Here is a 72,089-nt window from a genome sequence, read left to right as displayed (position 1 = left end):
GTCAATTTGCACTGCAGCCACTGCAATGCCAGTGCATCTTTGCTGCCCGGAACTGAATATAATGTCACGAGAAGCAATCTAACCAAAGCCGTAAATGGTTTATTCACAGTTAATGTTAATAAATCGTTTTTAGCTTTAGCTACAAGTGATCTTGGAATATAAATCAGGCCATCCGACATTACAGGACTCCGCACTCAAATCTTTCGCTCCCGAAAATGGGATGTCCGTGTTGTGATTGGCCTGCCACCCCCTCCCTCGTGGACATCTCCGGTCTTTTTAGCGGGAGGTGTCCACGGGGCACTCCAGTTCCTTGTTTGTATGTTCCTACGTTGCTCTTGCAAAGGCTCTGGCACGTAACAAAGGGATGGACGGCAGCCTTCTGTGCTGTAACCATTCTATGATTTGAAGGGGTTCCTGCCCTTAGTGATTGCATGGGAGAACTGCACTCAACAATCCAGCGGCTGTCTAACCAATGACTTACAAAGGTTCAGCATAAATCCTTTCGTTTTCTGCTGTATGCCTCTCTTTATAAAACCAATCATCCGGAATGTATTTTTGTTGTCTTTCCACCTTTAAGTACTTGTTTACGTTCAGCTTAGCTTTCGCTGTTGCTGCACCAAATGAACATTATACCAATTGGTTGCTATTACCTCTCCTCAGTATCTTGACCAAAATGCATTACTTAAAATCTTCTTCGAGGCAATGTCCACGATTGTGGGGGTGAGGATGGGGCCATGGCCTGAGAGTGGCAGTCATCGGGCTGTCAGACCAGCCAGAACTTCATATGGAGAAGAGGGCCGATGCCCTACATTTGCTTCCCGAATTGCCCGCCGGAGAATGCTGCTCGGCTGCCGGTCGACAGCACGACTCACAGCTGCAGACTGGCTGGCAGACCTATTGGAATTTCTCCAAATGGAGAAGATCAAACACACATTCAGAGGGTCGGGCGATGGCTTCCACAAAGCGTGGGGGCCATTCATTAAACTGTTCCGAGGCGTGTTTGAAGCAAAACTCCGGATAGAATGGGGGGAGGGGACGGGGGATTCATGGGGAACACCAGTGCCTCAGACAGCAGACAAGAATAAGGGGGTGGGGCCCCAAGGGGGATAGACCCAAGGAAACACCGTGGGAACCCAAGGAGAGGCCACACAAGGACCAAAGGGTCCCTCACAAAGCTAGAAGAGCAAAACAAACAAAGCAAATCATTTACGGTGAAGGGAAGGGCCTAGGTTAGGACATGGAGATAGTTGAAAAGGGGCGAGGGGAGCAACAAGAACAAGGTGTAAATTGTAAATAATAACCGTTTAATCCATTCCTTGTACAGTGTAAAAATGTAAACTTTAATAAAAATACTTATGAAAAAAAACGTTTCTCTTTGAACTAACTCTTTTATTGAGAACGAATATATGTGTTGCGAACATTTTGAGATGGATCTCCATCAGCTCTCAAAAGCAAACGGCTGTAATAATCGGACACTGGCCTCACGTTCGGTGTTGTTAATGACAATGAACAAAGTGATAAGGAGTTGGAGTCGCAATTTAAACAACTTGCCGGCTGATATGTGCTAGATTCATATAGGAGAAATATTGCCAAGTTGTGTTTCTCCAGAATGACGGTTGCTCATGGCTTTATCTCAGTAAAATAATTAGCAAATTCAAATATTTGCACGGTGATATCGCCTTGATGCCAAGAGAAGAACTATGCTCTATTCTGTGCTCACTGTATGTGAGCAGCTTAGCTTCTCTTTGAGGGATTCAAGTTAATCAGGAACGATTTGAAAATCGAATACAGGATTTTAAAAAAAAACATATAATGTTTAATTTGTTCCTTACATAAAGCGACTCAGATCAAAATATCAAACGGTCGCTCAGATAACTGTGAGTAAATTGTGGATCTGCGATAACATTATTCAATAGTTATTAGGGCTTTCAGCAATTTAACGGGAAAACCTACCTGAAAGAACTCCGTTTACTCTGTTATATCCAGTTATGTTATCTTGTGTTTTAAGAATCACAATGGCATGGTATTAACTGGGCTCAACGTATCATTGTCCAAGTTAATTTCAACATTGTAAGTAGCACTGCACCAATTAAGGTCGAATATTAGACCTTGTACACCACTATATCGGAGCGGGTGCGGTTGGTTTCAATCTCGGAAGTGCATTGCAATATTAACATTTGCATTGACACCTAAATAGATGGAGCATTGAGTATTTGTCTTGGATGCCAGTCGTGAAAGTCCATCGGAGATCATTGACGAGAAAGCAGATGAACGCGTATACAGACGTTGGCAACTTAATGTCCGTTTACACAATATTTTCCAACATAAATCATGCCAGATAGATGTGTGACACGGCTTAGGCCACGCGTAGTGTGTGCTTTATAACTGACTTGCGGACACAGATAATATTTAAAATTATTATATTTAGTTAAGAACCATGCACCACGTTTTAATGACCGACGAAACAACGCATTCTCAGCGATCAAAGAACATTTTCACCCTGCTCTTGATCCGGTTATTCATCCGATAAAGTGCACTTGGGCCCGCTAGCGGATGTGAGGATTGGATCACGTGTCAATGACGATGTGCATTACTGTTACATTGATCAGGGACGCAACTCGCCACATCTCAATTCCTAATGAGCTTCATGTGGGTGGTAGACTGGACTAAATGACATGCGTTCATCTCTTTTCCTTCCAGTATAAGAGCACGCAGTGCGGCTTTTGAACACCTTTTGATTAGCCTAATATGATTTACAGTTGATTTGGCAGACCGAGTTGCTGTGACAACATGCACTTTCATACGGATGTTGTTGTCTCCAGATATGGTTGAGGCTCCAGCATTATTTCTGTCAGATGGCTGACCAGGAATCTCCCTCCCTCTTATCGTTTGCATTGGTGTAAGTTGGAAGGATTTTTCAGGTTGGTGAACACATTTTCTGTGGCAATCAAGTCCTGGGCTTGAAATGAAACCAGAGGGTCCAGCTCAGAATCTGGGACGCTACCCACTGCGGCAGAAGACCGAGCTTTCCTCAGGCACACATCTAAACTGAAAGAGAATTCTCAGGTTTAAATACCTTGATTTGCCAAAACGAATTTCCTTGACGGGAGTCAATCCATCAGCTCTTCCCAAGTTTTAATTATTTTGATTAGCACATACATACACTGAAATTTTAGCGACACGGCTAATTTTATCTCTGAAAATCGCTTCACATCAGTATTGAACAAGTTATATGGAAGTGTTAACAGCGCTTTCTTCACGAATAGAACATTAGTAAAGAATTAACCGTCTCGACATTGTTTGTGCAGAATGTATTCACCTGAAGACTGACTACCATAACAGTAAAATAATTTAGCTTGTTGTGGAAGTTAGGTGAACTAAATTGTGTGACACGGTGTCTCAGTGGATAGCACTGCTGCGTTCGATTCCCGGCTTGGGCCACTGCGTGTGTGGAGTTTGTACATTCTCTCTGGGTATGCGTGGGGTTCCTCCGGCTGCTCCGGTTTCCTCCCACAGTCCAAAGATGTGCAGATTAAGTGGCATGACCGTGCTAAATTGCTCCTTAGTGGTCAATAGATTAGGCGGGGTTAAGGGGTTAGAGTGGTGGCGTGGGCCCAGGTACGATGCTCCATCAGAGGGTCGGTGCAGACTTGATGGAACGAATAAGCTCGTTCTGCACTGTCAGGATTTAAGTATGAATTCAGACAATCGCTGCCGCAATCTATTCATTTTTTGGTTTTGCGATGCCCAAGACGCTGGAAAGACCCAATCTCATGGTGACGAGTCACTTGCATGAGCGTAATTGGTGGGAGGATGACAAGAAGAGTGAGTCATGTAGTTTTGCTGGAGTAGTTTGCAATATTATTGGAGAGTGTAGCCATCTGGGAAGGCCACTTCCAGAATACAAAATGGATGCCCGCAATGAATGTAGGGAACTATGGACAATGTTAGGAAAGCAAGCAGGCCCAGAGCATGTATGCATATTGGGAAGGCAGCTCCCAGGCGAGACTGAAACTGTAGGTCAATTAACATATTGACGGCCCATCTCCGGGAACAAAGGAAAGACACTCGAGCAACTGATACAGCTCCAGACATCCCGGCACCAGTTTCCCAAACCAAAAGTGCAAACAAAGCAAGGGCAACGGCCACCAAAGACACGCCCAGCCATCAGGGCACCCACCCCTTTATTGGACAAGATCAATACCAGTGATCAGAAGCAGCCCAATTAATTGGGGCCAGGTTTAAGGCCCGCCCAAAAGTGAGCGAAGCCCCTCCGGGTATAAGAGGAAACCCCCGAGAGAGAATCGCTCTTTTGGATTTGGCTCTCAAAGCGGAGAGACCCGTCTACCAGCTGCACCAGAAGCGAGTAGTCCAAGGGCAATGCTCGCTACCAGACGGACGACCTTAGCTGTTCTCCTGTACCTCTGCGAACCCAACAACCTCAGACCTGAACAACGGCCATTGTTCCTCTGACTGAATGGGCACCCGAAGCTAAGTATAGGTGTTAGCATTAGAGATAGTTTAGTTTGTAGTACTTTGTGAATGTGTCGTTCTTACTGTGTGTAAATAAATAGTATTGACTTTGAACTAGTGTATTGGCTCTTTGATCAGTATTCGGGTTTCAACCTTGTGGCGGTATCAAAAGATACCTGGCGGCTCTAAAGCAAACATAATTAGGATTAAGGAAGGCGACCATATTGACCGCCATATTTAGAACCGGAGAAACAGAGCAACATTACTGGCGGCATCTGATGGGACTCGACCTAGAAGTGGCCTTGTCACTCCGAGAGAACCCAAAATTTGAATTACAATCCGATTGGAAACAGGAGAAAAAAAACCACAAGCGTAAGACCAATACTGATCAAACCACCAAGATTCGGAAGTGTGTTATTTGCATGCACACTAACAGGGATATAAGATAAACCTGAGAGATTTTGTTGCATAAAACTGTCGGGAGTTTTGTAGGCCGGAAATTAGCGTAAACTGTACCCGTGTTTGCATCACCACTTTATCACCCCCTGTTCCAAATTTGGTAGAGACCCCAGCGATAGCGATAGAAATGGCAATGAAGGCAATGGAACACCTTATGAACCCACAAGAATTCGAGGTCGCAGCGACCAGTAGAATAGGACGGTGTCCCGTATGGGAAGAGGAAATCAGAAACACCCCAAAGGCCCCTTTGGAGCGAATTCTGCGCGAATGATGAAACAGGTCCTGCAAGTATAGGGCATACTTGGTCGGAGAACCTTACAGAAATCCATAGGAATAGCTTAGGGAAAGCTCGCAAGCCGATGGCAATCATGTCCTGCTGGCACAATTGCAAGGCACAGAGGAGTCGTGAGGACGCTCCGTAGAGAGATTGAAGAGAGAGACAAGAATAGTGAAGGAGACGTGAGTGAGTACGAGAAAGAGAACAGGGAACTAAGAGAGCAGTTAGCGGCGAGGGACAAGGAGATGGCTGATGCCAAGCAGGCACACCAATCTTGTCTCGCCCATTTAAGCAGCTTTCAGTCGCAATACGACAAAGCCTACCAAGGCATACAATGTGCGGTGTTGGTAAGGGAGGAAATGTAACAACAAGTTGAGCAGCTACAGAAACAGTGTAACAATCTAAAAGCAGCCCTACGAGCACTCCACACTTCCACGACGGAACAAAGGCAGAGCTCAGTAGACCACGCAAAGTGCCAGAAGCAAATTGCAGCATTGCAATCTCTGTTTCCTGTCCAAAATGGGTCCCAGAGCACGTTTGGACTCTAATTATACCAAGAAAATGGCCTCGATTGACAGGAGTTAAACAAGACTGCCCATAGATATGTACATGGCACAGGTACAAAGGACAAGGCACAAAAGAGAAAATCACCCCAACCCCCGACTGCACAGGCAGAACACAATCCGATGAACCCTGTCACCACACAGCGCAGGGCCACAACATAAGAAGACCCAGATTTCCTGTACACCACCCCATTAAACATCACTCAATTGCGGGACGCATGTGACAAGGTTACACCGTTCCTACCCACATCGGACCCCCACCATTACTTTGCAAGAGTAAAACAACAAGCGACCATGTACTGCCTGGATGAAAAAGAGCAAGTGAAGCTCACAATTTTAAGCCTCGACCCTTCAGTCGTGGCAGCCCTTTCCGACCCACAGAACGTAGGAGGAGGCACACTCCAAGAAATGCAGACAGCGATCCTAGATGCGATCGGCCATAACAAAGGAGACCCCGTAGAAGGCCTAAACTAGTGTAGACAGAAGATGACAGTGCACCCCACAGCGTTTGCTGGATGCTTGTGGATACATTTTACAGCGGTGTTTGGAGAGATAATATGGCCAAATGGACCCGCATCCTAATCTCTCATGCAACAAAAGCAGGACAGAGATCTTGCGCAAATTACGACCCCCCAGATGAAGCCCACAATGCAAAATCGGTTTTGAAAAGATTGTCCCACCCTTGGGAAAAGTCCATCCAAGGTAAATCAGAAGCAGAGGAAGAGCAGGCAGATGCGAACATGCATCCAGTTCGGACACACCAGAACCCCGCATGGGTAAATGAGGGAAGAAACAGCCCACAGCAAACCAAATCCCAGGAGTGTTATAATTGCGGCCAATTAGGACACTGTGCACGAGAGTGCAATGTGCCCCAGAAACAGCAGAGAAACCAACAGACAGGCACCCTAAATAAGAATAGGGCAAAGCCAATCCACAGTGTTCGCGCCCATTCTGATAACGCAGATATGAACGGCACCGACTGATGGTGCTCGGGCTCCCCAACTACGACACCCTTTGGGACGAGTCCCGTAGACCGGTAGTGGTAGGCACAGTCCGGGGACACCCGTAGAATTTCTTTGGGACACAGGAGGGTCCCGCACCACGCTCAACTCCTCCACAATGTTTCAGCGAGACACGTGGCCCACTACAGACCCCATTACACTCAGCAGTTTTACAGGGCATTTGCAGCAGGGACACATCACAGCCCCTGTAGCAATCCAGAGAGGGAACATTGAAACAAAACACCCCATAGTTCTGGTCGATCTACCCGAGACAGCCGAACACATTTTAGGCATTGATTTTATGAGCTCCAACGGAACAACAAGTTGAGCAGTTAAAGAACAGTGTAACGATCTAAAAGCAGCCCTACAAGCACTCCACACTTCCACGACGGAACAAAGGCAGAGCTCGGTAGACCACGCAAAGTGCCGGAAGCAAATTACAGAATTGCAATCTCTGCTTTCTATCATTCGATCCAGTAAATAAATGTGTGTGGAGAATGGCAAAGGCAGCACAAGCCCCCGCCACGCTCACAGTTGGAGACTATGAAAATAGAATTAGCGCAGTAGGAGACTTCTGGTTCGACCCTCGAGCCATTAGTCAGAACAAAGAAGTTAGGGAAGTCCTGCAGCGACACATAGCAGCATTTGCACAGCACAAGGATGACTGTGGCAAGATCGCTGGCTTGGTGAACATTACAGGTCCCGACCCCAGACCCCAAAAGCAGTACGGTTTCCCCCAAGAAGCAGAGGGAGAAATCTCACAAGTTATACTGAGTCTGCTTGACCAAGGCGTACTTCGATCAGTAGCCTCCACGAATAATGCCCCAATTTGGCCCGTCAGGAAACCTGATGGATCATGGCGACTGACCATTGATTATCGGGAACTGAACAAAGTAACCCCAGTAGCAGCCCCCACCGTAGCCATGCTCAAACAAGGACTACAGTCAATTTTTTTTCTCGGTTTTGGACATTAGCAACGGCTTTTGGTCCATTCCATTGGATAAAGCGTGCCAATATAAATTTGCCTTCACATTCCAGGGACAGCAATATACGTGGACATGCCTTCCACAAGGCTTCCACAATTCCCCCTCCATTTTCCACAGACAGCTGGCAAATGGTTTAGCAAAATTTTCTCGACCCGATTGCCTGGTCCAATATGTAGATGATTTGCTTTGACAGACGGACACAAAGGGAGAGCACATTTCGCTTCTCGCCAAACTATTAGGACTCCTAAAACAAATTGGCTGTAAAGTGAACCCCAAGAAGGCCCAGATTTTACAGGAAAAAGTGGTTTACTTAGGAACGGTAATCACACATGGCAAACGCGAGATCGTGCAGAAACGAATGGACTCGATCATCAAATTACCCCTGCCCCATAATGTCACAGCCCTCTGGTCATTTCGAGGACTGGTTGGCTACTGTAGAAACCACATCAACGTTTTTGCCACAAAGGCAGCGCTCCTATCCGAACATCTCAAGAAGCAGGCACCTTGTGAATGGCTTCCACAGCACATGGATGCCGTGGATGCATTAACAAGAGCCCTCAGCACAGTCCCAGATCCACTCTCCCCATACACAATTGAAGTTGCAACCACCGACTGAACCCTTTCGGCCGTGCTCCTCCAAGAACACCATGATCGATGAGACCCCGTGGCACACGCCTCACGAGTATTAGATCCAGTCGAGCAAGGATTTTCTGCCTGCAAAAGGCACCTGCTCGCAGTTTTCTGGGCAGTACAATACTTTGCCTACATTACAGGATTCAACCCCATCACCATTTTAACTGGCACACCCAACACACCTCTTACTTGATGGTAGACTTAAGGATGGCACAGTCAGCCAGATCCGCACAGCCTGATGGACCCTTCTCCTACAGGGACAGGACATAGCAGTTAAGAGGGCAAAAACCCAACTTTCCTCACTGACAATTTGCACTATGCAGGAATCCCACATGAGTGTGAAATGATGTCCACCAAGCACAATACCGGACCCTTTGTACCAAAGTCAGCTCCCCCGAAACCAGGTACTACACCCCAGACACCCCAGCCAACAGACATAGGCGCACCCCTTAGGATCTGTGTGGATGGCTCCTCCACAGTTCTAAAAGGATTACCGGTTGCAGTATTTATGTAGCAGATGTGCAGGGATGCACCTTAGAAGAAATATCGTTAAAATTGCCAGGACATTTAGGCTCACAGGCAGCAGAGCTAGCAGCCATAGCTTACATTGTAGAATACCCCGACTCGTGCCCGACCCCAGCCGACATATATTCTGACAGTTTATATGTCTGCAACAGTTTGACCGAATTCCTACACCTGTGGGAATCCAGAAGATTTGTTTCCGCAGACGGAAAACCCCTACCCTCAGCCCCATTACTTCGGCATGTCCTACAGACAGCCAAAGACAGGAAATATGGCATTATTAAAGTCCGTAGCCACCATCGTTCTTCCCCTCCTGGTAACGTTAAGGCAGACACCCTAGCAAAGGCATGTTCCAGACACAATCACTTTTGGAACCCTCCCCCCCCCCCCCCCCCCCCCCCCGCCAACCCCCCGAGAGCGCCCCAGTACACACGGTTCAGGTCTCACAGACCAACATTCAGGATTTAGCAACGGCCCAAAAAGAAGACACACAGCTCAGGGAAGTTTTAAATGGCAACTTCCCAGCACCCTATGATAAGTACAAAAACGCTTTGACAACACATGAAGGTGTTATTTTAAAAGACGGCATTTATGTAGTCCCCAGCCAGGACAGGAATCAGATTATTTGCCAATTCCATGACAAACATGGACATCAAGTCACAGAAGCTACCCTAGCCCACCTCAGACCTCTCTGCTGGTGGCCCGATTTAAAAGCCAATGTGACTAACTACATTGAGAACTACTTAATCTGTGCCCTGAACAATCCGGACAGATACGCAAGGAAAGGTAATGTTCGCCACACCCGCCCAGTTAATGGCCCCTGAACGAACTTGCAAATTGATTATATAGAACCCCTAACCCCCTGCAGGAATGGTTTCACGTATGTGTTGGTGCTCATCGACACCTCCACAAAATGTGTGGAACCCTTTCCATCCAGAGCAAACACAGCCAAAATCCTCACTCAGCACATCTTTACAAGATGGGGACTTGATGGGGGCATAGAGTCTGATCAAGGCTCCCATTTTACAGGACGAGTGATGAAAAACGTCCTTACAATTTTCGGAATGAAACAAAAGTTCCATTTTGCATGCCACCCCCAATCAAGCAGCATTGTAGAAAGAATGAACAGAACTTTAAAAGCGATCCTCAGAAAAATGGTGTAATAACACAACAGCACCTGGGACGCAGTTCTCCCCTTTGCACTAATGTTCATAAGAAACACGGTATCCACGTCGACAGGATACACCCCCCATACCCTCATGACCGGACACCCCATGAAAGGGACACAATATTTGTTAGGACTGGATTTGGCCAGCCCCACAGTCACCAGTTCAACAGATTTTAGAAAATATAAAAGCAGCCCAGCTTGCAGCAACTGTTAGACTTGGGACACGCAAGAAGCAAAGCAAAGTTTGCTTTGATAAGACCGTACACGCCACAGCGTTTGTAGTAGGGCAGCAAGTCATGCTCTCCCTATACAACCCCATTTCATTCTTTACCCGCAAATTTGCCGGACCATACTCCATCTCTGATTTCATAGAAATTACAGTGCAGAAGGAGGCCATTCGGCCCATCGAGTCTACACCGGCTCTTGGAAAGAGTACCCTACCCTAGCCCACACTTTCACCCTATCCCAATAACCCAGTAACCCTACCCAACACTAAGGGAAATTTTGGACACTAAGGTCAATTTAGCATGGTTAATGCACCTAACCTGCACATCTTTGGACTGTGGGAGGAAGTCCATGCACACATGGGGAGAACGTGCAGACTCTGCACAGACAGTGACCCAAGCCGGGAATCGAACCTGGGGCCCTGGAGCTGTGAAGGAATTGTGCTAACCATTATGCCACCATGCTGACTGATAAAGTCAGCCCCTCTGTATATAAAATCACATATCCTAATGGCAGGTCTGCGTGGTTCCACATAAACCAGCTTATGGCTTATGGCTCGTTAGAACAACCATGCACACCACATCTCGCTTGTAGCAGCAGATGAGCACACCCAACCCACGAATGACGGATTCCTACCCTCACCCAACCTGTCCAGTCCATCCTCAGACACGACTACGACTCCACCCCAGAGGCACGACTCCGCCTCTCCCTTCCTCCAACCGACAGCGACAGCAACAGCGATAGTGACAGCCCCCGCACACCACACTACGATTACACCCCTGCACCAGGCCCCACTCCCAGTGACTCCGAACACGATTCCAGCGACCCCTTTGAAATAACGTACATTAAAGCCCCTGATCCAGACCCACCGCCCGACGATTATGGATTACCCCCTAGCAGCTCCAACCTCTATACAAAACACTGGCACAGACACAATTCGTTCAGGTTCATCCGGAATGATGAGATGGACCCCAATTCGCCCCAAGCAGCTTTGGCACAACTACTCCAGTCACGAGTATGGCAACTGGGAGAAGATGATGAATTAGAGTCTGACTCCCACCACACGAATCCCTTTGCGACTCTGTTCGCTTTAGAACAATGAGGTGTCCAGATGATGGTAAAAAGGAACCGATGGAGATTTACGGTGTCCTTTTTGATGGAACCTGCACGATTTTTGTTATGTTTGTGTGTTATTGTGAATGTTAAAGGTTGTTTGTTACCTCAAGGTTTTCATGACCCCACTCCACCACTCTTTTAACGCCCACTGGCAGTTAATGGAACAAGTTTGTCCGCAGCCAACCAATCATAACTACTATTCTGCTTTGAAGGTAGAAGATAGCCAAAAAAGGCAACCCCTCATGACGATCACAAATTCTTACCATTCTTGCCCCGTAACTCAGGCAGTGGAGAAACGGCACTGGTCCCCACCCTACCTGACGACACCCATCTGGTCAGCTACGCTCGGGTAGAGCACATACGGCACTGGTTACCATCCTACCCGGTGATTCCAACCATTCTTACCCGCCGCAGCCCACACGCACCCCATTTGGAACATTTGGTTCAAAACTCTTTTGCTTGCTTTACAGCGACTCTTAGGTTGGTTTCCATATGCTATTTACTCCTTAAACACTGGGATGGAACATTCACGCATCGCCCACACAGGCTGCGAGACTGCTCGCGCTGTGTCAGTATTTATTTCTCGGATGTCTGGCCCCAAATATTTGGTTTAAAAAAAAATGAGGGAGTCACAGATGGTAACCAATTATAATGGGTAATTGGCAATAAAAGTACAGACAGACATATATACGAGATCTTAAACAAGATAATAACAGAAATTATGCTTGTGTCCACAGAACTCCGGAACCACAGAAGCCTCAGGAAGATTACAAAAGAAAGAAGAACATGAAGACAACCATCATAGTCTACATTTGGATCTTCGCGGGATCACTACAGTTGCACGTGGACGTGACCCACAGACCCCTACCACACAGGCCGTAAATGTTTCCCACCCCTGCCATACACTGTACCCAGAGATAGCAACCGATACACCAACCTGGTGTGACAAGTTCATTACTTGGCATTCCCTGTCCTACGTTGTAGAACCACTATTAGTACTTGCAATACTCTGCAGTATCGTTCAGACACAAAGGCTTAGGAAATGGCAGAGGAAAGCCTCCCGCACTCCGGTATGCACATTCACATCCCCTATTTTCGGACGTAAACAAACACTCACCCTCTTTAAGTGAATTAAAGTGCATCCGTTTTTTTGTGTTTGTGTGTTCTAATAAAAGAGATGTAAAACTCTGTGCTTGACTGCCAAGCCAGAGAGACCTGTGTTGCTGCTACTGTATAGTTTAAAATGTTGTACATTTTTTCATTGATTAAGGATAGTTTAGTTAAGGATAGTTAGAAGTTCCAGTTTTTTAATTTTGTAATGCATGCCTGAATGTCATAGCGCCCTGTAGAATTTTATAATGATGCGTGTACATAAAGTAATTTAGGTAAAAGTTCCAATCCATAGGACAGAGTAGTGTATAGCCTGTCCTTGCTTATGGGTGCCCGACTCAGGAGGCGAATAAAGTAGATGCAGTAATGCTTTGCGTTGAGGATCACAAGGGGGGAGTGTAGCCATCTGGGATGGCCATTTCCAGAATACAAAATGGATGCCCGCAATGGATGTAGGGAACTATGGACAATGTTAGGAAAGCAAGCAGGCACAGAGCCTGTATGCATATTGGGACGGCAGCTCCCAGACGAGACTGAAACTGTAGGTCAATTAACATATTGATGGCCCATCTCCGGGAACAAAGGAAAGAAACTCAAACAACCGATACAGCTCCAGACATCCCGGCGGCACTTCCCCAAATCGAAAGCGCAAACAAAGCAAGGCTAACGGCCACCAAAAGACACGCCCAGCCACCAGTGCACCCACCCCTTTATTGGACAAGATCAATACCAGTGATCAGAAGCGGCCCAATTAATTGGGGCCAAGTTTAAGGCCCGCCCAAAAGCGCGCGAAGCCACTCCGGGTATAAGAAGAAACCCCTGAGAGAGAATCGCTCTCTTGTATTTGGCTCTCAAAGCGGAGAGACCCGTCTACCAGCTGCACCAGAAGCAAGTAAGTCCAAGGTCAACGCTCGCTACCAGACAGATGACCTTAGCTGTTCTAATGTACCTCTTCGAACCCAACAACCTCAGATCCGAACAACGGCCATTGTTCCTCTGAGTGAGTGGGCACCTGAAGCTAAGTATAGGCGTGAGCTTTAGAGATAGTTTAGTTTGTAGCAGTTTCTGCATGTGTATATCTTACTGTGTGTGTAAATAAATAGTATTGACTTTGAACTAACTAACTGGTGTATTGGCTCTTTGATCAGTATTCGGGTTTGAACCTTGTGGCAGTATCGAAAGATACCTGGCGACTCTAAAGCAAACATAGTTAGGATTCAGGAAGGCGACCATATTGACTGCCATATTTAGAACCAGAGAAACAGAGCAACACTGGGAAGACCCAAGCTCATGGTGACGAGTCGCTTGCACAAGTGTAATTGGTGGGAGGATGACAAGAAGAGTGAGTCGTGTAGTTTTGCTGGAGTAGTTTGCAATATTATTAGAGACTGGGCAGCAAATTGGACCATTCCTGCTTCATTTTACAGGTACAAGCTCGCAAAGAAGCAGATTTATTGAAATTAATTCCATAATTTGCTCTTCTGTCTTATAACCTAAATATTTATGTGTGGTTAAGCTGTGACCATTATGACTTTACCAGGGTAAAGTCAGCGTGACTTCATACAGTGCAAATAGACCCTTGGCCCAGATATTAGAAAGCAATCAATCCCTGTTAAATTATGTCAGTTGATAGCGGCAAACAGGAATGAAGATTAAATTTCAAATGCTGAAGGAATAATGAATATTTCTTAGTGAGGCGATGATGGGGAGGCTGGTTTAATCACAGTGCCGGGTTCAGCGAGAAATTGATTTCTAACGGCACTTGAGAGACATTCCTCAGGATTTGTGACAGTTTTGGTCATTTTGTAAAGACTGATATCGTTGTTCTCCAACCTGTCAATAACCTGGCAGTTAAAATGCTGAGGCAGAGGAAAGAATGAGATCCATTCCTCTTCCGTAATTCTGAAGAGAGGTAGGTTGTAGGTTGGTGAGATAGCTTATTTTTTTCCATGAGAGCCAGGAAGACTACTGAGCTGTATGTAATATTCGAACCTAGGATGAAGTCGTAGTCGGCAGGAAAGTCAGTGTGGTTTTCACGCCATGTCAAGGGACGGACTTGCAAACGGTGCCTGCACCGGGGACGTTAACGGCGGCATTTTTCTCGATTTGCTTCAAGACTTTTGGTTGGACTTTTTCAACTGATTCCACATTCTGATTACATAATCAAAAAGTAACGGCCCTGGAGGAGAACTGTCACAAGTATGGCCCCACACGGTGCCGGGTCGTATTGGGCCATGTTATGTCACAGGCGCCAACGGATGATGATGGCTGCAACACTTTCAGAACACGAGTCCGGCCTCTTCGATTGTCGCCCCACGGGTGACAACAGAGATTTGCCGGCGCACTGATGCCGTGCGGACATCAAGTAAACATTCAGCTCCGCCAATCATTTAAATAAATAGATTTTAGAAAGCAGTCTGCACATTTCGTCCAGTTGGCAACAATACATTGCTGACACAATTCACTTCGTTTCCCAGAATTACATAGAATAAAATCGGGCAAACGTGTGTTGTGTCCTTGGCCATGGGGGTTGATGCAGCCGAGGTATCGCCAGTCATTCCTATCAGTGACACAACAGGGAATGTGTCCAGAAACAACTCGTCGCCCTCAGATCATGCCTGTCGGAGTCCAATATTCTTGCCAACAGCGTTAAACGTAATGCCGTGTTTATGTTCAGAAACGTGAGGTACTGACAAACCGCTGCTCCAAATTTCATATTATCATGAATTCAAACAATCCTAAAATAGCTCATTTTACAATTTCATTCTCCTGTTCTGATTCCTCCAGAGCCCGGCCTTTTATTACACCTGTGGCCTTCTCCGTTCCTATAACTGTCCAGGAATTCACATTCCTTCTGCTCTGGTCTGTTGGTAATTCATTTTCACCACTATAGCACTGGCGGTCGTGTCTTTAGCCGATTATATCGCAGCTTTGGATTTTCCTTCAAACCTCTCCATCCCTCTCTATCTCTCGCCGCCTTTAACGTTTCGTTGGCTAAGATATTCCTCGCACGCCCTCTTTGGGTCAGCGTTAGCATTTTGTCTGCTCCCCGTGGAGCTCTCTGGGACATTGTACAAGTTTAATGTTCGATCTAAATGCAAGTTGTCGAAGATTACATTCTTATGTCCAATTGTCATAAAGTGAGCGTTGAGGTCACAGAATCCAAGACACGATGAAACCCCTTATGTCTGAATCCTACGTAATCTCATGTAGGAATGTACTCAGCGCTTATTGCAACTTGTATTCCGCCTACTGACAGGGAGCCAATTAGCTTTTTGTTTATTCATTCATATCATGTGGAGAGTATGCATTTCCCATCCCCAATTGCCTTTGAAAGACTGGTAGTGAATCTGTTTTCTTGAACTGTTGCAGTCTTTAAGATGTACGAAGAATCGCGGTGTTGTTGGGGAGGGAGTTCCAGGATTTGAACCAGCGACAGGGCAGGAGTCTACGTCCTGCCACATTTTTTGATCACAGTAAAAAGTCTTACACCATCATATTTCCATGTGGCAATATCCGTCTTTAACTACCAATCTTACCACACCCATGCGCATACATGCACATTAACCCCTGTATTTAGTCTTCATCACCTTTTCCCTTACTCGGAATCAACCTGACAAATTGTTGTTTCCAGCTCTACTAGTATCTACCTTTCCCAGTATTCAGTGAACCTAAGTATTCCTCCCTGATATCATTTCCAGGTTCCCACACATCTGCCAAGTTAGTTTGACGTCATCCCACAGCACACACAGATCGCGAGGAACATGACTCCTGCTCTAGTTAGATGCCCTGCAGACAACATCTACCCAGAGCCAGTACCCCTGGAATCTAAATCCCACCCTCCCCACCATCTTTGCAGCCATGAGATCCTGCTCGATAATGTCTTTCCTCGTTCCCTGAATTCCCTCTTTCTGCCCTTGTCGTTGGTATACAGGAACTCAGGCTACCCCATTCATTCTGCCGCAGTTCCATGTATCTCCCTGTAACTGAAAAACTAAATAATTTACACTTACTTCTGCTTGGAACAGGGACAGTTAGATCCCCCGCCCACCCGCCTCAGCTCCCCTCCCCCACGTGAGGACAGTCAGATCTCATATTGCCTCCTTTGGCAGGGGCGATGAAACACCAGATAGTGACTGGTTTGATGAATAATATGAAGTCAATTTCGGTAAATTTTCAAATGAATCGTCGCGGAAAATCAGGCTAATATAACATCTCACAGATTGCGCCTCCCCTCTGCCTTAGCTTTCCTGTTTAGCCGCTTATTGCCGATCATTTCATTCCAATTGTTACCGGTGACAAAAGATGTGATCGGAGAAGAACATTTCGGAATAATGTAACGGGCATCGCGGACACATTTGTTGACTGGCATATGCGGTTGTAAACAACAAACTAACCACAGGTTTTGCCTTACGTTATGGGGGGAGGGGTGCAGTGGGACTGAGCGTGGGCGGTGTTCAGAGTTGGAAAGTCAATAGCTACAACTTCACTGTCCAAGAACAAATTGAACCCATTCATTTTGGAAACTTTAGAAGCTGGAACAATAAGTGCTGAAAGAACAGGACATATACCGAAGAGAACAGCCCTCAGTGACCTCAATGTGAATCTTTGCTCAATGTCTCTGCGTCATTCACAAAATGACAATGACACAAATAAGTCATGAATGTGTCAATATGCAATTGGCGTCTCCGTCTCTTTTACAGAGGCTTTTCACAGTAACTTCATTGCAGTGTTAATGTAAGCCTACTTGATTATTATTAAAAAGATAAGTCCTTTATTTGTTGATAAAACTGACAACATTAAATAACTCAAGTAGGATTATCATTTAGACTCTGTGTGAGATTGCGCATGATAGGGAAGTTGTTATTTATTTCGCTCTCTGCATCATTATCTCGCTCAAAGCACCAATTCTCGGAAATCTACTTGTTGCCATCATATCTGTCGTCCGGTTTATGAGTAACATGAGTGTGAAAATTGATAAAGCCGAAAGTGCATATTTCCCGCTAGCAGTACAAAATTCAGCCAGAGCTCTGATTTCGAGCCCTGTGAGTACAATCTAAAAACAAAATCAGTGAAGAGTATTTTACCCCAGATTTCCCTGATATGGGCCCTCACCCTTTCGAAAGTACTGTGACAGGTGGATTCCAGAGCAATGACTAGTCTCGCAGACTCGGCGGTTTTTTCTTTTGCATAAGCACATAAGAAATATAAGCACGAATAGACTTTCTGCCCCTGGAACCTTCTCACCATTAAACACGATCAGGACTGATCTTCAGGCTCAATCCGGTGTTTTGTTCACTTCCATATTTCTAGATTCTCTGAGAGATCAAACATCTATCCACCCCCAGTCTTGAATATACCGAACGATGGAGCATCCACAACACTCCGGGGAGAATAACACCAAAGATTCACCACAGACAGAATAAAGAAATTTGCCCGCATCTTCGTCCTCAGTAATCCAGCCCTTTATTCTGAGGCTGTGCGTCTCACATTCAGTTCACTTGGAATGGTTACAGCAGAGAAGTGGATCATTCAGTCCGCCGAATCCGCGCCAGCAGTCTTAAACCATCTGGTTATTATTCATGAAATTATTTCGTATCGCCTTACTCGTTCGTGAAGCGGTTGCCTCTTTTATAACTGCATGGAATCTCCCCGTTTCGCGGCTAATCACATTGAAAGTATGATCCATGTAATAATCTTGAATGATAACTCATGCGTCGAATACAGCCAACCCCACTTCACACACACATACTGACACCAACACGCACACACCCTCCCGTATACACATTCACACTCACACCCATACACATCCACACACGCTCACAGACACTGGCACTTCCCCGGAATGGTTTGAGAAGAACTGCGCTCTCTGTTGTACTTCCAAGTGTGGTTGCCTAATACATCCATTTAAAAGTACTGAGTCTAGAACAGGTAAACATGTAAATGAACCAAATGTTGATGCTGTGTTTCTATAGTCTATAAACGAAGTGAATCACAAGTCTGCCCCAGTAATCCATGAGCGGATCATATACATCTTGTGACGTACATACGAACATTCGAATTAGGAGTTCGAGTAGGAGGAGGCTTTATTCGCAATTCTATAGGATCATTGCTGACTTGATCAAAGTCACATTCCTATCTACCCCCGTAACCTTTCACCCTTTTATTAATCAATAATCTGTACACATCTGCCTTAAAAATATTCAAATACTCTGCTTCAAATGCCTTTTGAGGAAGAGTTCTAAAAATTGACCCTCTAAGAGAAACAATTTTTTGAGTTAAATAAGCGACCCTTATTTTTAACAGGTGACCACCTAGTTCTAGATTCTCACACAAGAGGAAACATCTTGTGGGTTACGAGGTTATAGGGATAGGGTGCGGGCGTGGGTTTAAATAGGGTGCCCTTTCCAAGGGCCGGAGCAGACTCGATGGGCTGAATGGCTTCTTTCTGTACTGTACGTTATATGATTCTTTGATCCTCTCCCCTCAGTAGGTTTCAATCAAATCCCCGCTTACTGTTCTAAACTCCAGTGGATACAAGCCTAGCCTGTCTAACCTTTCCTCATATGACCACCCATCCGTTCCAGGTATGACACAGAGATCTCAGGAAGTGTGATGCTTTTATTATTTTGTATTATCAAACACGGACCATGTGAACGCATTAAACGAATTGATGTCGGGTGTACTGTTTCACTAATAAATTAAGGAACGTTGAGAATCCCCACGGGTCATTTTACCAAGTGTTTTCTTGTCCATCTTTGAGGAAATTGACGAAGCACATATATCAGGTTGAGAAATGTCCAGCTTAGAGCACGATTGTAGCACATCTCAGTAATCCTATTTTACACTAATATATTGAGCAATTAAGCCTTACGACTGTTCTTAAAAGGCTTACATCTTACATACTTATTATCTACATGGAAGAACGATTAACAATATTTTATTAGTGAACCTCTTACTGCCCACTGGAACAGTAAAATAGCACAATCCAGATGTGCAATAATAGCATTCCCTATTGATCTTAATTTCTCACCCCTCCCCCTCCTTAATTAAATAGCTCATTTATTCCTGCCCTTCTTCAATATCTTGTAAACTGAATCGAGATCGCTTGGTAAGGAGAGGTGTCCGAATTCTCAAGCTGTTTTATTCACAATATAGGGCCAAACGCACAGCAATTATGACCAGATTTCTAGAACAAGGATAAGCAAATATTATGGCAGACTTATAGCATATAGTATGGTGAGTGCGATCATCCATAGTTACTCATTTCAATATCGCAACTGTACTTCAGTTGGAACTGTCTCAAAGCAGCTCGCTTGCACAGAGGAATATGGTGATTCACTTCTAACCCACGAAACTTTCATCAATAAACACTCCTCCACGCTAGACTTCAAAAGAAACCCCAAAAAATGAAATGATAACTATTTGATTTTGCAACTTATTAATTATTTAATCGAGGGTTTATGGAAATGGGAGCTATCATAACATATAAAAAATGTTACAGCAAGGAACGAGGCCATTCCGCCCTTCGTGTCTATGCGGATATTTTGTTGGGCTCACGAATTAACCCCATCCTCTACTTTTGTCCCCATAGCACTGTACTTTTCCCCATTTAAATATGTACCAAATAATTCTTTAACAATTACTATTGAAGCAGCTTCCACCAACGTTTCAGCAAGTGCATTCCAAATCGTAACAACTCGCGGTGTTAGTCAGAAAATGTCCTCGTGTCTACTCTGGTTCTTTGGCGATCAGTTTCAATCTTTTTTCTCTGGTTACCGACCCATCTGCCAGTTGCACTATATTTGCGCTATCGAAACAATAATGATTGTGAACACCTCTATCAAATTTATTCTTAAAATTCTGTGCTTTCAAGTGGGGGAAAGAGATAGACATATTCATGAATTGAAAGTTAACCAAGGCATTTTTGTGAGTCGCCAAGGTGAGAATAGTCCGGGGCAACAGCTGCAATGAAAGTATTTTAACGCTATGAGAGCCAAAGGGAGCTTTTCTAAAAATTGGGCAAATCAGAACGCGGTTAACTCTAGGGGGCGGTTCAACTTCATCATTGGGAGTGTCCTGAACTGACCAGCTTCTTGCTCAGTAGATGTGTCGAAGTTTCAAGATTTACTTGCGGAATATAAATACCGCCCCGCCCCAGTTGTCATCTTGCGATAAAAAACCTGGCGTTTTTAACTTTGTGGAGAGTTTGCCCTGCTGAGACATAAGCACCAGTGCACGGTTCGATGTTGCAGCGCATTTATTAATCAGTTTGTCAGGGGCAAGGGCTGAAACAAACGAGTCAAAGATCACTACGGGCAAGTGAGGCAGCTTTAGGTGAGTTTTACCTCCTGCTCATTCTTACTTAATTTCAAAACTATGGCCTCTGGCAGGCCTACTTCCTACGCTGTTCTATCTCAGGAACTCTTCAGCAGAGCCGTTTGCCTAGTCGTTCTGTTAAATTGGAGACACGATGCATCTGGAGGCAGTTTTCGTGAAATAATCATCATTAATACTGCACGGTAGCATAGTGGTTAGCACTGTTGCTTCAAGCTCCACGGTCCCAGGTTCGATTCCCGGCTAGATCACTGTCTGTGCGGAGTCTGCACGTTCCCCCCATGTTTCCTCCGGGTGCTTCGGTTTCCTCCCACAAGTCCCGAAAGACGTACTGTTAGGTAATTTGGGAGTTCTGAATTCTCACTCTGTGTACTAGAACAGGTGCCGGAATATGGCGGCTAGGGCCTTTTCACAGTAACTTAATTGCAGTGTTAATGTAAGCCTACTAGTGACAATAAAGATTATTATTATTAACAGCATCACTTTCGAATTTTCTTAATCTTAAGAAAGCACTACTTTTACTAAATTTAGGATTGAGTATAACTCATTCGTAGTATTATCAGTTTACACCAATAGCGTCAATAGAGTTGGGATCGGTTTTATACTTAATAGTTCAATTATCAGCATTATTTGGGCCATACGGTTTATTAGTGCTATTAGATTAATGATAACATTAATAGTTTTAGTCGTATTGTTAGCTGATTCATGGTATTAGATCTGATAATAAAATGAATTATTTTCTAATTGCCTGTACTTTTATTGTTTGAATTAGTAGTATCACTATTATTACTGACATAATTAGAAATATCAATTTCCTTTATTTGTGTAATTATTATTGCTGCGGGTCAGCAGTTTAGATTCTTTTCACGGGAACTCGTTTGCCTCAGGAGAAACCACTTCTTAACACTGGGAAAAGTCGAAAAATATCCGAGAAACATATTTCAATATCCTATTTGTTTTATTTGAAGCAACACCTTGTGGAAATTGTGCTTTTGTCATAATAATCAAGGTTGATGCATTAATATTTTAGAGATTACTTATAGTTTGGGGAAGATTTGTATAAGAGTAAGATGATCAAAATGCGGGACTGAAGAAAATGTAAGAGCACCTCAAATAGTGGCATTTCAAAGGGTCCCATGTGTACTTATAAAGTCAGAATTAGGAGGATGAAAGCCATCAATCAGCAGGTAGCCTTGGCTAAGCTGAGGACCCGCGGACAATAAGTCTCGGAAGAATTGTTCTGACTGTATGTAGAAGTGTCGAGGACTTCACTTACCTACAAAACCTTAACAGCAATGACAACAGTGCTCAGAAGGGCAAGAAGGCTAGCCTGAATAAAGCTAGAGTTACACGTCGCAGACTTAGCTCCGCCACCGCCCCCCCCCCCCCCCCCCAAGCCCCAGAAGTCCAAACAATAATATCTTATGGCCAAAATCAGACTTAACAACAACAGTGTAAGTCAATCCTGCTGTATAGACCTGAATTCTGGAGGGGAATGAAGAACAGACATGGGCAAGGGCTTGCATAACAGCTGCCTGACCTAAGGCCTGTAATATCCACTGGTCAAATAGGGGAGAATCAAAGTGAAGTGCTAAGTGCTGTGACACTTTCGATTGTTCCGGGAAGTAGAGGGATGTCCAAGGTTAGTAGCCAAGATTTCTGGGTGAATGTCAAAGTGGAAAGGGAGAAGTTCAGTTTTAAAACATAAATTAATACGTTTATTGTTTTTTGAGTGTAACGTGTAATCAGCAACCTGAGAGAGTGTCTAGTTGGTAGCGTTTGCTTTTTTGACACTTGTACGGAGAAAAATGATTTACTCAAACCGTGGAATCGTGTGGTTTGTTAATTCAGTGGATAATGTGCATTTAAATTTTTTCTTTAAACATTAGTGGTCTCTACAGGGATCTTAACATGATGTATAAACACGAAACTATACAATTCGCAACTTCTATTTCAGTGGTGAAAGTAAAATTTAAAAATGTAAAAAAATTTCAAAGTTTAGCTTCTTCGGTGTCAGGATGTGAGTTACGAAAGAAGGGTAAAGTTTTTAAATTGAGACAAATTACAGGATTATTACTGGGACTCTTGCTTGTACACAAGGCTGGAGCTCAACTCAGCCAAATACAATTGGTGGTTCTCGTCTGCACTTTGTAGCTGACCATAGATGACTTAATCTGAGACAAAAAAGTGCTACAAAGTTCATTGTAAAATGGTCTTCACTAACTGTAGCAATTATGGCACACGAAGGAAGGGAATTGATACTCAAAGCTATCACAATAATAAAAATAGTTGCAATGCATTTGTGTCACTACAGCCAAAATCGCAGCTTTTCCCGTCAATTCATCAGGTTTGATTTATTTCCTTATATCTATTTACCTTTCACTTTACCCAGATGAGAACTCTAGTCGTGAATTCGGCACAATTTCGGCGAGAGCAGAGTCTGTGCGGCAAAATGGCTATAGGATATAAATTGTACAGCCTGGAAATTGTCTGTTATGCACGTGCAATACAATAGATGATTAATAGATGCTTTATATATTTATATAGGCAAAACAAATCCCCAACTCCTTCTGAGGACATGGAGTTTACTACAAAAGAAACAATAAACACCCAGAAGCAATTAATAAGCATTAAGGGAGCTGTCATATTGGTTCCTATGACTCCTTCAAAAGATGGTAAACACATAAACCTTGATTTGCTATGTGCATTGGCCCTTCCTTACATGCTAATGATCCTTTTGTGGCACACAATCATGCTTTTGGATTCGCATTCCTATCACTGGAGGGAACCCCATGCGCACGAAGAGCATTATGGTCCATTGCACGCTTATTCACTTCCAACTAAATTGGCCTTGCGTATAGTGAACGTGACTTTTCAGCCGGCGAAACCTTTGTATGCAAACACATACATTTCCCGCAATTCTTTCTGAGAATATTTTGAATTTACTGACAAAAATGAACAAACATGGAAATCATTATTAAAGTTCCATTAAAGAAAGCAAGTTATCTTGAGAATTCATATTGTTTCGTCAGGTTCCAAAGCCTCATTTAATTCAAACAATTTGAGACACGAAGTCGCAAAATCTCCCAATTCCATCTTTCGGAATAGGAGCAGCCTCACATCGCAGAGCCCAATCACTTAATAGGGGCATCAAGTTTGCCTTATGCACCAACTTCTGTGCGTCGTGAGCTGATTGACCGCTTCTGAAATTCGTTTTGTTGACCTTCGGTTTCTCAAACATGCGTAGTTCCGACGTTTCCCTGTGTCTCACTGTGGGCTACTAAACGACAATGCCGCTTTATTTCGGTAGAATGCCAACTACATTACCTTGATCTACATTTTCTGTTACTTCTTCAAATAACCCAAATGTGACAATTAACGTTTATACCAAGCACTTATATAATGCGGACAATTAGAACATAATGGATAATAAGCTGAAATTTTGCCTCCAGGCATCCTTTATTAGGATGGATTTGGTCTTTGTCACGTGTACCGAGGTACAGTGAAAAGTATTTTTCTGCAAGCAGCTTAACAGATCATTAAGTACATGAAAATAAAAATAAATAAAAAGGAAATACATAATAGGGCAACACAAGATATACAATGTAAATACATAGACACGGGCATCGGTTGAAGCACGCAAGGTTGTTGTATTAATCAGGTCAGTCCATAAGAGGGTCGTTTAGGGATCTGGTAACAGCTGTAGGGAAGCTGTTTTTGACTCTGTTAGTGTGTGTTCTCAGGCTTTTGTATCTCCTGCCCGATGGAAGAAGTTCTAAGCTGGGTGGGAGGGGCCTTTCATCATGCTGCCCCCATTCCCAATACAGCGGGAGGTGTAGATGGAATCAATGGATGGCAGGCAGGTTTGTGTGTTGGACTGGGCTGTGTTCACAACCCTCTGAAGTTTTTTGCGGGCCGAGCAGTTGCCATACCGGGCTGGGATGCAGCCAGATAGGATGCTTTATATGGTGCATCTGTAAAAGTTGATGAGTTAATGTGGACATGCCAAATTTCCTTAGTATTGGAGCTGTTGTGCTTTCTTGGTGGTAGCGTCGACTGGGTGGACCAGGACAGATTTTGTGGTGATGTGCACCCCATGGAATTTTAAACTCCTAACCATCTCCACCTTGGCCCCCCTGATGCTGACATGGGTGTGTACAATATGTTGCTTCCTGAAGTTCATGACCAGCTCTTTAGTTTTGCACCACTCCACTAGGTTCTTAGTTTGCTATCGATTAGTTTACAATCGATAAATCCCGACGGTGCAGAAAGAGGCCGGTCGACCCCTGGAGTCTGCACCGGCCTTTCGAAAGAGAACTCTACTTTGGGCAACTCCCCCCCCCCCCCCCCCCACACCACCCCCTTTCCCCGGAACCCCACCCAACCTGCACATCTTTAGACTGTGGGAGGAAACCGGAACAACCAGTGGAAGCTTACAAAAACACGAGGGGAACGTGAAAACTCCACATAGTGACCTAAGACCGGAATGAAACCCCGGTTTCCTGGCGTTGTGAGGCAACAATGCGAACCCGAATACTCCTGTTTAATTTCCTCTGCTGACAAATTACCCCCTCGTTTCTTCAACCTCAGTTTCTTTCCCCCCTTTCAATCAACTCGTTAATTTGGGAATGGAGTTTGGTCCCCATGAGAATTTTGCAAGGCTACGTATTGACTTTCAATCACGTAAATTTGCTTTCATACCAGAGTTATGTGGAGTGTGCAGATTAAGATTTGCTCAAATTGTACCAATTCTGTAATTGTGTCACCAATTTAAAAACAAACAGTACTTATTCCAACTGCCGATGTTTGGTTGATACTTAGTTTTGTTGCTTATTATGAAAGCTATGTCAATTTTCAGTTGACAAGAGCTCGTTTATGTTTTGTTATGTGCCTTCTATTATTCTGCGATTTAAAACAATGATTTGCTGCGTTTTTACGTCAATGTTTTGTTTGACCGTCTTTCTTCATTAGAACGAAAACGTGAAGTCTGCAGGTTGACCAGAAACGAATAGAAATCCGCACCCAAGGGACTGGAGTCTGCTTGGCGTTCATAGGAATTCCGGTCGAATTCAGAGACAATGAGTAGCATCGTGGATAGCTATCCCTCTTTCGAGTTGGAGGAGAAGAATTATCAATTTTGTGGACACCGTTTAAGGATCTCCATGTTTAAAGGAGCGTACCTTGGTGTTTCTGCTTTTGTCTGGGAACCTGTAAGTCGAGCAGCCTACTGCACATTTATTATTTGTATTTAAACGTCGACTTGCTACTTATGTTGCAATGTATGTTGGGTGTATAAAGTATTTAGAGACCAATCAGACCGACACATTCATGCTCCACACCAGAATCCTCCCATTGTTCTTCATCCAACTCAACAACATACACTCTAAACTTTTCTTCATCGCCTGTTAATCTAGCATTGCCTGCAAGTGGAAATATCTCGGCCTACCGTATTGAACAATCCTAAATTCCTCCATGCCGTTACCGCTCACTTCTCTTTTCTGGAAAATAAACTATATTCAGCTTGGGTAATCTTTTCTGATGGATATGGCCTCGCAATCTGGCACCATTCCAGAAATTACTTTTGGATCGTCTCCTTTCGTAATATGGAAAACAGTACATGCACCCGATCGTCCACCTAACGCGCCTCAATTATATCCCTCTAGAAATAAGCATGTGTGCGAAAGTTTTTCTTTTTCTGGCCGTGTTCACTTGCAGCGGTATATTTAGTGATCTGTGCATCTGCATCCTGTGAATTTCCAATTCCCCTACCCTTTTGAAACGCTTTTTAAAGGGCCATAAATGGTGTATTTATTCACACTCTTATTCTTCCGATCAAAATGCATTATTACGCGCTTACCTATATGGGCGTTCATTTGGAGCTCATGCATCCATTTTGTAACTGCATTAATGTCTTCGTGAATTTCCTCGAAGTCCTCATCTGTATAAAATGCAACCCACAATTTGATGCATTCGATAAATTAAAAATATACTTCTGAATCTAGACCATTTGTGGACTTGGTGAAAGATCACGTCTACTCATTGCATTTCAGTTATCTGTATTTTATTTCAAACCTTCAAGGAACTCAATAAGGTTGGTCAAGGGTGATTTTCCATTTTGCTATCCGGGCTGAATGCACTATTATATTTTCTGTTCCTAACTATTTTCTGGTTGACGAAGAGTTGCATTGTCTTGCCTACCAATTACCCGATATTAGCTGTTTCCCGATTTGTTCTGGTTTCCTAACCCGCACATTATCTGATTCTGCAAGCAAACTGAGCACCTGGAAGAAAACCCTCGCGGAGGAAGGCGCAAACTGCATACAGTCAGTCACCTCAGGCCAGAATTGAACACGGATCCCTGGCGCTGTGAAGCAGAAGTGCTAACTATTGTGCCACCGCATTACATTAGCTGAACGCCAATCCACTGATACTATTCTTTTCATTATGGATTATCATACATGTAATTAGGCCTTCACATTTCATAGAGTCATAGAGTTTTCCAGCACACGAAGTGGGCCTTCGGCCCATCGTGTCTGCGCCGCCCATCAAGGACCATTCTACTCTAATCATATTTTGCCGCACTTCGTCCATAGCCTTGTATGCTATAGCCTTTCAAGAGCTCGTCCAAGTGCTTAAATGTTGTGAGATTTACCACCTCTATCACCCTTTCAGGCAGTAGGTTCCAGGTTACCACTACCATCTGGATGGAAAGGTATTTCCTAAAATCCCCTCTAACCTTCTTGCTCCTTACCTTAAATCTATGTTCCCTAGTTATTGACCCCTCGACAAAGGAGAAACGTTTGTTCCCCTCGACCCTATCTATTTCCCACATAGTTTTTTCCATCTCGCTGAGGTAAATCAGCCAACTCAGTCTGTACCTGTGTTAAAGTCTGTGGATTGAACATGTATGGATGTTGTTTAGTGGGCATAACATGTCCTGCATCTGAATCATGCATAATTACTTTCATACTTCACAATTTATTCCCACATAGAGCTCCATGTGACTGTAATAACACTTTTAGATCATTTTGACTTTTTCCGGAAGGTAACTCGATAGATAATTTATCCCAAATGTGCTAATAGTTGCTCATTATTTAATATAAGTTGAGGAATATCAAACTCAGAATCGTCTGGATTTATCTATTCTCCCTGAGCTAGAACGATTGACACTTTCTCCTTCATTCCTTCTCTATCAAAATAATGTTTCAGCATATTAACTTGACATACAGTATGAGTTTTCCTCTGTCTGGAGTTCTTATCAAATAATTCACCTCACCTCACTTCCTTTCAAGTTGATAAGGCCGACTAAATCTTGCTTTTAACAGTTCGCCTACCATTGATAACAATACTAATTTTCTTCCCACTAACAAAACTTGGAAATTTAGATTTCTTATCGGCCTCTTTTTTCATTACTTGTTGTGTCAATTTTAAATGTTTCCTAGCCTACTCACCAGCCCGAGTTAATCTCTCCCTAACGTTTGACACATAGTCTAACAATGTAGTCTCAGACTGCTGATTCGTCAATTTTCCTTTGACCAATTTAAGTCGTCCTCTTGCCTTGATGACCAAAAATCAATTTGCATGGACTGAATTCAGTTGTTGATTAGGTGCACTCCTAATTGCAAATTATACAAAAGGAATTCCATTATCCCAATTCTTGGATAATCTTGACTATTGGCCTTCAACATGAGGGGCAAGGTCTACGGGAAGTTAGACAGGCAAGGGCGAATTAGGAAAAGTCAGCATGGCTTTGTAAGGGGAAAGTCATGTCTCACGAATTTGATTGAGGTTTTTCAAGAGGTAACCAAGAAGGTACATGAGGGCAGTGCAGTCGACGTTGACTACATGGACTTTAGCAAGGCCTTTCACAAAGTACTGCATGGTAGGTTGTTGCAAAAGGTTGAATCTCACAGAATCCATAGCGAGGTAGCCAATTGGATACAAAATTGTCTTGGCGACAGAAGACAAAGGGTGGTTGTGGAGGGTTGTTTTTCAAACTGGAGGCCTGTGACCAGCGGTGTGCCTCAGAGATCGCTACTGGGTCCACTGTTATTTGTTGTATATATAAATGATTTGGATGAGAATATAGGAGGCATGGTTAGTCAGTTTACAGAATACACCACGATTGGTGGCATAGTGGATCGTGAAGATGGTTATATAAGATTGCAACAGGATCTTGACCTAATGGGCCAGTGGGCCGATGAATGGCAGATGGAGTTTAATTTTGATAAATGTGAGGTGATGCATTTAGGTAGATCAAATCAGGGCAGGACCTACTCAGTTAATGGCAGCGAGTTGGGGAGAGTTACAGAACAGAGATCTAGGAGTACAGGTTCATAGCTCCTTGAATGTGGAGTCGCAGGTGGACAGGGTGGTGAAGAGACGGGGTGTCGGGAGGCGATGGTGGCTGATGTGGGTGGCCAGTGCTTCGCCCCCTCCCTGTCCCCCCCCCCCCCTCGACTGTCCCCACCAGCGTCACCCCAAGGAACCGATGGGACCTTGTGATTGAGTAGTCAGCTTGCAGGCAGGGATCACCCAGGTGGATGCTGGAAAGTGCTGCCGTGGGCAGGAGTCAGATGATGCGGCGAACCAGAGCTCACTGCAGATTTGGCTGTCATCATTCTCCATCCCAGGACAATATGTGCTGTAACTGCCACCCTGGGCCCACAACCCGTAGTGCAGCAGGTATGTACCACAGAAGGAATTGCAGCTTGGAGGGGGGCCATGGGGGGTATTGAGCGATGTGGGGGTGGGATGCGGTGACCGTGCCCCTGGCCAATTATCCCCCTCTAGTTTGTGATCCTGGAGGCGTTGGCCCTGGTGCTTGCATCATGTGGCCTCCTGTGCCTGCCTGGGCCCCATGTCTTGCCCATTCTCCTCGTTGGAAGAGGCCTTGCATTCGCCTTCCTCCTCCAGCACTTCGGCCCTCTGCCGCGTGATGCTGTGGAGGACGCAAGAGGTCATCATGATGTGGGCGACCCACTCAGCATCATACTATAAGGCCCCTCCAGAGCAGTCGAGGCAGCTGAACCGCATCTTTAAGAGGCCGAAGCACTGCTCGATCATGTTCCTGGTCACTGTATGAGTGTCGTTGTCGCGGGTCTCCACATCAGCCTGTGGTCTCCGGAAATGTGTCATCAGCCAAGACCACAGTGGATAATCCCTGTCACCTAAGACCCCAACCCCAGCTGGGGGGATGTTAGTTAGGGGTGTTAGAGGCAGTTGCTGCCTCTAACATGTCAGGAATCATCGAGTGTACGAGGATGATGGCGTCATGCACACTGCCCGGGTATCGGGCGCAGACGTTTATGATGCGCAGATGATGGTCACTTATGAGCTGAGCTGTACATTCATCAAGTGGAAACCCATTTGGTGTAGAGCGGTATGTCATCAGACAATGCTCGTAGGCGGACATGCATCCCATCATTCATCCCCTGGATACGGGGCACCATGTCAATGGCTGTGACCGCCGCTCCCCGGGCACCCTCGTGGGCTCGGTACTCATTGAAATGGATGTATTGACCCGCCGGGGCATATAGAGCCTCTATGATGGTGCGGATGCATCTGTGCACTGATGCCTGTGAGATCCCAGACAGATGGTCCCCACTCGGCACCTAGAAGGACCCCGTGGCATAAAGGTTCAGGGCGACTGACACCTTGACAGTCACCGGAAGCGGGTGTCCTCCCCCATACAACTGCAGTGCCAGGTGTGCCGTCACCTGACCGATATGTTGCACTCATTCAGAGTCTTCGAGGACATATCCTTTCTGGCAGGTCCTTGAATGATAGGTGCTGCTAATAAACATGAGGCCTCATGCAGTGCCTCCTTGGCACCTCTCCCTCCTCAGCCTATTGGGCAGCTGGCCATCCACCCTGGGTGGCTGCCACCTGTTCCTCTGTGGCATGCTCCACTGCTGCTTGCTCTGCAGCTGCACGCTTCACTTCTGCCGCTACCTCCTCCTGGAGTAGCTCGAGCTCAGACAGCCTTAGGGCATCTCGCAGGCCTCCATTGACTAGCAGGGAGGCTACCATTGTTGGTTGAATTCCAATATCGCTTGTCTGCAGGGGTGAAAGCCGGCATGTTAGCATGGTGCATACGCCCGTGCCTAATCAAGTCCACCAGGCTACACGATGACCCCGGTTGGCACTGCGAACTCTGCCTTTGCATGTCTCTCTCCTCATCCCTGCACCCCTGTCCCCATCGATGCCTAGCACTGTGGGGGCCTCTGGCCCTGCCGCCCATCTCTGACTCCAGGGGTACAATCGGCTGGCACTGCCCTTGCCAGCGGTATGCTCCATGGCCCCCACCCGGTACCCCCGTGGGGGTTACTGTGTGCGTTGTCCTCAGTGGGATATCGGCGGGTGGCTGCAGGTTGAGTTGTGGGTTTACGGCGGAGGGTGCTGTGCGAGGGGGTGGGGGGATATGGTTTGGGGCACCATATGGCCGGTGTCAATCTGCAGAATCAGGGGCAGGGTGGGTGCTCAGTGGGGTGCACAACAGGATGGCTGCCTTTCAGGCTGTGGTAATGGCAGTACACGCCTGTACACCCCCACCCACCCACCCCCCCCCAGTCATGTGGGGTGTCACCCCAGCCACTACAGGACCCGACAGGGCCCTCCCCATCCCAGCCAGCCTGGCCAGTGACAAGCCCGGCAGCCCAAAATTGCTCCTCCCTGTGTCCTACTTCCTCTCTCTCCCTCATCAGCCACCACGCTGGTTTCACGATTTTTAATAACACAAGTGAACCACTCGTTGGGACTCAACCGATCAAAGGAGGAGAATCACAGTGGCCCCGGAGAATCCCGGGTAGGGCCCGCTAACCAAATGCAAATTGTGTTTACCGTACATGCGTTCCGGAATGCATTGACGCCGCTGTCGAGGTGACGGAGAATTGCGATCTGCCATCAAATCGGTGCCCACTGCAATTTTGGCGTCGGAACCTATTCTCCGCCGAATCGTGTTTCATGATTCTGGCATCGACTAACGGAGAATCCCAGCACCTGCCTCTCTCCACAGCTTCCAAAAATGTCTCTCTGCTTCATCCAGCGATGAACTCATCTCCCTCAGCTTATAAAATCAATTTCTCTCTGCAGGCTACAAAAGCACATCAACTTCCCAAGGTCCTCGCCAGTCAAACCACAGTCCATTAACCTTGGCAGGAATACATCCATTCATTAATTTCGTCTGCTGGCTGCTAAAACCGTCCAGGCTCTTCAAACATAATTCTTTTAAACAAACACATTCTAACACCAAGCTTTCGACCCTTAAATTGCCCTCTACATTTATAATCCAATCTTTCTAACATCTTCCATGCCGTCACAAATGAGAAAGGGTAACATAAGGAACCAGCACATCAGGGGTCAGTGAAGACTGTACGGGCATCGAATAAAGTAGTTGTGAAGAGATTGTAATGAACGTTGTCATCTATTGCAGGGAGATAGAGAAAATATGTGCCCTTTCGATCAAGTGGCATTCCCAAATGCGTTAAGTCCAATTTGAAATAAAATCTGTATTCTGATTCAGGGAAACAATTGGTGTACTGCCAATTTCTTACGTCAATGAGATGCTCGACCAGGTAATGTACTGCAGTTACATTAGACCAAGGTTAAATATTGGCTCGAATAAAATGTTCTCTTGGATCTTTAATGCTTACCCAAGGAGACTGACCAGGGGATTTTTCCTGCGCTTTCCCTCCAACGCTTACTCCTATTCCTTGTTTTCGACATCAAGCAACTAGTATTAGTACAAAGCCTGTGTACAAGAATCTGCCAAGGATGTTCTGAGCTGGTTTTAGAAAGGAGTCTGAGTGACCTTTTAAAAGAGGATCCATTCACACCAACCATTCTCTCCATCACTTCCCATGATGCCCAAGTTCTTTGTGAGTTTTGCAAATCGATTAACATTTAGGGGAGGCGGGGCATATAGGGATTGTCACTGGACTAGTAATCCAGAGAGCCAAAGTAATGTTCGTGTGAGCCAGGTTGGAATACCACCATGGCAAATGGTGGAATTTGAATTCTAAAAAAAAACATTTAGAGTACACATTTTTTCCCCCAATTAAGGGGCAATTTTGCGTGACCAAACCTGCATATCTTTGGATTGTGGGGGTGAGACCCAGGCAGACACGAGAATATGCAAACTCCACACAGACAGTGACCGGGGCCAGGATCAGACCCTGGTCCTCAGCTCCGTAGGCAGCAGTGCTAACCACTGCACCACAGGGTCCCCCCTGGAATTTGTATTCTTGGACAAATCTGGAATTAAAAGTCTAATGATGACCATGGAACCATTATGGTTAAAAAAAAGCCCCCATCAAGGGCAGCACGGTGGCGCAAGTGGTTAGCACGGTTGCCTCATGGCACCGAGGTCCCAGGTTCGATCCCGGGTCACTGTCTGTGTGGAGTTTGCACATTCTCCCTGTGTTTGCGTGGGTTTCGCCCCCACAACCCAAAGATGTGCAGGGTAGGTGGATTGGCCATGCTAAATTGTCCCTTAATTGGAAAAAATGAATTGGATACACTAAAAAATGTATTTAAAAATTTTTTTTAAAAAAAAGCCCCCATCTGGTTCACTAATGTTCTTTCGGGAAGGAAATCTGCTGTCGTACTCTGGTTTACATGTGACTCCAGGCCCACAGCAATGTGGTAGACTCTTCACTGTGCCATGTTACATGCTCCAAGGGCAGATCCGACGGATTCATTGTTTAAAAAATCATTAATTTGACTATGTTTTTCTTTCAGGGTCTTCTTCTCTGTCGGTACTTTGAGAATCATAACATTCATTTTGTTGGGAAGAAAGTTCTTGAACTGGGATCTGGCACAGGGATTGTTGGGATTTTAGCGGTGCTGCTTGGTAAGTTGACCCACCCTACCCTTTGAAATATGAGACAAAAATAACATTATTTTGTTTTAGTATGAGTACAAACCGTGCACAAGCTGTGTGGCGGAATTTTATTCACAATTGAACGTTTGATTACATCTCCAATTATACCTAAGTTCACAGTGTGTACCCTTTTAGTTATACAAAAGTACAAACAAATTCAAATGCGAAAATGTCCAACTGGAATAGCATCTAATTTCAGAGTCTTGAGGAGAAATGTTTCACATGTTGGATTGAAACCACGTTCTTTTCCAGAATTAGAGCACAATGAGCTACCACAGGCTTTCAAGATTGAGATAGGTCCAGGACAAACAAATTGCCTTCATATTGGGGGGGGGACACATGGGACAAAAAAATGATAGACCCCGCCCCCCCCCCCCCCCCCAGAAAAGTGAGGGGAAAAAAGTTTAAAATAAATCAGAAAATTGTTTATATTAACTAACAGGCACAGATTGCAATTGCAACTCAAACAGTATACAGGGAATAACAGAGGAATGGGGGTGGGGGCGGGGGGGGGGGGGGGGGAATGTAAGATGGACAAAGGGATTGCATAAAATAAAAGTAGCAGAAAACACAGATGGGAATACCGAAAAAGATAAACACATAAAAAATGATAGTTGAATAAATAGTGGGGCAAATTAGGAAATGTTCTTGTGGAGATACGGAGAACAGCTCAGGCTTTGAAGAAGAATGATAACGGTTGGACATGTTAACTCTGTTTCTTTCTCCACATATGCCAGACATGCTGAGTCTTTCCAACATTTTCTGTTTTACTTTCAGATTTCCACCATCCGCAATATTTTGCCTTTATTTTAGTATTGGGTGAATGCTTCTTCACACAGTGGGATGGTGGCAATGCCGCAATAGAAGAGAAGGGAGTAGAGGCATCTAGTAGGGATATGATATTTGGAACCGCGATGCAACGTGTGTTGAAATCAATCAATGTTCAGAAGCCGTGGTGCAGATAGGATGCATCCGAATCTGTTGAGGAAAGCAGACGTTGCGGTAGCAGAGGTTATGAATGCAATATTTCAGAATTTGATGGATATTACAGTGGTGTCAGAGGACTCGGGATTACACATTTTGCGGTCTATTTATGAGGGAAGAACAATAATCAGTGAAACTTCATGTGAGCTGCGAAAACTGCGAAAATCCGTTGTGGAGGACAAAGTTAATTCTCATTTGGAGAACAGTGGCTGATAATGGGCGAACAACGCGGATTTACTCCATGGAACTCATGTCTTACTAAACGTATTGGGCTCTTCGACGAAGAAGAATACCTATAAAGGTGGTTGGACAAGAGGCTATCTGGCATTGTAAATTTGACATTGAAGCCAAAAGGAAGGGAACTATTCTAAACCATTATAAATCGCCGTATAGACCTTAGCTGGGGCATTATTTTTAATTATGGGCACCACACTTCAGGAAGAAACCAATGGAGAGGGGACAGCAGTGTTTAACAGAATGAGAGCGGCAGGAGATTATGTGGCGAGATTGGAGAGACTGGGGTTGTTTTCCTTGGAGCAGAAAAGGCTCGAGAAATAATTTGTTGAAACAAAATTATATAGAGCTTTGATAGAGAACGTGTGGATAAACGGTTTCAACTTGCAATTGTGCCAATAACCAAAAGTGGGAGGTTGAAAACAAATGTCAAATAAATTAAAGGATAAATGAGGAGTTACTTTTTCCACACAGTTGTTAAGATATGTTATGCGCTATCTCGTGGGTGCAGATTGTACAGAAAAATTCAAAATATATATTGAAGATAGGTGGCAGGGTTATGAGCAAAAATCTGACTCCTGGGATAAAATTCAACAGTTCTTACATTGGCCTGCCGCAGGCCTAACTGGTGCATGATCGCCGAATGTGCTGTAAGAACCTTTGCGCTTGATATCCACACTTATTCCTCCATAGTGGATGTTCATAGTGAACACGTTTACTCCCGGAGCGACTGTTGCTGGGATGTACCTGCAGTTATGATTAAACATTCATAATTCCAATAGTTACTATTTATAGTTGACCTACAATTAATATTCGCGGCTATCACCACTGTAGCAAGTACTTTCCAAGTACCACTTAGTGATGCATATCCGTTTGGTGAATAATCAGAGTTATTACCCTGCTATTTACTACAGCTCAGCTCCAGTTCAATACGATAGATGAGGTACACTTCTATAGTTATTATTCAGTTAGCTCCCATGTGAACTGTGAACAAACATACAAATGAACATATGAATTAAGAACTTGGAAAGGCCATTCTGCCCCTTCAGTATGCTCCACCACATTCCTATTGCAAACAAAAATCTTAAACGATGCCAACTATTTGGCATGAGGGGAGAATTGGGTAAGGCTAATGAGGTAAATAGACTAAAATGTATGGAGGTAAATGAACAGTGGGAAACATTTGAAGAAATCATTCAATATGTCCAAGGTAGACAAATCGGCACACTCAGAAAGTTAAGAGAATATTAAAAGAAGAGGCTTTCAATGTTACAAAAAAAAATAACAATAGTAAGTCTGGGGATCTGGAATTTTTCTATTATTCAAGGACAGTCCCACTTGATTGGAGTTGACAAATGTTGCACCGTCTTTCAAGAAAAGAGGGAGAGAGAAAACCGTGAACTGCACATCGGTATCCTAACATCAATTGTTGGTGAAATGCTGGAATCCATTATTATGGAAGTCTTAGCAATGCATTGAGGAAAGCATAATATGATTAGAAAAAGCCAAAATTGTTTTACTAAAGGGAAATCCCATTTGAAAAATGTATTACAGTTTGTGAGGATATAATCAGTAGGGTAGATCAAGGTGAAGCATTAGATGTGGTATACCTGGATTTCCAAATTCATTTGATAACGTGCCATGCAAAAGTTTAATATGCAAGATAAGGACATATACATTTTTGAGTGATGTATTATTATTGGTAGAAGACTCGTCCAACAGATATAAAATGGAGAGTGTGCATAAATAGAGCTTTTTTCAAGTTGGCAGGCAGCACATAGTAGAGTGCTGCAAAGATCAATGCTGGGGCCTTAGCTATTTACGATACATATCAATTACTTAGTTAAGGAGGCAGAGAGTAATGTATCTAAGTTAGCTGATGGTACCAAGCCAGGAAGACAGATAAGCTTCGGGGAGGATACGCAGATGCTGAATATATGTAGATTGATTTAGTAAGAAGGCAACAAGATTTCAGTTGGAAGACAATATAGGCACGTGTTAAGTTAATCACTTTGGTCCTCAGAATGGAAAAAAAGGGAGGATATTTTTTTTAAAGCTGAGATATTTGAAGTGCTGATGTTCGAAGAAACCTGGGTGTTCTCATTCAAGGAACACAGAAAGTTAACATGCAGGAGCAGAAAGCAATTAGGGAAGCAAATAGAATGTCGGACTTTATTGCAAAGGAATGAAGTGCAATAATAAAGACATCCTGCTACATTTATGCAACATTTCGGTGAGAGTATATCTGGAGAATTGTGTGCAATTATGGTCTCCACCTTTAACAAAGGACATAGTCGCATTGTAGATAGTGCATCAAAAATCCGCTGAACTGTACTAAACGATAGAGCATCCAAAATCCTCTGGAGTAGAGAATAACATGAGCTGGATTCTCTATTTCTGAGACCACAGTGTTGACACTGGTGCAGGACCTGTGGAGTTCAATGACAGCAAAACTGGCGCCACACCTGGGCTGATTCAGCTATTGTTGAGGGGCTAGCATCAGCGGCATGTGGAACGCAATCGATTCCAATGAGAAATGGTGTTAGATTCGCTGGTTTCACAATTGACACTCAGGAGGTTGACAAGCTGCAGCCGCACATACACACTTCACTCCCCACACACACCATCCCAGTCAACAAGATGACAGCAAGATGCGCGGCACCATGCTTCACCAATGCTGAGCTGAAGGCACTCCTGGACGCAATGGAGGAGAGGTGTTTGACCCTTACGCCGGACCAGGAAGGAGGCAGCCAGCCACTGCCATTTGCCATGCCTGGCCGCAGGTTGCAGAGGTGGTCAGTGCCACCAGTAAATCTGTCCTGATAGGCCTGCAGTGCCGGAAAAAACTGTACAACCTCCTCAGGGCGGCCCGGGTGAGTAGGCAACTCATATGCCTGGCTCCTGGCACTAACCCCGGCCCACAAACCCATAACCCCCCTCATAACACGGTGGGCGGCCGAACCCCCACATTGCACAACCTGCCGGTACCCACACCAACCACCGTGGCCAGGTGCCCTGGCCAATGAGACCACCAACTGCCCATCCCCTGGGCTGCATGCATCGGACTATCTAATACTGTCATTTACTGTTTGCACCCCCCTCCCTCCCCCGCCAGGCTTAGGCTGCCCATGACTACCGTGAGTGGCAGAAAACCTGTAGCCCCTGACCGTGGCAGAGTAGAGGTCCCTGGATGTGGTCAGTGGCCCGGAGGAAAGGGAAGTTGCCGGGATGGAGTTCGACTGCCTGGGAGGAAGTGAGAGCCTGCTGAGCTGCGGTTCACCGTGATACGTGTGTCAACCACCCTCATCCCCCCACCACGCTCACCTCGACCCTCACCCCTACATCACCCTCACCCCCACCTTCACCCCCACATCACCCCCACCCTCACCCCTACCCCCACATCACCCTCACCCCAACCTCACCCTACTCCACCCTCACCCTCACCAACCCCAGTCCCCCCAGCCCGCGGTTTAATAATGCATCTTGTCTCATGTCTTGCAGGACCTGCTGGAGATGGGGCAGGTATATCTGGCGTCCCCCACCCCCAGCCAGTGCCACAGCCCGGGTTTCCCTGTGAGCCGAGCACTGACAATGAGAGAAACTCGGGCAGCAGCCCTCAACCCGAGGTACAGGACTCCATAGAGCTCGAGTCAGAGGATGACACTGATTTCACATCACAGCTGGCTCAAACACCCTCCACCATCCCAGAGACTCTCATCTTGTTTGAGCACTTTCGTGAAGAGGCTCCTGAGACACAATCTGGTGCGCACCACACAGCTGATCCAGTACAACAAGTGAAGGACGGAACTCCTGAGGGGGCGGACAGTGGGAGGAGAGATCGTCTCCAGGAACTAGCTACAGTCCAGACAGATTTCAGGCTTCTGGAACAGACAGTCTCATCGATTGTGGAGATGCAGTCACAGAGCCAAGAACCACATGAGGGGTTGTCAACGAGCATCCAGCACCTGCAGGTGCAGTTGGAGGAGTCTAACTGTGTGCAGGAACAAGGGTGGTGCCGACCATGCGTGCCACCCAGGGCAACACCGCATTGGTGGCGTCCGTGGTGGAGGCCATGGTGGCACCGGTTTTGACTATGGATCAGCATGTCCAAGGCCTGCGGCATTCTGAGCAGGTGCTGGCCGAGGCCCAGGAAAGGGCTGCCACCTCAAAGGAATCCATTTCGAGAGCCACCTGGAAATTGCAATGGTGCTCATGGGCGTGGTCCAGTCACAGCAGAACATGGCTTGGAAAATCGGTCGCATTTCCCAGGCACTGGCCGATATGGCACAGACATAGAGGGAGGTGGTATAGACCCAGAAGAAGATGGTGCTGTCACTGGCTGATGTGACAAAGGCTCAGGAGATGGAGACACAGTCAATGGGTGATGTGGCGCAGTCCCAGATGGAGATGGTCCACACCTGTGCTCCATGGCCACGAGCATGCAGACCCTATTTGAATCCAGAGCGGGCCTCCTCGACTGGCAGCACCAGGTAGCGGGGGAGCCTGAGGGGATAGCTCCACTCGCATCCCCGTCCCATAATAGGCTTACATTAACACAGCAATGAAGTTACTGTGAAAAGCCCCTAGTCTCCACATTCCGGCACCTGTTCGGGTACACAGAGGGAGAATTCAGAATGTCCAGATTACCTAACAGCACGTCTTTAGGGACTTGTGGGAGGAAACCAGAGCATCCGGAGGAAACCCACACAGACACGGGGAGAATGTGCAGACTCCACACAGACAGCCACCCAAGCCGGGAATCGAACCTGGGACTCTGGCACTGTGAAGCTACAGTGCTAGCCCCTCGTGCCTACCTGGGCCCCATGCCCTGTCCAACCACTCCCTCCCCACATCCTCCTCGTCAGAGGAGGCCTGGCATTCATCCTCCTCCTCCAGCACGTTGCTCCTCTGCTGCACGATGTTGTGGAGAACTCGGCAGGCTGCCACGATGTGGTTGAACCTCTCAGCATCATACTGGAGGGCCCATTTGCTCCAGGTGCCTGAACTGCCTCTTCCAAAGGCTGAAGCACCGCTCAATAATGCTCCTGGTCGCTGCATGGGTGTCGTTGTAGCGGGTCTCTGCATTGGTCTGTGCCTCCGGATAGGTCTCATCAGCCACAACTGCAGTGGGCAACTACTGTCGCCCAGTAATCAACCCCTCAGCCCGGGGAAGTGCGGGAGGGTCTCGAAAATGTCAGGAATCATCTAGTGTGCCAGGATGAAGGTGTTGTGCACACTGCCCTGATATTGAGCACAGACATGCATGTTGCACAGCTTTCTGTCATACATCAGCTGCATGTTGATCGAGTGGAATCCCTCTTGGTTGGTGTAGAGCGGCCTGTCATCTGCAAGTGCTCGTAGGGGTACATGCGTCCCATCGATCAGCCCCTGCAGGGGCATGTTGGCGATGGCAGTGAACCCCACTGCCCACGCACCTTGGTGGGTTCTGTCCACATTGAAATGGATGTATTGTGCCACCTGGGCAAATAGGGCTCCCCTGATGGCACAAATGCACCTGTGCACAAAGGTCTGTAAGATCCTAGACAGATCCCCACTCAGCACCTGGAAGGACCATGTGGCACAGGCGTTCAGGGTGACGGTCACCTTTTTTTTCTTCAAAAATGTTTCATTGAAGCATTTGTAATTTTCACAATTTAACATATTGATGTTTCTAAAACAACCGCGTGGGTCGACGCACAAAAGACCCCTTAAAATAACAACAAACAATAAACCACGTACCCCACTTCTCCCACCCTATCCCCAATTACTTGTATACTAAATTCCCTGTCCTTATTTAACATTACCATGCCTCCAATTTTCCTCCCCCCCCCCTTTTTCCCTTTCCCCCCTTACTGCTCACTTTCAGTTTTTGTTAAAGAAATCGATGAACGGCTGCCAATTCCCGTAACAGCCTCCCCGAACAGGCGCCGGAATGTGGCGACTAGGGGCTTTTCACAGTAACTTCATTTGAAGCCTACTTGTGACAATAAGCAATTTTTATTTCTTTTTTTTTTTCAATTCCGGGCGAATCCCCGTATTGATCCTCTTAGAGCGAACTTGATTTTCTCCAGACTGAGAAACTCTACCATATCGCTGACCCACACTCCTGATTTCGGGGGCTCCGAGTCCCTCCATCTCAGCAAGCTCCGTTTCCGGGCCACCAGGGAGAGAAGGCCAGGATATCGGCCTCCCTCACCCGCTTTGCACCCGGATCCTCCGACACCCCAAATATTGCTAATTCTAGACTCGGAGTTACCCTACCTTCCAGGACTTCTGACTTAACATCTGCAAATCCCTGCCAGAATTCCCTCGGTTTCAGACATGCCCAAAACATATGAACGTGGTTGGCCGGGCTACCCCCACACCACCCACATCTGTCCTCCACCTCCTCAAAGAACCTACTCATCTGAGCTACCGTCATGTGGGCCCTGTGGACTACCTTGAACTGAATCAAGCTACGTCTAGCACAGGACGAGGTTGCATTTACCCATTTCAAGGCTTTTTCCCACAGTTCAGCTTCCAGCTCCCCTCCTAGCTCCTCTTCCCACTTCCTCTTCACTTCTCTGATAGGGGCCCCTTCCCACTCTAACAATTGCCTGGCCACGTCTGAAACCTTCCCACCTCCAACCTCTGTTTTTGACAGCACTTTATTCTGTAGTCTCCTCAGGGGGAGGCGAGGACTGCTTGGGTCCTGTCTCCGTACAAAGTCCCGCACGTGAAGATGCGGAAACCCATCCCCACCCATCAAATCAAACACCTCCTCTAATGTCTCCAAGGTTGGAAAGCCCTCTTGGATGAATAGATCCCCAAACCTTTCAATTCCTGCCCGCTGCCATACCTTAAAGCCCCCCCCCCAGCCCCCCCCCGGTCAAACTGGTAATTGTCACAGATTGGTGACCACGCTGACGCCCCCTCCAGTCTAATATGCTGCCTCCCCTACACCCTCAGGGCTGCCACCACCACATGACCGGTGAGAACGGCAGGGAAGACGTCAGTAAAGCCTCCAGACTCGTGTCTTTGCAGGATGCTGCCTCCCAGACCGACCCCTCCCCCACTACCCACTTCCTGACCATCGATATGTTGGCAGCCCAGTAATAGTTAATAAAGCTCGGGAGAGCCAATCCCCCTTCCCCCCTGGTCCGTACCAGGAGTGTCCTCTTTGGTCTTGGGGTTTTACCCACCCATATAAACCTCGATATCGCAACATTCATAATTCAGAAAAAAGCCTTTGGGACAAAAATCGAGAAACACTGAAAAAGAAAATCAGTCTCAGTAGGACCGTCATCTTCACCGTCTGAACCCTCCCCGCCAGCGTCAGTGGGAGCATGTGCTATCTACAAAACTCCCTTCTCATTTGATCCACTGCTTTGCCCAAATTTAACTTGTGAAGCTGCCCCCAATCCTTGGCCACTTGAATCCCCAGATACCTAAAACTCTTCCCAACCACTTTAAAAGGCAGCTCCTATAGCCTCCTTTCCTGCCCCCGTGCCTGAATCACGAACATCTCGTTTTTGCCATATTTAACTTAAAGCCTGAAAATTGCCCAAATTCTCCTAATACCTCCATGCTTTCGGTCATTCCCCCCCCCCCCCCCCCCCCCCCCCCCCCCCCCCCAAACTGGGTCCGTGACATAAAGGAGCAAATTGTCCGCATAGAGAGAGATCCTGTGTTCTATCCGCGCGGCCCCCCCCCCCCCCTTCCAGGTATTCACTGCTCCCGTTGCTAAAGGGTTCTGAACCATTGCTAAGGGTTCTATGGCCATGCCAAACAGTAATGGGGAGAGCGGGCAGCCGTGCCTTATCCCCGACAAAGACTAAAGTATTCTGACCAAACTCGGTTAGTTCTTACATTTGTCACTGGGGCCTGGTACAATAGCCGGACCCACTCCAAAAATCCCTGCCCAGACCCAAACCTGCCTAAAATATCCCATAGATACTTCCACTCCACTCGGTCGAAAGCCTTCTCGGCGTCCATGGCAACTACCACCTCAGCCTCGAACCCCTCCGCTGGCATCATAATTAAATTAAGAAGCCGTCTAATGTTGGATGTCAGGTGCCTGCCCTTTACGAACCCCGTCTGATCCTCCCCAATTATCTCCGGGACACAATCCTCTATTCGGGTGGCCAGGATCTTTGCCAATAAATTGGCATCTTCATTCAAGAGGGAGACTGGCCTGTACGATCCACAGCTCTCCGGATCCTTGTCACACTTCAGGATGAGAGAAATTGATGCCTGTGATAACGTTGCGGGGAGTACTCCCAGCTCCTTGGACTATTTGAAAGCCTTAACCAGGAGCGGCCCCAGTAACCCAGAGAGCTTCTTATAAAATTCCACTGGGAATCCATCAGGTCCCGGGGCTTTACCCGATTGCATCGCCCCCAGCCCATCTATCACCTCCCCAAGCTCAATCCAGCCCCCCATGGCCTCTACCAGCTCCTCATTTACCTTTCGGAACTCTAGCCTCCCCAGGAATTGATTCATGCCCTCCTCCCCAACCGGGGGTTCCGACTCGTATAGCTGGCTATAAAATTCCCGGAACACTTCATTCACCACCCCCGGGTCCGTCACAGTCTTCCCCCTCAAATCCTTTATTTTCCCTATTTCTCTTGCCGCCTCCTGTTACTTCAGCTGATGCGTCAGCATCCTGCTAGCTTTCTCCCCATGTTCATATATTGCCCCTTTTACCCTCCTCAGCTGACGCTCCGCCTTTCCTGTGGAAAGGAGCCCAAACTCCATTTGAAGTCTTTGGCGCTCCTTCAGGAGCTCCTTATTTGGAGACTCCGAATATCTCCTGTCCACGTATGAGAATTCTCCGACCAACCTGTCCAGATCCGAATGCTCAGTTTTATCCCTGTGGGCTCTAATCAAAATACATTCCCCTCTAATGATCGCTTTCAGTGCCTCCCAGACCACCCCAGCTGCAGTCTCTCCCATGTCATTGATCTTTATGTACCCCCGAATGGCCTCTCTCACTCACTCACAGATCTCCTCATCCACTAACAGCCCTGTATCTAGTCTCCACTGTGGACGCTGGGACATTCCATGTCTGCCCATAGGTCTAACCAGTGTGGTGCATGATCTGAGACCACAATGCTGAGTACTCAGTGTCCTGAACCCCTGCGAACAGTGTTTTATCTAGCACGAAGAAATCTATCCTGGAGTACGCCTTATGTACATGGGAGTAGAACAAATAGTCCCTGCTCCTTGGTCTCTCAAATCTCCACGCATCCACCCCTCCCATATGCTCCATGAACCCCCGCAGTTCCTTTTCCATTGCTGGTAGCTTTCCCGACCTAGCACTCGATCGATCCAAACTCGGGTCCAGGACCATATTAAAGTCACCCCCCATGATCAGCCGGTGCAAGTCAAGGTTTGGGATCTTCCCCAGCACCTTCCTGATAAATGTGACATCATCCTAATTTGGGGCATATATATTCACCAGCACCACTGCCATTCCCTCTCGCTTCCCGCTAACCATAATAAATCTGCCTCCCGGGTCCACCTCTATCCTCCCCACCTCGAATGTCACCCTTTTGTTAATCAGGATAGCCACCCCCCCTTGTTTTAAAGTCCAGTCCTGAATGAAACACTTGCCCGGCCCATCCCTTCTTTAATTTAATTCCGTCTCCCAGCTTCAAGTGTGTCTCCTGTAAGCCAGCCAAGTCCGCTTTGAACTGTCTCAGGTGTGCGAACACACAAGCTCTCTTAACCGGCCCGTTCAGTCCATGAACATTCCATGTAACCAGTCTTGTCGGAAGTGGGGGGGGGGGGGGGGGGGGGGGGGGGCGTTTGCCCCCCCCTCCCCTGTCAGTTAACCATGAACTTTCCGAGGCCAGCTCCTAGCCTGTGCTCCGCACGTCACTTGATCTGTGACCGCCATCTGATCTCCATCTCCAGTCTCCTAACTGTCCCTTACCCATCAGCAGTACCCCCCCCCCCCCCCCGCCGCCACCCCCCCTCACTTTGTCGTCCCTTAGCTCTCCCCCCACTTTGCTCCAGTGAACCAGCTATCCAGCTAGCTCAGCATCTCCCACCCTCTGGCATCAAAAAACCTACCGACTGCCAGATTCTATCACACCGAGCAATAACACAAGCACTCAACACAGTAATAACAATCCCCAAAAGCAAAACAAACCATCCCCCAACGCGTAGGCAAGGAGTCAAACCCCTCCCCCGTTAACCGATTCTTATCAGTCCCATCACCTTCAAACAGAATCAAATACAATAGAAGAAGCTTCAAGCAGCTTAAGCAAAATTATGCCTGCAAGAATCAACCATCTTTCTAACAGCACGCCATTACAACTTAAAAGTCTTGTACATAAAACAATAAATCAAAACCAAATTACACAAGAAGAGGAAGAGAAAAAAAAAATCATTTCTTTGGTAAGGCCACATTTGGAGTACTGTGTACAGTTCTGGTCGCCTCATTTTAGGAAGGATGTGGAAGCTCTGGAAAAGGTGCAAAGAAGATTTACCAGGATGTTGCCTGGAATGGAGAGTAGGTCTTACGAGGAAAGGTTGAGGGTGCTAGGCCTTTTCTCATTAGAGCGGAGAAGGATGAGGGGCGACTTGATAGAGGTTTATAAGATGATCAAGGGAATAGATAGAGTAGACAGTCAGAGACTTTTTCCCCGGATGGAACACACCATTACAAGGGGACATAAATTTAAGGTGAAAGGTGGAAGATATAGGAGGGATATCAGAGGTAGGTTCTTTACCCAGAGAGTAGTGGGGGCATGGAATGCACTGCCTGTGGAAGTAGTTGAGTCGGAAACATTAGGGACCTTCAAGCAGCTATTGGATAGGTACATGGATTACGGTAAAACGATAGTGTAGATTTATTTGTTCTTAAGGGCAGCACGGTAGCATTGTGGATAGCACAATTGCTTCACAGCTCCATGGTCCCAGGTTCGATTCCGGCTTGGGTCATTGTCTGTGCGGAGTCTGCATGTCCTCCCCGTGTCTGCGTGGGTTTCCTCCGGGTGCTCCGGTTTCCTCCCACAGTCCAAAGATGTGCGGGTTAGGTGAATTGGCCAATGACAAATTGCCCTTAATGTCCAAATTGCCCTTGGTGTTGGGTGGAGGTGTTGAGTTTGGGTAGGGTGCTCTTTCCAAGAGCCGGTACAGACTCAAAGGGCCGAATGGCCTCCTTCTGCACTGTAAATTCAATGATAATCTATGATTAATCTAGGACAAAGGTTCGGCACAACATCGTGGGCCGAAGGGCCTGTTCTGTGCTGTATTTTCTATGTTCTATGTTCTATGTTCCCGAACATCGCGACTTAACTCACAGAATTAAAAGACTGCAATTTTAAACAAGACAGAACAGAACACAGAAACATTTTTCTCATCTCCCCGCCACCCCATCCCTTTCCCCAAACTCAGACCACCACAGTTTGAGTTTAAAAGCCATTAAACCAGATTGCCAGATTCTATCCCCTTTGACCGATTCTTATCAGCCCCATCACCTTCAAACAGAATCAAACACAAAAGAAGAAGCTTCAAGCAGCTTAAGCAAAATTATGCATGCAAGAATCAATCATCTTTCCTGCAGAAACTAAAACACCCCATCGCATCTTAAAAGCTCTTCCATCTGTAATCCAGTACATAAAGCAATAAATCAAAATCAAATTACACAAGAAGAGAGAAAAGGAAAAAAGAAAACACCAAAACACTTTTCTTCCTGAACATCACAACTTAACTCACAGAAATAAAAGACAGAAATTTTAAACAAGACACGGCAAAACACAGAACCATTTTTCTCACCTCCCCGCCACCCTGTCACTTCGCCCAAACTCAGACCACCACAGTTTGAGTTTAAAAGTCATTAAACCAGATTGCCAGATACTACCCCTCCCCCTTTGATTGGATTGGATTGGATTTTGTTTATTGTCACGTGTATTGAGGTACAGTGAAAAGTATTTTTCTGCGAGCAGCTCAACAGATCATTAAGTACATGGGAAGAAAAGGGAAGAAAAGAAAATACATAATAAGGCAACACAAGGTATATAATGTAACTACATAAGCACCTCATTGGATGACGCATACAAAGTGTAGTGTTAATGAGGTCAGTCCATAAGAGGGTCATTTAGTAGTCTGGTAACAGCGTGGAAGAAGCTGTTTTTGAGTCTGTTCGTGCGTGTTCTCAGACTCCTGTATCTCCTGCCCGATGGAAGAAGTTGGAAGAGTGAGTGAGGCCGGTGGGAGGGGTCTTTGATTATGCTGCCCACTTTCCCCAGGCAGCGGGAGGTGTAAATGGAGTCAATGGATGGGAGGCAGGTTTGTGTGGTGGTCTGGGCGGTGTTCATGACTCGCTGAGGTTTCTTGCGGTCCTGGGCGGAGCACTTGCCATACCAGGCTGTGTTACAGCCAGATAGGATGCTTTCTATGGTGCATCTGTAAATGTTGATAAGGGTTAATGTGGATATGCCGAATTTCCTTAGTTTCCTGAGGAAGTATAGGCGTTGCTGTGCTTTCTTGGTGGTAGCGTTGACGTGAGTGGACCAGGACAGATTTTTGGAGATGTGCATCCCTAGGAATTTGAAACTTCTAACCATCTTGGTGCTGTCAAGGGTGTGTACAGTACTTTGCTCCTGAAGTCAATGACCAACTCTTTAGTTTTGCTGGCATTGAGGGAGAGATTGTTGTTGCTGCACCACTCCACTAGGTTATCTATCTCCCTCCTGTATTCTGACTGGTCGTTATTCAAGATCCGGCCCACTGTGGTCGTATCGGCAGCAAACTTGTAGATGGAGTTGGAACCAAATTTTGCCACGCAGTCATGTGTGTACAGGGAGTAGAGTAAAGGGCTAAGTACACAGCCTTGCAGGGCCCCAGTATTGAGGACTATTGTGGAGGTGGTGTTGTTGTTCATTCTTATTGATTGTGGTCTGTTGGTCAGAAAATCGAGGATCCAGTTGCAGAGTGGGGAGCCAAGCCCTAGGTTTTGGAGCTTTGATATTAGCTTGGCTGGGATTACGGTGTTGAAGGCGGAGCTGTAGTCAATATATAGGAGTCTGATGTAGGAGTCCTTGTTGTCGAGATGCTCTCGGGATGAATGTAGGGCCAGGGAAATGGCGTCTGATGTGGACCGGTTGCGATGGTATGCGAATTTCAGTGGATCAAGGTGTTCTGGCAGTATGGAAGTGATGCGCTTCATGATCAACCTCTCGAAGCACTTCATTACGACTGAAGTCAGGGCCACCGGATGGTAGTCATTGAGGCACGTTGCCTGGTTCTTCTTTGGCACCGGTATAATGGCGGTCTTCTTGAAGCAGGTGGGGACCTCAGAGTGGAGTAGAGACAGCTTAAAGATATCTGCGAATACCTCTGCCAGCTGGTCCGTGCAGGTTCTGAGTGCACGACCAGGGTTCCCGTCCGGGCCCGTCGCCATCCGAGGGTTCACTTTCAGGAAGGCCAATCTGAAAGCTGTGATGGTGGGTATGGGTGAGTAATGGGCTGCTGGGGCACTCGACAGCGGATTGTTGGTTACCTGCTTGAACCGAGCATAGAATGCATTGAGTTCATCGGGGAGGGGTGCGCTGCTGCCGGAGATATTACTCGGCTTTGCTTTGTTGCCCATTATGTTGTCTAGTCCTTGCCACAAGCACCGGGAGTCTGTCTGTGACTCTAGCTTGGTTTGATATTCTCTCTTGGCATCTCAGATGGCTTTGCGGAGGTCGTACCTGGATTTCTTGCATAGGTGAGGGTCGTCTGACTTGAATGCCTCAGATCTGTCCTTCAGTAGGGAGTCAATCTCGCGATTGAGCCATGGTTTCCGGTTGGGGAATGTACGTACTGCTTTCTTTGACCGATTCTTATCAGTCCCATCACGTTCAAAGAGAATCAAATACAATAGAAGAAGCTTCAAGCAGCTTAAGCAAAATTATGCATGCAAGAATCAACCATCTTTCTTACAGAAAATAACACACCCCGTCGCAACTTTAAAGTTCTTTCCTCTGTGATCCACTACATAAAGCAATAAATCAACATCAAATTACACAAGAAGAGAGAAAAGAAAAGAGAACATTTAAAAAAAAATAACACCAAAACTCTTTTCTTCCCGAACATCGCAACTTAACTCATAGAATTAAAAGATTGAAATTTTAATCAATACAAAGCAAAACAGAAAACCATTTTTCTCGCCTCCCTGCCACCCTGCCCCTTTCCCCGAAACCCAGCCCACCACAGTTAGAATTTAAATGTCCATAAGCCAGATTATTGTCTTTCATAAAAGTAGCCACCTCTTCTGGAGAATTAAAGTACAGCTCACGGTTCTCGTAGGTCACCCAAAGACGTGCCGGGTACAACAGTCCGAATTTAATGTCTTTCTCAAACAGGGCCGCCTTAACTTTGTTGGAACTTGCTCTCCTCTTTGCGAGTTCTGGTCCCCAGTCTTGGTACACCCGAATCTCTGACTCTTCACACATGTACCGTTTTGTCTGCCTGGCCAGTTCATGATACGCTCCTTGTCGAGGAATCAATGAAGCCTCACCACCATGGCCCTCGGGGGCTCACGACTCTGGAGCTTACGTACAAGCACCCTATGTGCCCGGTCCACCTCCAGCGACTTGTCAAACACATCGGCCCAGACCATCCCCTGCAACATCTTCCCCACATATGCTCTCACATCTGATCCCTCCTTTCCCTCTGGCAGCCCGACGTTTCGGATATTTTGCCCGCGAGACCGGTTCTCCAAGCCTTCTACTTTATCTAGCAGTCGTTTCTGGCTGTTTTGTAGTATGCTAATTTCCAAAGCCATTGCAGTGGACTCCTCCTCTCGTTCAGTCACCAGCTCCTGCAACCTTAAATCTCCTGTCCCTAGGTCGTCATTTTCTCCTCCACACGGTCAACCACCTCCTTAATCGAGGCTATCATCTGGGTTACGTCATCTGTACGCTCCTTGCGATGCCGGGCGAACTTCTTATCCAGGTACTCGACCCATTGCTCCATCGACCAGTGAGCTGGCATGGACGAGCTTTGTCTCGTTACCATTGAGCTCGATGACCTCTGATTCTTGCTTTCACTCATCTTTTGGTTTCTCCTTCTTCAACTCTTGTTTGGACACGATTCCATAAATTGAGGGTCACCTCCTTTTCCTCTCCCTTCGATCAACTTATGTTGAGACATTTTCTGAAAAATCCGACTTAAACACCATTAAAAAAAACACTAAGGGCGAGAGCTGCTGAATGTGCGACCGTTTACTCCATGGCCATCACCGGAAGTCGGTGACGTTCACCTTGATGGCCATCAGGAGCGGGTGTCCTCCCCCATACACCCGCGGGACGAGGTGTGCCATCATCTGGCAGATATGTTGCACTGCCTCCTTGCTCACTCGGAAAACTTTGACGGCATGCTCAATCTGGCAGGTTCTCGAATGATCGGTGCTGCCGATACAAATGAGGCCTCCTTGGCACCTCCTCCTCCTCAACCTGTTGAGCGGCTGGCTGTGCATCCTGGGCGGCTGCCTCCAGCTCTGCTGTTGCACGCTCCACTGCTGCATGCTCCACTGCTGCAGCTTCCTCCTCATGCAGTGCCAGCTTATACAGCCTCAGGGCATCCTCCAGGCCTGCAGCTACTAGCAGGTGGGCCACCATTGCTAGTTGAATTCCAATATTCATTGTCTGCAGAAACTGAAAGACCAACAAGTTGGCATGGTTCATACCCCCATGCCCAACCAGGTCCTCTGGGCTACATAGTGGCCCTGGTTGGCACTGCCCACGTGCCCCACCCCCCATCCTCTCAACCCTGGCCCCATCAGCGCCTGGAACCAAGGGGTCCTCTGGCCCTGGCACCTCTACCTGATGTCCGGGGTACCGTCGGCTGGCACTGCTCTTGCCAGCAGTATGCACTGCGGCCCACATCTAGCACCCCCATAGGGGCTACAGTGGGCGTTGCCCTGGGTGGGTCGCCTGATGTCCCACTGGTGGGTTAAGGCCGGGCGGCGGGAGCTATGGCGGAGGGTTGAGTGAGGGGTTGGAGGGGTGGGGCACCCATAAGGCCGGTGTCATTCTGCAGAACTAGGGGCCAAGGTGGGTGGTTAGCGGGGTGCGCAGCAAGATGGCTGCCTTACATGCCAGGGCAATGGCTGCCCATGCCTGGACATCGCCCCAGTCCTGTGGAGTTCATCCCGGCCACTCGGTCCATTATCCCAGCATACCCCCGGACCTGGCAGGACCTGGCAGGACCCCCTGGCAGGACCTGGCAGGACCCCCCAACCCAGCCAACCCGGCCAGTGCCCAGCCCGCCAGACCACTGTCGTACCTCTCTGTGTCCTACCTCCTCTCTCTCCCTCACCAGCCACTACGCCGATTTCATGATTTTTAAAAGCACAAGTGAACGACGCTGTCGGGAATTCGACCTATTGGAGCCAGAGAATCGCGGAGTCTTTGGAGAATACTGGGTCAGGCCTGCTAGTGGTATGCAAATGGTATTCACTGTGCATGCGTTCCAGAGACAGGTAACCCCACTGTCGAGGTGATGAAGAATTGCGGTTTGGTGTAAAATCTTTGCCCACCATGAATAGGCATCAGACCCTATTCTCCACCCAATCACGTTTAACGATTTCAGCAATGGAGAATTCCGCACCTTAGATTCACAACCCTTTGAGTGGAGTAATTTCTCCTCATCCCAGTCCCACAGAATTGCCCCCTTGTTCTGAGACTGTGCCCCTTCATTTTAGATTCGTCAACCAGCAGAAATAACCTGTCAATGTCCACACTTGTTGAGGAATGTAAAACGCAGGCGAGCAGACTCAGTATGAGGGGTTGATCATTTAGGTTTGAGATGAGAAAAAATTACAATGCTGTGAATGTCTGGGATTCTTTGCCCCCTGAGTATTCCAGGATGTCCCAATGTAGAATACATGTAAGGCTGGGTTGGGACAATATTTTGGTCTTTCAGTAGAATGGTCATGAAAATGGAGCTGAAGGCCAGGATCAGGTAAGATCGTGTTGAATGGTGGAGCCAACTCCATTGGTTTAGCTGCTGTTCTTATTTGCTCATATTTACTGTTCTTGTTTTCAGTTATTCCAGTTATGGCATCCACAGATAACTTACGACAGATTGCAGCACGGTGACTCAGTGGTTAGCACTGCTGCTTCATAGTGCCAGGGATCTGTGTTCGATTCCAACCTCGGTTGACTGTCGGGAGTTTGCATATTCTCAGTGTTTGCTTGGGTTTCATCTGAGTGCTCTGGTTTCCTCTCACAGTGCAAACATGTGCAGGTTAGGTGGATTGGCCATGATAAATTGACCCTTAGTGTCCAAATGGTTAGGTGGTGTTACGAGGATAGTGCGAGGGTTGGGCTTGGGTAGGATGGTCTTTCGCAGAGTTGGTGGATTCTAGATGGGCCGAATGGCCTTCTTCCAAAATGTAGGGATTCTATGATAGACTTTGATTCCCTTGTTAGTCAAGGATCCATCCTCTGCCTTAACAATATTCAATGACCCTGTCTCCACTGCTTTCCGAGAAAAGGAGTGACAAGGACTCACAACCCTATCAGGGGAAAACATTCTCCTCATCGCTAGATTAAATGAAAGGCCCCATTTTAAAAAAGTATATTCCCTAGTTCTAGCCCTGCCCACAGGGGAAACACCCTGTCAGCATACAGCCTTTCAAGTTTCCTCGGGATCTTACCTGTTTCAAGAAGCTTATCTATCATTCACCTAAACTCCAGTGGATACAGGCTCAGTTGTCCAACCGTTCCTCAAAATATAACCCACTTCCTAACACCTTCCCACCTCATCCAAGGTAGAAGCTGAGTGTATCTTCTCTGAACAGCTTCTAATGTCTTTAAATAAGGAGACCAAAATTGCACACAGAGCTCTGGGTTATTATTTACTATGCATATTCTGCACCTCCGTGGTACAGAATGAACAGAGTTCTCCACATCTGGGCTAAAAGGCAATAGCATTAAAAGGAGAATGGGCCCTGGGCTCTGAATTCTGCGTCAGCATTCAGTGGGATGTTTCATTGTGACCTGTGCTGTGCTTCACTGGTGCCCCATCATGTAGGTTCCGGAAACCATAAAATCCTCTAACATTACAGAGCAACCAACCATATCATGCACATTGGTAACCATTTCAGTTCGCGTTGATAGTATTTGCTTCTCCATTTTGCCATTTAAAGGGCTTAATGGTGTTATAATTCGTCATGTTGCTTCCGACATCTCAGTTAGATAAGTTGGCCGCATGCCCGATGTGGGGTCGAAGCTAAAAGCATAGGTTCTATTCCCGCACTAGCTGAGATTACCGGTGAAGGCCTTCAGAACCTTACTGCTCGCCTGAGGTGTGGTGATCCTCACGTTAAATTACCACCAGCGAGCTTTCTCTCAAAAAGAGGATGCAGCAATGGCCTGGGGATTACGGCGACTTTCATTTCAGTTAATGTTCAGATTACCTATTTGTTTATAGTGCCTCACTTTTTACATACAGCTTATACAATTTACCGAGCCTCTACTTATAATCTAAATAATAGAATCCCTACAGTGCAGAAGGAGGCCACTTGGCCCATTGATTCTGCAGCTAGCCTTCGGAAGACCATCCTATCTAGGCCCAATTCTCCAGTTTATCCCCGTAACACCACCCAACCTTTGGACACTTGGAAGTAATTTAGCATCGCCAATCCGCCTAGCCTGCACATCTTTGGACTTTGCGAGGAAACCGGAGCACCCAGGGGGAACCCACAGAGACATGGAAACAGGGGGAGAACGTGCAAGCTCCGCACAGCCAGAGAGCGGATTTGAACCCGGCTCCATGGCAATGTGAGGCAGCAGTGCCACTCTAATAAAGAGAGATGACAACAAGTGAACAGTTGGGTTTTTAGAACAATCGGCAACACCTTCAAACTTCCAGATTTGTAAAAATTCAATTCAAATTTTGCCATCTGCCATGGTGACCTTTGAACTATGGTCCCCAGAACAGTATCCTGGGCTGCTGTATACTAATCCAGTTACAATACCACTAGCCCACTGACTGCTCTAATAAGCGCAGTTACACAATTTACTCCAACTGTCCAAAGATGTGCAGATTAGGTGGATTGGCCATGATAAATTGCTCTTAATGTCCCCCCCCCCAAAAAAAAAGGTTAGCTGGGGTTACTGGGATAGGGTGGAAGCAAGTAGAGTGCTCTTCCAAGAGCCGGTGCAGACTCGATGGGCCGAATGGCCTCCTTCTTCCCTGTAGATTCTATGAAATCTATGAAATAGCTGCTATTAATCCCAGTTGTCTCCATCCAATAGTTGCCATCAGTTGTATTTGCCAATTTCATAACATGAGGTATAGAAACTTTGACCAGGAGTCGACCATTCAATACGATTATGGCTGATCATCAGTAAGTACATTCCTGCCCACTCACTATATCTTTCGATTCCCTGGGAAGCAAAAATCTGTCTATCTTAATGATGGAACATTCATAACCTTCTGGGGTAAAGAATTCCAAATATTATCCAATTTAATTGTACAGATTTCTCCTTTTCTCCATTTAAGTGATTATCCCTTATCATAGATACACAGAAGATAGGAGCAGGAGGCCTTTTTGCCCTTCCAGCCTGCTCCACCATTCATCATAATCGTGCTGATCATCCAACTCAATAGCCTAATCCTTCTTTCTCCCCATAGCCTTTGATCCCATTCTCCCCAAGTGCTATATCCAGCTGCCTCTTGAATATATTCAATGTTTTAGCATCAACTACTTCATGTGGTAATGAATTCCACAGGCTCACCACTCTTTGTGTGAAGAAATGTCTCCTTACCTCTGTCCGAAATGGTTTACTCTGAATCCTCAGACTGTGACCCCTGGTTCTGGACACACCCATCATTGGTAAAATCTTCCTTGCATCTACCCCGTCAAGTCCTGTTAGAATTTTATAAGTCTCGATGAGATCCCCCTCATTCTTCTGAATTTCCAGCGAGAACAATCCCAACCTAGTCAATCTCTCCTCATATGGCAGTCCCGCCATCCCTGGAATCAGTCTGGTAAACCTTCGCTGCACTCCATCGAGAGCAAGAACATCCTTCCTCCGAGAAGGAGACCAAAACTGCACACAATACTCCAAGTGTGGCCTCAACAAGGCCGTGTACAATTGCAGCAACACAACCCTGATTCTATACTCGAAACCTCTTGCAATGAAGGCCAACATGCCATTAGCCTTCTTTACCGCCCGCTGCACCTGCATGCTTACCTTCAGCGATGGTGCACAAGGACACCCAGGTCCCACTGCACACTCCCCTCTCCCAATTTACAACCTTTCAGGTAGTAATCTGTCTTCCTGTTTTTGCTTCCAAAATGAATAACCTCACACTTATCCAATTTATGCTGCATCTGCCATTGATTTGCCCACTCACCCAACCTGTCTAGATCTTGCTGTAGAATCCCTGCATCCTCGTCACAATTCAACCTCCCACCTAATTTAGTATTATCTGCAAACTTTGAGATGTTACATTTTGTTCCCTCATCCAAATCATTAATATATATTGTGAATAGCTGGGGTCCCAGCAAAGATCCCTGTGGTACCCCACTAGTTACTGCCTGCCTATTTGAAACGGACCCATTAATCCCTACCCTTTGTTTCCTCTCTGCCAACCAGTTTTCTATCCACCTCAATACATTTTCCCCAATCCCATGCGCTTTAATGTTGCACAATAATCTCTTATGTGGGACTTTGTCAAACGCCTTCTGGAAGTCCAAATATACCACATGGATTGGCTCCCCTTGTCGACTGTACTGGTTACCTCTTCAAATAATTCCAACAGATTTGTCAAGCATGATTTTCCCTTCATAGATCCATGCTGGCTCTGACTGATCCTGCCACTGCTTTCTAAATGTTCCACAATAAAGTACTTGAAAATGGATTCAAGCATTTTCCCCACTACCGATGTTAGGCTTACTGGTCTATAATTCCCTGCTTTCTCTCTACCTCCCTTTTTGAATATTGGAATGATGTGAGCTACCCTCCAATCTGCAGGGACAGTTCCAGAGTCTATAGAATCCCGGAAGATGGCCACCAATGCATCCACTGTTTCCAGAGCCACCTCCTTAAGCACTCTGGGATGCAGATTCTCAGGCCCTGGGGATTTATCCACCTTCAATCCCATCAGTATTCCCAACACCATTTGTCTACTAATGTTGATCTCCCTCAGTTCTTCCCTATCACTCAACCTTTAATTCTCCAACATTTCTGGGATCTGGGGCGTCATTCTCTGACCCCCCGCCGGGTCGGAGAATGGCCGTTGGCCGCCGTGAATCCCGCCCCCGCCCCCGCCGAAGTCTCCGAAGGGAGAAAAGTCGGCGGGGCGTTAATGGCGCCGCTGCCGCGGAGAATGTCACGGGTCTGCGCAAGGCAGCCGATTTTCGGCCTGCCGATATTCTCCCTTCCGGATGGGCCGAAGTCCCGTCGACGTGATGACCATTCACGTCGACGTGAATTAAACCTCCTTTTCATCGGAGTGACCCGGTGCTCCAGGCTCACGCCGACCAGCGAGGAGGTGAGTGACGGCCTGGGGGGTTGGCTCTGGGCAGGAAATGGCGTGGCCGCAGACTGATTGCGTGAGGAGAGGTGTGTCTCGGCTTGTGTGTGTGTGTGTGTGCGGCGGGGGGGGGGGGGGGGGTGGTTAGAGTAGGTTGGGCTCCGGGGGAGTGCCGGGAGGGGGTCCGTGCTGGGGTGGAGGTTGGGGGTTGGAGGGGGTCCGTGCCGGGGTGCAGGTTGGGGGGGGGGTCCGTGCTGGGGTGGAGGATGGGGAGGGGGTCCGTGCTGGGGTGGAGATAGGGGGTTGGAGGGGGTCCGTGCCGGGGTGGAGGTTGGGGGTTGGAGGGGGTCCGTGCCGGCGTGGAGGTTGGGGGTTGGAGGGGGTCCGTGCTGGGGTGGAGGTTGGGGAAGGGGTCCGTGCCGGGGTGGAGGTTGGGGGTTGGAGGGGGTCCGTGCCGGGGTGGAGGTTTGGGGGGGGGGTCCATGCTGGGGTGGAGGTTGCGGGGGGTCCGTGCTGGGGTGGAGGTTGGGGAGGGGGTCCGTGCCGGGGTGGAGGTTGGGGGGGGGGTCCGTGCTGGGGTGGAGGTTGGGGAGGGGGTCCGTGCTGGGGTGGAGGTTTGGGGGGGGTCCGTGCTGGGGTGGAGGTTGGGGGGGGTCCGTGCTGGGGTGGAGGTTGGGGAGGGGGTCCGTGCCGGGGTGGAGGTTGGGGGGGGGTCCGTGCTGGGGTGGAGGTTGGGGAGGGGGTCCGTGCTGGGGTGGAGGTTGGGGGTTGGAGGGGGTCCATGCTGGGGTGGAAGTTGGGGGTTGGAGGGGTTCCGTGCCGGGGTGGAGGTTGGGGGTTGGAGGGGGTCCGTGCCGGGGTGGAGGTTGGGGGTTGGAGGGGGTCCGTGCCGGCGTGGAGGTTGGGGGTTGGAGGGGGTCCGTGCTGGGGTGGAGGTTGGGGAGGGGGTCCGTGCCAGGGTGGAGGTTGGGGGTTGGAGGGGGTCCGTGCCGGGGTGGAGGTTTGGGGGGGGGTCCGTGCTGGGGTGGAGGTTGGGGGGGGTCCGTGCTGGGGTGGAGGTTGGGGAGGGGGTCCGTGCCGGGGTGGAGGTTGGGGGGGGGTCCGTGCTGGGGTGGAGGTTGGGGAGGGGGTCCGTGCTGGGGTGGAGGTTGTGGGTTGGAGGGGGTCCGTGCTGGGGTGGAGGTTGGGGGTTGGAGGGGGTCCGTGCCGGGGTGGATGTTGGGGGGGGGTCCGTGCTGGGATGGAGGTTGGGGGGGGTCCGTGCTGGGGTGGAGGTTGGGGGTTGGAGGGGGTCCGTGCTGGGGTGGAGGTTGGGGAGGGGGTCCGTGCTGGGGTGGAGGTTGGGGGTTGGAGGGGGTCCGTGCCGGGGTGGAGGTTGGGGGTTGGCGGGGGTCCGTGCCGGGGTGGAGGTTGGGGAGGGGGTCCGTGCCGGGGTGGAGGTTGGGGGTTGGAGGGGGTCCGTGCCGGGGTGGAGGATGGGGGGGGGTCCGTGCTGGGGTGGAGGTTGGGGGGGGGGTCCGTGCTGGGGTGGAGGTTGGGGGGGGGGTCCATGCTGGGGTGGAAGTTGGGGAGGGGGTCCGTGCTGGGGTGGAGGTTGGGGGGGTGGTCCGTGCTGGGGTGGAGGTTGGGGGGGTGGTCCGTGCTGGGGTGGAGGTTGGAGGGGGGTCCGTGCTGGAGTGGAGGTTGGGGAGGGGGTCCGTGCTGGGGTGGAGGTTGGGGAGGGGGTCCGTGCCGAGGAGGGTGATGGGAGGGCAAATGAGTTGGTCCACCTGGCCAGGTGCCAGCCTCCAACAGTTGGACCCATGCGGTCCATGCCACCTGGCTGGGGGGAGGAGGGGATATGGGCAATGATGACATGTCGTCGTTCCTCTCCCCCCCACCAGGCCGTCATGTTTTCAGATCATCCAGCGATGTTGGCCGCCGTGGTGGCAGCCGCTCATGTCTATGTTGCCCTGGATGAGGAGGAGGAGGAGGAGGAGGAGGAGGAGCGTGCCAGAGAGGCGGCGCAGGCTGCCGCAGAGGGGCAGGCGGCAGCCGCCCAGGCTGGAGGGACACCTGACCGACAGGACGAGGAGGGGGAGGAGGACGTCGCGGCCCCACGGCAACGGAGGCACCCGAGGGCGCCCCGTGTGCACCGGCCCCGGCAGTCATACCAGGACCTCACGGACCGGGAATGCAGGAGGAGACTCCGGATGAGCCGGGAAACCGTGGCACACATCTGCCACCTGCTGGCACACCTGTCACCGCGTGGCACTGGCGGGGGACACCCTCTCCCCGTGTCCGTCAAGGTTACGGTGGCCCTGAACTTTTATGCAATGGGGTCATTCCAGGCACCGAGTGGGGACCTGTCCGGCATATCGCAGACATCGGTGCACCGGTGCACCGGTGCATCCGGGCAGTGACAGATGCCCTTTATGCCATGGCGCACCGCTACATCCGCTTCCCCGTGGACCGGGCCAGCCAAGATGCCCGGGCCGTGGGCTTCTCTGCCGTGGCCGGGTTCCCCATGGTCCAGGGCGCGATCGACGGGATGCACGTCGCCGTGCGGCCACCTGCAGATAACAGGGCCGTGTTCACTAATAGGAAGGGGACCTACTCGATGAACGTACAGGTGGTCTGCGACCACCGCATGATGATCCTGCACGTCTGCGCCCGTCACCCAGGCAGTGTACACGACTCATTCGTGTTGTCGCGGTCATCCATCCCCGGCATGTACGAGGGACGCCATCCCCGGTTGAGGGGCTGGTTGCTGGGCGACAGGGGCTACCCATTGCGATCGTGGCTGATGACGCCTATACGGAGGCCACGCAATGAGGTGGAGAACCGCTACAATGATGCCCATGTAGCGACAAGGGGAGTGATCGAGAGGTGCTTTGGCGTGCTGAAGATGCATTTCAGGTGCCTGGACCTCTCTGGGGGCGCCCTCCAGTATCGGTCAGATAGGGTCGGCCGCATCATTGTGGTGTGCTGCGTCCTGCACAACATAGCCCAGCAGAGGGGCGATGTGCCGCAGGCAGAGGAGGGCGGAGTGGAGGAGCAGCAGGAAGAGGCACAGTCCTCCCCAGATGAGGGGGATGGGGGCAATGGTCAGGGCAGACGGGGTAGACACAGGCGGGTGGCTGTCCACCGTTACCGGCTGGCCCAGCGGGCACGGGACAGGCTGATAGCCGCCCGCCTCACTGACTAGATGGGCGTGGGAATCGGGTAGTATGGCAACAGACAGCACACCATGGCAACAGCCGACCACCCACACCCCCCACCCATCCACCCACCCAGCACCCTCACCCCCTCCCCAACCCCACCCACCCCACCCGCATGCACACCACCCCCCCCCATTGCCGATCCACCGGCGGCACAACGGGCCGTGCTCACACAGTTGCGGGTGGACGCGTGTCTATCGCAGGCCATGGAGGATGATGACAACCCGCCCTGCGATGAGCTCCTGGCTCTACATCATTGGACTATGTCTGACCCATGGCCACAGTACCACCATCCACCCGGACCATCCCTGCATGCGGCTGTGACACTGCAGCGCACGGTCCCGTCCTCTGCCCGGGGGATGTTGATGGCGGCCCAGGGGGAAGGAAGCAGGCTCACCTGGGGCTGAGGTAAGACCACCCCTCACACACACACTTGCGCTCAACGTACATGACACGCCCGCACACTTTGGACAGAGCACAAAGGCAGCTTCGGTAGGTGTAACATTGACTTTAATAACCAAAGGAGTTCATGCACGTGCCCTAGCCCCTAAAACTCATCTGTGCCCTGCACCCGTGCCAACTTACTCAGTGTCTAATTGTTTGGCCTTACGGGCCCTTTGACTACGTCTACGTGGTTCCCCAGACGGTACAGCAGAACTGGAGGTGGACTCCTGTGATTCCTGCCCTCTGACACTGGATCCCTTTGGCGGCCGTTTCCTGGGGCGTCCTGGCCTAGATGGGCCAGGCTGCGGCCCGGGCGACTGGGATGGCGAGCTGCCAGCCTGTCCTGCCCGTTGCCCACCCGATGCACCTGGGATGGAACGGGGGAGTCCGAGGTGTCGCGGTGTACCGGGACCTCCCCTACAGAGGGAGCCGGGACGGATCACACCACCTCCTCCTCCCTCGGGGTGCCCGATGGCTCCCAGGCCTCTACATGGGTGGGGGATGCGAACGGACTGGCCATCCGACGCCCCCCCGACATCTGGCGCTGCCAGTCCTGGAGGCCCGTGCTGGTATCGACAGGGGTCTGCAGGTTTGCAGCCATGGAGCCCAGGGTGTTGGCAAACCCTGTCTGTGACAGTGCGACGCCGGCTCGCACATGGCCACTGGCGCCGATGCCCTCAGCGATGGCCTGCTGAGACTGGGCCATGGCCTGCAGAGACTGGGCCATGGCCTGCAGAGACTGGGCCATGGCCTGCTGAGACTGTGCTATGGCGTTGAGCGCCTCTGCCATCTGGCGCTGGCACTGGCTCATGGCCACCTGTGAGAGGGCAGCCATTTCCTGGCCCACAGACGCCGCCTGCACGGAAGGCCCCAGGCCTCGCAAACCGTTCCCCATGTCTGCCACCGTCGCAACCATTGCCTCCACCGTGGACGCCACCCGTGCAGTGTCAGCCTGGGTGGCACGCATGACTGGGACCACTCCCAGCTCCTGGATGCGGGTGGACTCCTCCACCTGCGACCGCAGCCGCCGCAAGCCGCCCGTCACCCTCTTCGCTCGTCTCCGGGTCGGTGGTTGCATCGGATCTATGTGTGGGTGTGGTAACTGCAGGAACCCGGGATCCATCTGGGCGGCAGATGTTCGCTTGGGCTGGGCTGCCCTCCGACCGCCCGGCTCCTCTGCTGCTCCTACCTCCACCTGCTTTACCGGGACGGCTGTGTTGTGCGCACCAGTGAGTGTACCAGACGCCTCATCACTAAAGTGCCCAACCGTGGTGAGTGTTTCTGCGATGGTGGAGGGTGTTGGTGACAGCAGTGGCATTGTGTCGTGCTCTTCGTCCCACTCTGACTCCATGGCACTTTGGGGTGGGGGTTCGTCTCCACCCATCCACTCTGAGTCACTGTCCGGTATTTCGTCTTCCCGGGTAGGGGTGTCCTGGGTAGTGCTGTCCCGGGTAAGGGTGTCCTGGGTAGTGTTGTCCCGGGTAGGGGTGTCCTGGATAGTGGTGTCCTGGGTAGTGGTGTCCTGGGTAGTGGTGTCCTGGGTAGTGGTGTCCTGGGTAGTGGTATCCTGGCTCGGATGTGACGGGGGCCTGTGGCTGCCCCCCTCATCGCTGGGTGGTCGCTCCCGCACATGACGGGGGTGTCGTCTCCCTGTTGCTCCAGGTCTCTCCGTCTCCCGTGGTGTGCGAGGGGCTTCCTGCGGGCGTTGCATGCTGGAGGGTCCAGGTCTCTCCGTCTCCCGTGGTGTGCGAGGGGCATCCTGCGGGCGTCGCATGCTGGAGGGTCCGGGTCTCTCCGTCTCCCGTGGTCTCCGAGGGGCATCCTGCGGGCGTCGCATGCTGGAGGGTCCGGGTGTCTCCGTCTCCCGTGGTCTCCGAGGGGCATCCTGCGGGCGTCGCATGCTGGAGGGTCCGGGTCTCTCCGTCTCCCGTGGTCTCCGAGGGGCATCCTGCGGGCGGTGTGCATCTGCGGGGATGGGTGCCTGGACGTTTGGTCCTGCGATACACAATGAAGCATGCATGGTTAGACATCAGGCGGTGATCAGGTGATACGGGGGAGGGGGATATAGGGGAGGGGGGATATGGGGACAGGCTGTCGGTGGCTCACTTGCTGGTGGGCCCCCGACCTTTGCATCAGCAACCTCCCGGTCCTCAGGTCCGCCAGCCAGTTCCAGGGCCCTTTCCTCGTGTACGGTCAGTGGCCTCTCATCAGCGGGCCCTCCTCCAGTCCTCACATGCTCCCTATTGTTGTGTGCGCGCTTCTCCTGTGGGGGGGGGGGTGGTGGCAGGGGTAAAAGGCAACAGTGTTAGGCAGGTATATGAATGCACGCCATCGGTTGCGCGTGCATTGCAGAGGTTAAGGTTAGGGCTGGATTCACTTGAGGATATGGGGGATATGGGGGAGGGGGATGTGGGGGAGGGGGGATATGGGGGAGGGGGATATGGGGGAGGGGGGATATGGGGGATATGGGGGAGGGGGGGATATGGGGGAGGGGGGATATGGGGGAGGGGGATATGGGGGAGGGGGGATATGGGGGAGGGGGGATATGGGGGAGGGGGGATATGGGGGGATATGGGGGAGGGGGTGTGTGGGGGAGGGGGGATATGGGGGAGGGGGGATATGGGGGAGGGGGGATATGGGGGAGGGGGGATATGGGGGAGGGGGGATATGGGGGATATGGGGGAGGGGGATATGGGGGAGGGGGATATGGGGGAGGGTGGGATATTGGGAGGGGGGATATGGGGGAGGGGGGCTATGGGGGAGGGGGTTCAAGGGGAGGGGGGATATGGGGGATATGGGGAGGGGGGATATGGGGAGGGGGATATGGGGGATATGGGGGAGGGGGGATATGGGGGATATGGGGGAGGGGGGATATGGGGGAGGGGGGATATGGGGGATGTGGGGGAGGGGGGATATGGGGGAGGGGGGATGTGGGGGAGGGGGGATATGGGGGAGGGGGGATATGGGAGAGGGGGGATATGGGGGAGGGGGGGTTATGGGGGATATGGGGAGGGGGATATGGGGAGGGGGGATATGGGGGAGGGGGGATATGGGGGAGGGGGGATATGGTGGAGGGGGGATATGGGGGAGGGGGGATATGGGGGATATGGGGGAGGGGGGATATGGGGGAGGGAGATATGGGGGAGGGGGGTTATTGGGGATATGGGGGAGGGGGGATATGGGGAGGGGGGATATGGGGGAGGGGGATATGGGGGAGGGGGGATATGGTGGAGGGGGGATATGGGGGAGTGGGGATATGGGGGAGGGGGGATATGGGGATATGGGGAGGGGGGATATGGGGGAGGGGGGGATATGGGGGAGTGGGGATATGGGGGAAGGGGGATATGGGGATATGGGGGAGGGGGGGATATGGGGGATATGGGGAGGGGGAAAAGGGGGAGGGTGTATATTGGGGATATGGGGGAGGGGGGATATGGGGGAGGGGGTATGGGGGAGGGGGGATTTGGGGGAGGGGGGATATGGGGGAGAGGGATATGGGGGATATGGGGGAGGGGGGATATGGGGGAGGGGGGATATGGGGGATATGAGGGAGGGGGGATATGGGGGATATGGGGGAGGGGGGATATGGGGGATATGGGGGAGGGGGGATATGGGGAGGGGGATATGGGGGATATGGGGAGGGGGGATATGGGGAGGGGGATATGGGGAGGCTCACCCTGCCTGCTCTGACGAGGTCATTCACCTTCTTGTGGCACTGGGTGCCTGTCCGTGGTGTCAGGGCCACAGCGGTGACGGCCTCTGCCACTTCCCTCCACAGACGCCGGCTGTGGCGTGGGGCAACTCTGCGGCCGTGCCCGTTATACAGGGCGTCCCTCCTCTGCTCCACTGCGTCCAGGAGCGCCTCCACATCGCGTGACTCGAACCTCGGGGCTGAGCGACGGCCAGCCATCCAGTCGGGTGTTGCGGTCGGGTGTTGCGGTCGGTTGGGGGGGAGCAGCGCGGCCTTATGAGCCGTCACGCCGTGCAGCGCGTATGACGCTGCACGGTGTGAACCACTGCGCAAGCGCGGATCCCGTTACGTCGCTGCTAGCCCATTTCGGGCCGGAGACTATCGTCCCATTTTTATGACGTGACGCAAGTGGGATTTGCGCCGTTTTTTGCGTCGATCGGCGGACTTTCCGCCGATAACGGAGAATTTCGCCCCTGATTTGTGTCCTCATTTGTGAAGACAGAACAAAAGCATGTATTCAATTGCTCAGCCATTTCTTTGTCCCTTATTATGCGTTCTCTGTTTCTGTCTGCAGGGGGCCTACATTTCTCTTCACCAATCTATTTCTCTCACATATCTGTAGACACTCTCAATGTCAATCTTTATGTTCCCTGCAAGCTTCCTTTTGTACTTCACTTTCCCCTTCTTAATCAATCCCTTTGTCCTTCTTTGCTGAATTCTAAACTGCTCCCAAACCTCAGACCTATTATTTTTCTTGGCGAATCTGTATGCTTCTTCCTTGTATCGGATACTATTTCTAATTTCCTTTGTAAGCCATGGATTGACCCTCTTACCCCCTTTGCTTTTGTGCCAGACAGGAAGGAACAGTTGCTGTAGTTCCTCCATGCGTTCCTTGAATGTCTGCCATTATCTATCCACTGTCATTCCTTTAAATAACTCTCCCCAATTTATCAAGGCCAACTCATGCCTCATATCTTCATAGTTTCCTTTATTAAGATTCAGCACCCTAGTCTCCGAATCAACTACTTCACTCTCCACCTTGATAAAAAATTCTACCACGTTAGTCACTCATCCCAAGGGGTCTCATACAGCCAGATTGGCAATGATTCCCTTCTTATTACACAGTACCCAGTCTAAGATGGCCTGCTCTCTAGTTGGTTCCTCCACATATTGTTCAAGAAAACCATCCTGTATACACTCCAGGCATTTCTCCTCAACGGCATTGTGGCTAATTTGATTTGCCCAATCTATGTGAAGATTAAAATCACCCATGATCATCGATATTCCCTTGTTCCATGCATCTCTAATTTCTTGTTTAATGCCATTCCCAACCTCATCATTGCAGTTTGTGGGTCTATATATGACACCCACTAATGTTTTTTGTCCCTTGGTATTTTTCAACTCTACCCATACAGATTCCACATTGTCAGAGCTAATATCCATTCTCACTATTGTGTTAATGTCCTCTTTAACCAGCAGTGCCACGCCACCACCTTTTCTTTTATGCCTGTCCTTCCCAAATACTGAGAACCCTGGGACATTCAGTTCCCATCCCTGTTCACCCTGCAGCCATGTCTCCATAATCCCAATTATATCATACCCATTTATATTTATCTGCGCGATTAGTTCATCCACTTTATTGCAAATGCTCTGTGCATTAAGGCACAGAGCCTTTAAGTTTGTCTTTTTCACAATGTTTGTCTTGCTCCCAATATTTTTCTCTGCTGCCCTGTTTGAATTTTGCCCTGAGACTGTTCCAGTTTTCTAGAATCCCCAGCCATGAGAAACAACTACTCAGTGTCTATTCTATTAAGTTCATTCAGAATATTGCACGTGTCAATGAAAGCACCTTTCTTTCTTTTAAAATTTAGAAAGTATAGACCTAAGTTACTCAGTGTTTCATTATAGGACAACTCTAACCCGAGGAGTCAAACATTCACAGTACCAACTACAAAGCACGCATATATGTCTTTAAATATGGAGACCTAAACTGTGTACAGTCTCAGCAAGTCTCTACACAATTGAATAAATACTTGTTTATTCTTGTACTCCCATTCCCATTGCATTAAAGGTCCACAGCGGTTAACCTTTGGAATTGATGGCGGACCCTGCATGCTAATTTTTTATATTCCTTGTCTGAGTACACCCATGTGCTGCTCAACAGAACAGTTACAGATTTCATTTCAAAATATTTTGACTTTCTATTCTCCCTTACACTTCCTCACATTATATTCCTTCTGCTATATTTTTGCCTTTTTATTTATCCTGTTCATATCTCTTTGCACCCTTTGTGTGTCCTCCTCGCAGCTTAAATTCCCACCTAGCTTTGTATAATCATCAGATTTCGATGCACTATTTTCAATTGCTTCATCCAATCATTAATATGTATGGTAAATAGCTGAGTTCTAGTGCTGACCCTCCATTAGTACCAACCTGCAAACTTGAAAATGCCCCATTTATCCTGCTCTCCAAATCAATTTTCCTTGCTAAGATATTGCCCGCTATTATACGTGGCACTGTTTTGTGTTTGAATCGTTTGTTTGCCATCTTCCTGACCACCTTTAGGAGTTCCAAGTATATTGAATTTACTGTTTATCTGGGTATTTACTCTACAGTTTACATCTTCAAAATCTATTACATTTATCAAGCAGAATTTCCCTTTCGTAAAACCATGTTGATTTTGTCTGATCATATTATGAATTTTAAACATATTGTTTACGACATCCTTAATAGTACACTGCAGTATTTGCCCTGCAACTGATGTCACACTAATAGGCTTGTTGTGCATAGCGGTTTCATTGTGCTGTAATATTTGTTATGCCTAAACCATATTATTGTTGCCCATCTTCCTCACTCCTCCAGTTGCTACGCGTGGTGCAGAAGTCTAAAATTCCTCTTCACTATACTTGCCACTGTTCACAGTGAATGTCCCTACGATTATCATTATCCGTTGATCTTATAATTCTCATGTTTACCCGATATTTATTGTTAATTATGCATATAATAGGTCACGGTCTATAATTGGTATTTTTTTCCATGAACTATGGGCTGGTTTCTGTGTCTCGCTAAGCCAGTAGCGGAGTTCCGGGTGCAGCAGAGAAACCTCCCCAGTCGGGAGAAAACAGGATCAAGCAGGGGCCAACAATTGATCTGACCCCCTGCTGGCATCGTGATCGAGCTTCACGCCCTGCGCCGATGGGAGGATACAAATGGGTCTGAACAGACTATTAATTGTCGGGGCACTTATTCTCCAGACTTGTGTGATTCTCTGGTCCTCTGGGCCGGGAATCACGTGGGCACGAATTGGTGCTAGTCCTGACAAGCTTGGCCCTGGTGTGATGAACCTTGCGGTGGGCCAATGGGGTAACTCTTTAAGGAAGTTGCCCCAAAGTCGATCAGAGGGTCATTCCCCCCAACAATACAAGACGTGCCCACCGCGTCCCCATCAGACGCCCCCATTGCCTCTTCATCAGAGAGACCCAAATTAAAGAGAGCCCCAATAGTCCGCCTAAGTTAAGTCTTTCCCACAGAGACCCCTAAAAGAGACCTTCCCAGAGGCCCCTCAATAAAGAGAACCGCCACAGACCCACCATATAACGAGACCACCGCACAGAGACCCCTTAAATAAAGAGACCCCCTAAATAAAGAGACCCCCTAAATAAAGGGCCTCCCAGAGGGAGACCCTTGTCAGACAGCCCCAGAAGAGAGACCCCTATAAGGAAGCCCATTCTCCCAGAAAAGAGTCCGCTGTCTCGAAGCTAAAAAGCGGTGCAGACAGAGGCTGTGAACACAGTCAATGCTTTAAACACACCGAGGCAATACACCTGCTGGTTTAGGTACAGAACTAGCAAGTTCCACCAAATTCCCTGCTCTTGCTAGCTCTCGCAAGAGAATTTGTCTCTGAAACTGATATTGCAACACATGTGGAGCAGGTGCCTCGGGGTGTTCTCGGTTTGCGGAGTCCTGCTCAGTGCTCTGTGGACTGGTTCGCCCGGCTCTTTGGTTCAAGGCTATTCGGCGCTCACTAGCAACGAGAGTTACGATTTATTTTCATGATTGGACTTGAGTTGCTCTTGCGTGAGAAAAGTAAACTGCACCAAGCAATTTGTGCTCCGTTGAAATCATGAGATAAATGTACTATATTATTCTTTGTACCAGGTGGAGATGTCACCTTAACGGACAGATCGTACGTTTTGAAGCAAATAGAATATAACGTACTTGCTAACGTTCCGCTCACCAGCAGACACCGTTCAAAGATCCGTGCTCTTGCGTGGGGTGACGATCAGAGCAAATTTTCAACCGACTTCGATTTCATTCTGGGTTCGGACATTGTGTATAACCCATCACAATTTGCAGGCCTCTTACAGACCCTGCTGTACCTCTGCAATGAAAAAACTACAATCTACATGTCTTCTAACGTGACTGCCAGAGAGGGGACTGTCAATTTTCACCAGGCTCTCCTGCCACAGCAGTTCAACAGTGAGATCCTTCATTCAAGCGGAAGTAATTTTATTTACAAAGTGACCAAAAAAGTTGCGAGCGATGAGCCATAGTTTCTGATGGAGAGCCGGCCACACAGCAACCGATTTGTCATCCAACAACACGCTGACATTCACAAGGCTTACTAACTATATTGAGAAGTTACTTCGAATGTTTTTTTTAAATCATGTTTTTATTTTCTTTCTTTTAATTTTCCAGGTGCTTTCCTTGAATCTGCCAAAATTTGGCAATTCACACGTGCACAGGACTTTAATATGCTTGACTTAATCGCTTTCCCGTACAGGAGGTCAATATATATAGGATTTATATCAATGACAGAGCAAAGTTGAGTAACTTTGATGCCGTACTGACTCGGGTGCCCAGAAGCTGTCACGCTCACCTCCGGAACTGGGTGTGGCTCAAAGTTTAACGTTATTGAGTCGCAGTAAAATATAAGATCTCAGCGTAGAAATTATCTTGTTCCATATCAGCTTCGAACCCGCGATCGCTCTGACTAAACAAAATGTCGCCTTTCTCGTACTTAAAACGTAGTTAACAATTTAAAATGATTTGGACAAACCCCTCGTTAAAAACACACTGGAATTTCATATGGGAGCGGGGGATTGGATTGATTTCTTATTAATATTGTAAATGATTCTTTAAACCTCTATTATGTGTCCATTTCTATATATTGACGGGACCAGTAGAACATAGAACATACAGTGCAGAAGGAGGTCATTCGGCCCATCGAGTCTGCACTGACACACTTAAGCCCTCATTTCGACCCTATCCCCGTAACCTAATAACCCTTCCTAACCTTTTTGGACACTAAGGCAATTTATCATGGCCAATCCACCTAACCTGCACATCTTTGGACTGTGGGAGGAAACCGGAGCACCCGGAGGAAACCCACGCAGACCCTGGGAGAACGTGCAAACTCCGCACAGACAGTGACCCAAGCCGGCAATCGAACCTGGGACCCTGGCGCTGTGAGCCATAGTGCTATCCACTGTGCTACCGTGCTGCCCACAAAGCCTCATACTACTTCCGCTAACCAAAGTGAACTGTACTTCAATTTCCTTTTCGCTTTGCGAATGTGACCCAACCGTTATCACTCCTCATCTTCAATTCATCCGCCCTATTCCTCCGACCCTCGCAAATCTCATATTTCCTGCATTGAGAAATCTGATTGCATGGTGCTCAGTTCCCCTTTACCAAATGAAGTCTTACGACACCAGGTTAAAGTCCAACATGTGTATTTGGTCACTCACCTGAGGAAGGAGCTGTGCTCCGAAAGCTCGTGATTCCAAACAAACCTGTTGGACTTTAACCTGGTGTTGTTAAACTTCTTACTATGCTCGCCCAGTCCAACGCCAGCATCTCCACATCATGGCTGCCTTTGCCAAACCCTGGAGTAAACTTACCGGCCTCCTGACACAACTTCAATTTCTGGCAGCTGACACGGGGATGAATGCACTGAATGATAATGATAACCCCCGTGCTGCGCACTGGTGCCCTGGGCTTTATGTGCCCCGAGTGAATGTACAATTTAAAAGCCAGACTGGTGCCTGGAATATTGCTTCCCTTGTTAATCGTCTAACCATGCATCTAACGAACTGAAATAGTCATTCAAATAGTGCTGTTCAATAAGCATGTTCCTCTCCATGCCTTAGATAAAACCCGTCCGAGTGTTTAATTCGACAAAGCTAAAATTGCAGGCTTTACCTCCGGAAAAAATCCTTATTAGGCCTTTATATTGCGAGCATCTTCATTTTCCCCTTCATTGAATCATTCGTTCTAGTTTGCCAACTGCTGGACCATTTCTTTTTACTTTAGAGAAGTAAATCACAGATCAATAAGGCATCAAGTGTGAGTCATGCAAATGTTTAGATTATAATAGTAAAATTCACTTACGAATCAGATGTTGGAAATTTTCGTTAATTTCCGGTCTTGTGAATATTTACATTGTCTATAAACGTAAATTGCACTGAAAGCAATAAAAATGTTGATGACGCTTGAACTTGTTCCGTGCTTTAATGGATACACGAGTGCAGACTTAATCAGAGCGTTGCCTTACCTGACCAAAAATATTGAATCATTCGGCAACAAAATACGCACCATAATTAATAATAAAAACAGACAATGTTGGATAAACTCAGCATGTCTGGCAGCACCTGTGGAGAGAAATAGAGTATGCCCCCCTTCAGTTCCGAAGAAGGGTCACATGGACTCGAAACATGAACTCAGTTTCTCTCTCCGCAGATGCTGTCCGCCCTGCCGATTTTATCCGGCATTTCCTGTCTTTATTTTAGATTTCCAGCATCAGCAGTATGGTGCTTTTATTTGAATGCATAATTACCATGTTTTGCGAATTAAATTTCGATTTTTGCAAAATGTTGATCTTTATTTGCATTTTCATAAGACCGAACCACAAACGCTTATTCATTGAGTTTAATGGTTCTCAATAAAGGACTGCTTGAATCAATCGATTGTTTGTGCCTTTTTACCTAGATGGAGAAACATTGCTCAATTTTTCTAAAATATTCAGAGCGGGTTAATTTATTCCCAGAAATGCAATGTGCTTAGACAAGTTGAGATTGTTCTCTTGAGAAGAAAGAAGGAGAACCGGAGAATGAACAGTGGGGCCCCAAGATTGAGCTTCACCTCAATGATCGGGTATGCATTTCATGCAATCAGCGCTCTTTGTGTTGTCAGAAAATGTAAGGATGCTTTTAAAATTAATGTGTTTTTTTGGACAATTTTCATCAGAAGTCGGTTAGCTCAGTTGATTGGACAGCTGGCTCATGATGTGGCAAGCTGCCAATAGTGCAGGTCCAATTCCCATACCAGTTGAAGTTAATAATAATATTCTTTATTGTCACAAGTAGGCTTACATTAACACTGCAATGAAGTTACTGTGAAAAGCCCCGACTTGCCACATTCTGGCACTTGTTCGGGTACACTGAGGGAGAATTCAGAATGTTCAAATTACCTAAGAGCACGTCTTTTGGGACTTGTGGGAGGAAACCGGAGACCCCGGAGGAAACCCACGCAGACAGAGAGAGAACATGCAAACTCCGCACAGACAGTGATACAAACCGGAATCAAACCTGGGTTCCTGGCACTGTGAAGCAACAGTGCTAACCACTGTGCTACTGTGGCACCCATTGTGACATGAAGGCACTTCCTTCTCAATCCTCAGATAAAATCACCACCAGTCAGTTCTATTTCTCAGAGGGGAGAGCTGACTTTCATCGTTTTTTGCACAACTAAAATCAAACTGCCATGTATTTTGCTGGGCAGCAATTACGAGAAATAAAGGTACAGGAGAGAACAGAGAACAGGGCGTTATTTGCAATTGAAACATTTAAAAGTCAGGGTGCTGTGAGTCAAGAAGCAGGCTAGTCACAGATTAGTTGAAGAAGAAACAGCAAGCGAGCTTCTGCAAAAGATTGTTTTAATCTATGAACCAAAGACCATTCCCAAGTCCTGGTCTCTTTGGTCTGGTCGTCACTGGCTAGATTTGGCCAATTGATTTTTGGTTGTTGTTTAGGAAATTGAAGGGTCTCAGTAGAGTTTAGGATTATGGGGAAAACAGGTGCTTTTGCGTTTCCAGTCTTTGAGGGACATTTACTGTTAATGTGTCAAAGTACATGATTATTCTTTGTAATGTTTCATTTTATTTAATAAATACTTTTATTGTTGTTTAATGAAAGTGAGGTTTGAGTTATCACTGTTTCCACAGCTGTTTCTCATGAAAATCCCAAAAACGTACAACGCACAAAACCTGCATATAACATTAGTGGGGTGTTCCTAACAGTGTGAAGAATCCTGCT

General features: G+C 48.1%; 1 protein-coding gene across 2 annotated transcripts; it reads left to right on the top strand.

Moving 5' to 3' along the window:
• Positions 1 to 20,738: 20,738 nt before the first annotated feature.
• Positions 20,739 to 70,738, top strand: LOC140407873 (EEF1A lysine methyltransferase 3-like). Of its 2 annotated transcripts, none has more exons than XM_072495093.1 (4): positions 20,739 to 20,870; positions 25,842 to 26,080; positions 33,612 to 33,723; positions 67,933 to 70,738. In XM_072495093.1, the coding sequence occupies exons 2-4, from the start codon at positions 25,949 to 25,951 to the stop codon at positions 68,325 to 68,327; spliced, it is 639 nt and encodes a 212-aa protein (XP_072351194.1). In that variant the 5' UTR covers positions 20,739 to 20,870; positions 25,842 to 25,948; the 3' UTR covers positions 68,328 to 70,738. The 2 variants fall into 2 exon arrangements, with proteins under 2 accessions (XP_072351194.1, XP_072351195.1); XM_072495094.1 differs by lacking the exon at positions 20,739 to 20,870 and adding an exon at positions 23,478 to 23,545.
• The last annotated feature ends 1,351 nt before the right edge of the window (positions 70,739 to 72,089 follow it).

Source organism: Scyliorhinus torazame, chromosome 2, assembly GCF_047496885.1.
Source record: "Scyliorhinus torazame isolate Kashiwa2021f chromosome 2, sScyTor2.1, whole genome shotgun sequence".
NCBI classification, from domain to species: Eukaryota; Metazoa; Chordata; class Chondrichthyes; order Carcharhiniformes; family Scyliorhinidae; genus Scyliorhinus; species Scyliorhinus torazame.
Note: the sequence above shows the minus strand (reverse complement) of the source record. Positions and strands in the feature narration are given on the sequence as shown.

Coding starts and splice junctions, on each gene's coding strand:
- LOC140407873 (XM_072495093.1), top strand. CDS start 25,949: ATGAGTAGCATCGTGGATAGCTATCCCTCTTTCGAGTTGGAGGAGAAG. Junction 26,081..33,611: donor CTGCTTTTGTCTGGGAACCT/GTAAGTCGAGCA, acceptor TTTTTCTTTCAG/GGTCTTCTTCTCTGTCGGTA. Junction 33,724..67,932: donor GATTTTAGCGGTGCTGCTTG/GTAAGTTGACCC, acceptor TCTTTGTACCAG/GTGGAGATGTCACCTTAACG.